The sequence below is a fragment of the Anabas testudineus genome, chromosome 1 (genome assembly GCF_900324465.2).
Source record: "Anabas testudineus chromosome 1, fAnaTes1.2, whole genome shotgun sequence".
Classification (NCBI taxonomy): Eukaryota; Metazoa; Chordata; class Actinopteri; order Anabantiformes; family Anabantidae; genus Anabas; species Anabas testudineus.
In genome coordinates this window covers 25,971,221-26,039,512 of record NC_046610.1, presented here as the reverse complement: position 1 = coordinate 26,039,512, position 68,292 = coordinate 25,971,221, and the positions used below count along the sequence as shown (strand labels likewise).

General features: G+C 41.3%; 7 protein-coding genes and 1 non-coding gene across 8 annotated transcripts; 4 read left to right on the top strand and 4 right to left on the bottom strand.

Moving 5' to 3' along the window:
- Positions 1-893: 893 nt before the first annotated feature.
- Positions 894-3,548, bottom strand: LOC117152912 (zinc finger protein 2 homolog). Its single transcript, XM_033326152.1, has one exon. The coding sequence runs from the start codon at positions 3,463-3,465 to the stop codon at positions 2,842-2,844; it is 624 nt and encodes a 207-aa protein (XP_033182043.1). The 5' UTR covers positions 3,466-3,548; the 3' UTR covers positions 894-2,841.
- Positions 3,549-11,258: 7,710 nt separating this feature from the next.
- LOC113162307 lies at positions 11,259-28,306 on the bottom strand. The gene is made up of 8 exons (XM_033326004.1): positions 27,754-28,306; positions 24,612-24,688; positions 23,837-23,951; positions 21,553-22,576; positions 17,477-17,868; positions 14,895-14,983; positions 12,808-12,925; positions 11,259-12,163 (listed from the first exon to the last, which is right to left on the bottom strand). Exons 1-8 carry the CDS (start codon positions 28,031-28,033, stop codon positions 11,388-11,390), a joined length of 2,871 nt encoding a protein of 956 aa, XP_033181895.1. The 5' UTR covers positions 28,034-28,306; the 3' UTR covers positions 11,259-11,387.
- A 2,486-nt stretch (positions 28,307-30,792) lies between these two features.
- LOC117152859 (zinc finger and SCAN domain-containing protein 22-like) lies at positions 30,793-39,248 on the bottom strand. The gene is made up of 5 exons (XM_033326003.1): positions 38,768-39,248; positions 38,364-38,494; positions 36,130-36,306; positions 33,073-33,139; positions 30,793-32,707 (listed from the first exon to the last, which is right to left on the bottom strand). Exons 1-5 carry the CDS (start codon positions 39,057-39,059, stop codon positions 31,773-31,775), a joined length of 1,602 nt encoding a protein of 533 aa, XP_033181894.1. The 5' UTR covers positions 39,060-39,248; the 3' UTR covers positions 30,793-31,772.
- Positions 39,249-42,365: 3,117 nt separating this feature from the next.
- Positions 42,366-44,561, top strand: chchd10 (coiled-coil-helix-coiled-coil-helix domain containing 10). The gene is made up of 4 exons (XM_026360063.2): positions 42,366-42,585; positions 43,723-43,948; positions 44,046-44,187; positions 44,362-44,561. Exons 1-4 carry the CDS (start codon positions 42,527-42,529, stop codon positions 44,379-44,381), a joined length of 447 nt encoding a protein of 148 aa, XP_026215848.1. The 5' UTR covers positions 42,366-42,526; the 3' UTR covers positions 44,382-44,561.
- Positions 44,562-44,866: 305 nt separating this feature from the next.
- On the top strand, positions 44,867-47,188 carry ddt (D-dopachrome tautomerase). The gene is made up of 3 exons (XM_026360064.1): positions 44,867-45,260; positions 46,162-46,337; positions 46,803-47,188. The coding sequence occupies exons 1-3, from the start codon at positions 45,153-45,155 to the stop codon at positions 46,873-46,875; spliced, it is 357 nt and encodes a 118-aa protein (XP_026215849.1). The 5' UTR covers positions 44,867-45,152; the 3' UTR covers positions 46,876-47,188.
- A 675-nt stretch (positions 47,189-47,863) lies between these two features.
- On the bottom strand, positions 47,864-47,950 carry trnay-gua. Its single transcript is given in 2 exon segments — positions 47,864-47,899; positions 47,914-47,950. It is a non-coding gene; the product is annotated as a tRNA-Tyr (tRNA).
- Positions 47,951-49,409: 1,459 nt separating this feature from the next.
- Positions 49,410-52,649, top strand: gstt1b (glutathione S-transferase theta 1b). Its single transcript, XM_026360061.1, has 5 exons — positions 49,410-49,615; positions 49,820-49,907; positions 49,995-50,145; positions 51,013-51,189; positions 51,865-52,649. Exons 1-5 carry the CDS (start codon positions 49,504-49,506, stop codon positions 52,060-52,062), a joined length of 726 nt encoding a protein of 241 aa, XP_026215846.1. The 5' UTR covers positions 49,410-49,503; the 3' UTR covers positions 52,063-52,649.
- A 2,941-nt stretch (positions 52,650-55,590) lies between these two features.
- On the top strand, positions 55,591-57,251 carry LOC113162306 (rheacalcin-1-like). The gene is made up of 6 exons (XM_026360371.1): positions 55,591-55,654; positions 56,154-56,186; positions 56,334-56,425; positions 56,529-56,654; positions 56,874-56,973; positions 57,107-57,251. The coding sequence occupies exons 1-6, from the start codon at positions 55,591-55,593 to the stop codon at positions 57,178-57,180; spliced, it is 489 nt and encodes a 162-aa protein (XP_026216156.1). The 3' UTR covers positions 57,181-57,251.
- Positions 57,252-68,292: the final 11,041 nt, after the last annotated feature.

Here is a 68,292-nt window from a genome sequence, read left to right as displayed (position 1 = left end):
ACTAATTAACATGTTAACATTTGCAAATCAAATTTCAATTGCACTTAATGTGTACATTTCATTTGAACAAACTTCATGTTACTCGAAAACAATTCGAGCTTCTTAATAGTAATAGTAAATAGTAAAGAAATATTAATTTCAGTGCGTCTCCATTGTTTGTCTCTGTTTTTTTTTTTTTTTTTTTTTTTTTCCTACAACCATTTGGGGTGGCTGTGGCTCAATAGGTAGAGCAGTTGTCTGCCAATCACAGGATTGGTGGTTCAATTCCCAGCTGCCATATCACATACCATGTCCTTGGGCAAGATACTGAACCCAAGTTGCCCCAAGTGAGTCAGATCAGCTGCATAGCAGCTCTGCCATTGGTGCATGAGTGAGATGCAGTGTCAAGCGCTTTGAGTACCAGTTAGGTAGAGAAGTACAGACCACTTAGCTCTTTGATGTGACCCTATTTATGAAGAGAATGTGTACTTTAGATACTATACTCTTTTTTAAATATACTTTATTCTTACATAGAATAATTGTAACGTTAAGGCTGTGTAACTACATACCTGAGCTAAACTTAGCTGGATTCAAGACTGCATTTATTTTTGTTGAGTGTATGATTGTTGACCAGCAGGAGCAAGTTAGTGCAAAGACTTGTGGGGTCAAACCCACCAATGTGCCCACAGAAAGGGTACAACAGCAGAGGCAGGTGTAGATGCCTGCTTAGGGAATTGGTCTTGGTCAAACAGACAGCGGAGCACAGGTATGTGGCGGTATGTCAGCTTCCTCTTCCCTACTTCCTTCTGATGGAGGCTGGGCTGTGCTGGTGCAGCAGTCGACCTCATGCAGCAGAAACAACCAGCTGCAGAAAGACCTCCTCAACACCGTAAACTAAAAGAACACTTTCAAAGACAAGGGCACTCTGTCCTTATGCCTCTTCACATGTTTATTGTTCACAGTGTGTTCACAGTACAAAATCATTTCTGCCCAAACCTGGGGGCCAACAAAGGCTCACTGTGAGACTGGACGTTTTATTACAGGAAAACATAAGCACCTTTAAAACATAAGCACGTGAAAGTGAAATTCACGTGTGTTGTGGAGCTACTGTTAAAACACCTACAGAATTAAGACCGCAGTCCCCTTAATCACTAATGAATTCCACTGAAGCGGCGTGTCAAACGATGGCAGCTAGACTGGGCTCATTTGGTTACAGTTATTTTAAATCTCTCACTTTTTATTCAATCCCACGTGTGGGACAGTGGTGAAGTGGTTAGCACTGGGACCCTCACAGCATGAAGGAACTGGCTTCAGATCCCTTATGTGTATAGTTTTCACATTCTCTACACGGGTTATATCTGGGTACATGCAGTCAGGGTTAGGGGTTAGAGGTTAACTGATGACTCTACATTGCTATGTACGATAGTTATTAATATTTGTCTTTATTCTATGTCAGCCCTGTGATAGACTCCTGATCTGTCCAGGGTGTTTACCTGCCATCACCCAACCAAAGCTGGGATAGACTCCAGCACCCTGTGACCCTTAAGGGGAAAGCGGTTAGGTTAGGTTAGGTTAGGATAAAGGATGGATGGATAAATCCCACTAACAGCTGGATCAGATCACAGTAAACCCTTTAGCTTATGACAGTTACAACTCATTTTCTGCTCTTAAATGAGTAATGACTTTATGTTTATGTTTTGTCACCATCTGCTGGTTATAAAAATTAAATTGGTATTTTATAACCACCAGATGGTGACAAACCATAAACTGTCCCAGCTTTTATTTTGAAAGCATTTCTCATTCTTCCATGTTGTTTAAACCACAGCGTCACTAGTTTGATTTCCAGTTCCCCCTGCCCTCCTGTCCAAGTGTACTTGACGCCAGTGCGATTTTAGCAGCTTGTCCACAACAGTTTCCATACATGGACATTTGATTTACAGCAGACACGTGTTACACAGTTACAGTTTATCACCTGTGTTAGTAGAAATGTGCAACAGGATTATGTTTTATTATTCTCATTTCTAGTTCGTTTCCACTGTAGAGGTTCAATTGTGTAGTTGTGTGGAGATACAATTATTGATGTCCTGCAGTGTTTCAGTACAGATCAGAGTAAGACCAGTTAACATTTTAGTCTTTTAAGCCTTTTAAGTTAACCGTTCCCCACAGCATATTAGAGTCTGCATGGATTTTAATGTGCTCCCACTAACAGTCAGGAAGTTTTGTGTGTTGGCTTATTTCAGCTAAGCAGGAAAATCAGCTTAGAGAAACCTGAGTAAAGAAAATAATGTGATGTTTTTGTTTTGGTTTGTGTTTACTCGGGTTGATAGGTCAGCTTACTGATGCATTGTACTGCAGGGCTGACCTTCAGCAGTGGGTTCCCTGAACAACACCTTTACACTCTGCAACAACATTGTTTAGTAAATATGTGAATTACACATGTTTTGTAGCTGATGAGCTTTATGTAGGTGTGGGAAACGTTGGTTAGTTAATTTAACAAAAAAATAATAAACCATGTTTCATTATATAGCAAAGACATGATGGAAGTCGAGCGGAATCTGGTTGCAGACAAACATGACAGACTACTGCAGACTACTCCTGTAGGAATCAGCAGATTATTAAGCCAAAGGATTAGTGAGTTACTATAACGCGTCAATAAGACCCCCGTATCTTCCTAAAACACTAACTTCTGGAAACAGTTGACAGCTTCTGAGTGAGGTTAAAAGTCGACTATCTGGTAAACACTCTCTGATCTTTGTCAGCAGCCAGGTGCCACTCAGACATATTTAGTTAACAATCTCTGTGTGTGTCAATCAAATACTTCTACCATTAGCAGTCCCGTCCACCACAGTCGACTGTGTGTGATCAGGCCAGTCCTAACCCTCCCCTGCCCTGTGTTCCACAGCCTGTGGCAGACTGCTGATGCGTCCTCAAGTTACAGATCCAGGCAAACCTCTTCCCACACTGGTCACAGCTGAAGGGCTTCTCCCCAGTGTGAACTCTCTGGTGCTTCTTCAGGTTCCCGGCCTCAGAGAAGTGTTTCCCGCAAGTGTCACAGCGGAAAGGTTTCTCCCCCGTGTGGACTCTCTCATGCGCCTCCAGGTTGGACAGGCCAGAGAAAGCCTTGCCACAGGATTGACATACATAGCTCTTCCTGCGGCGCTCGCTGGCCATGACGCTAACAGTGTGGTTTTTATTGTGTCCAGTAAAAAGTGTGGCTTGATGCTGTCCGTTCATGGCCACCTCGATGCTGGCCAAGGCAGCACTGGATCCCCTGACAGGTAAGGCTGACTGTGAAGCCACACTAGAACTTATTGTCCTACTGGTTGAGCTGATACCAGATGCACCTGTTTTATCCCCACTGTTGGAGTTAGTCACAGCAGCTGTGCTGTAGGGCAGTGTGCTCTGTGCAGAGAGAATGCCCTGCTGCTGCTCAGAGATCCTACTGATACTCCGATGCTGCCGCAGCAGCTGAGACTGTGAACTCATCGTGGCTGGTATTCGACTCCATGGAGGGCTGGGAAGATGGAGCCTGCATCCTCAGAGGTTTGGACACACACGCCTCTGCTGACAGAGCTGAGAGCAAAGAACACAATCAGTGTACCAGGCTGTTAAATCTTTCTGTGTACATTCTCACACACAAAGAAAGATGATGTCTTACCTTTGGCTGTGGAGCGGCCGGCTGCAGACACTGAAGGTTCACTCTCGACAACAATAACGTCATCTTTGTTGCACTCTGCTGAGTCAGCAGTGGTAAATGAACATGAAGGCCCACCAGGGGCTGATGCAGAGTCATTATCGGGGGCCCAGCGGGTGAAGAAGGTCTCCAGTTCAAAGAGGGAGTATTCAGATGAAAGGGGGTTGTTGTCACTGGATCTCTGCGGTTGCTGTGTTTGAGGAGTGGTTGGTAAGTTGGTGTCTGGTACCCTCAGCCGGACTGCCACTACATTGCTGCAGGATCTTGATGTCACAGGGGTCGACTGGAAAGGAGGAAATTTTAGAGCAGATTATTACCACTCTTATACATTAAGACCTTTTGTTAAAGCTTCTACCGGATGTGTGCAGAAAACTGTGGTGTTTGTCTGTAGTCTGGGGGGGAGGTAAGGAGGACCAAGACCGCAGACAAACATCAGTTTTGTTTTGTGTGCACACATTAGACAGGATGTAACTTCAAATATCAACAATGTTTGGACTATACCTTTACTTACAGACCGCAGAGTAATGAAACTTGATGAGGTCAAGAAAGCTTCACTATTCCATACATTCAGACAGAGTTAGGGATAAACAGAGTCCGACACATGAAAACTAGAGGAACTAGAGATGTAAAGGAGCTCCAGCAACAGGGTAGTCCATTCACTGTTAATGCACATGTTACATTACGCTCATTAAGCTGTTTACTTTGAAAGAACAGACACACAGGGTTGCTGAACTGCAGTAGTCCAATATTTGGATGTTAAAGCTGGAGTTACAAGATCAATAACTTAGCTTTTCATTAGGACTGCATGGTGGGGGGACTTAAATGCACTTTCTAACAAATGCAGATTTTACTTTAAACATTACAAGTTGTGGTTTTATAGGAAGTTACATGCCAATGATATTTTTGGTGGATACAGTACCTACAGAACACTGATTTCTTCCTGCTCCGTCAAGTGCTCATGCTAAGCTAAGATAACCAACCACATTGGTACTGAACCCCCACACATCACTTCAAAATGCTGAACTATTCCTTCAGTGTGTTCTAATGACCCTAACTGAGTGTTTCTCAGGGACATGGGCTCAAATTTAAAAAGAGACAGCAACCGTTATAGTGCTAGTGGAAATATAATGAACTTTGTTGCATAGATTACTTACCAACACAATGCTGTGTAAAAATGCTGCTAATGCTAACACGATTAGCAAGAATGCATATGGCATCAGCCTGTCTGTCATGATGATCATGCATTACACATCCAGTTAAATATGTTTTTATTCTATTTGGTGTTTGAGTTCATTTAGTAACACTGACAAAGTCACATCCCTCCCAATATGAATAGTGGAATGCGGCCAGCAAAAATATTGGTTTCCATACATACATGATATAAAACTATGTGTAGAGCCCACTAGTATTTAGTGCATCTCCACCCACTGATGTGAATCTCTGGCTATTGGAGATGGTGGACAACGGATTTTCCTCCTTATTTTATTTGTATAGGGCCTGGGGAAAACATACCATTTGCACGTTTGTTGTAAAAACACTCTTCTAATTGAACATACATAGTTTATGCATGATTTAGTTTTGTTTTTCACCTGAGGCATTGGGCATTTCCATATAATCTAGTTTTTCGATGTGGTGAACTGATACAACGTTTGTCTCTTTATTGTCTCGTTACTTTTTAGAACACAATACAGTCACTGATGTGCTGAGAAAACTGATATGAATTATGTTCTTGTAACTTAGAGTACTGAAGTCAGCCAGAGATTTAAAGCTTAGGAATAAAAATGATCTTAACTGGGGTAATTACTGCTAAGAGGGCCAACCGTCTCATTATGAATGAAGAATAATTTACTGTATGAGTTACAAATCTAATGAGAATATTGTGTCACAATTTTGGAAGGTATGGTTTAGAATAAAAACACAAATCCACATCCATGTTTTTATAAAGTTTAATGATTGACACTGCAAGTGTGGACAGGCAGAATATCACAAAATTGTGACACAATAGAAGGAAACTAGAGTTACACTTACATTATATTTATGCTACAATAGCTGGTATTTTACAAAACAGTCAAAATTTCAAATTACACATGAAGTATCACTGTAGATAAAACAAAAGTTATGTGTTGTTAAGAGAAAACTGAATCCATGTCTACTGGAAGAACATTATTAAATACATTTTATAATGACAGTGTTTAAACTCACTATTCAGTCCTACACTGTCTGAAAGGTTATTAACTCACTGACTACATGTTTTTGTTGTTTGCAGTCTTTTGTATTCATGACAACCCACATGTAATGTAGTTCAAATACAGACAGAAGTTACTGTTGCAGTATTATATAGAATAGAGTATAAGTCATAAATGACTGCTTCTGCAGCACTGATTTACACTAAAATGTCATTTTGTGGGCAGGCACTCAACTGCAACTCTTCGTTTAAACAGGCTCAAATCAGAAGATCTCCATTTTTATAGGTGCACATGATCACTACAGCAGTTATGTTATGTTCACCACTCCACTGCTCTCATTTTATTTTTAAAATGCACACTTTTCTCGATTCTGCTTTATGTTTTGTCCAGTGTTAAGTAACTGTCAATAAACCCCAAGTTTCACATTAAAGCCTTGAACCATCTCAAACCGGCCCCTATTTCTGGTAGATGTTCAGTTGAAATACAGAAGTCGTTTTTACTGACAGCAGCTTAACAGTGCTCAAAGACGGTGTGGTAGTAGAAACCAGAGTCAGCTATGTGATAAGAGTCTTATGTTCTCAGCAAAGTGGTGAGTATAGCATAGCTGTTAATAACTAATAATTCAGTTTTGTGGAAATGGATATTATACTCTCTAATATTTATCAATGACTGACACTTACTTTTTTTATATAAATAGTTTAGAACACCTGATGTCAGGCTGTGTTATCAAAGAGAAAAACACACCCTTTCATTTATTTAAATAGTGGAATGCATTGTGAAACTGTGTAGCATATTTTGGCTACAGGACTGTGAGCTATGTTGGTTCATTATCTTACTGTCATTGGATTTTGAAATGTAAGGCTTGCTTGCTGTCCCTGACTGCTTGCCTACAGCTGTGGGTGGTGTCTCTTCTGGTGTTTTTTCAGGTTGCTGGGGTCAGAAAATCTCTCGGGGCAGAGCAAGCACTTGTATGGTCTTTCTCCTGTATGCGTGTTCCTGTGGATCTTCAGGTTCCAGAACTGGGAGAATTTTTTGCCACATATGTTGCAGCCGTACGGCCTCTCTCCAGTGTGAGTCCTCAGGTGGGATTCTAAATTCGCTGGTGAGGTAAAACCTTTCCCACAGAACCTGCACAAGCAAACCCTCTTCTTGGGGATTTTCTGCTGCATATCAGTGCTGTTATAACTGACCTGATTCTGACTTGGACCTGGGTCCACGAAGGGTCTCGGCACCTGAACAGACAGCAGCCCCCCCTGCATCTGACCTGAAAACTGTATCTGACCTATCTGTGCAGAGGTGGACTCCTCTGACAGATCAATAACAGCAGGCTGCTGCTCAAAGGACACAGAGGTGTGCAAGCCTCTCGAGTTTTCAACGGTCAATCCACTTCCTGCTGAATTCTTAACAGCCAATCCCCTCCCAGAGCTGCTATGCTCTGCTCCAGTGCGTGTGCCAGGCAGGTATGAGAGGGGGTTGCTGTGTGAGGATGGGCCCAGGAGGTTGTCATTATGAAAATAACTACCGCGCCTATTAGTCCAAAGCGAAGAATGGCCATAGCTGACCTCTGAGAAGCCCCGGCCAGACTCCTGTAGATCAGACAGCTGATTGGTGGAAGACTGTGGGGTTTCATCGAATGGCAGCACCCCTCTGTAGTCGTCAGTGCTTGACTCCACCAACCCTGGACAAAAAGAAAAAGATACATTCGCAGGTGTTACATTAAAAGGGTGTGTGCAGATTTCAAGCACAGGTATTAGAGTCTATGAAGGACTCTGTTTTAGCTACTGCACAGGATTAAATGTAGCTTGTGTTTACATTAATAGCTCACATACACTCATGGTGTCTTGTGGCTTTTGTTTTGTTGCAATTAAATGTAAGAGTTGGTTGGTGCATTTTCTAGTCCATTGGTGTCCTAAGACTTTTCACAGTCTACCCGCTGTCTTCTTACTGGTACCACGAGCATGTTGCAGTTCCAGTAGGTTTTCTGATGTTTAATATGTGTGCAACAAAATCATAGTAGATCTTTACCACTCACCCTCCTGGATGCTAAGGCCCGTCTGGTTCTGTGTTGCTGTCACTGACTCCACCTCCTCTACCTTCACCAACACCACATCTGGCTCCTCCTCGTTCTGCAAACACAATACAGAGAGAAAATGTGTCATGTTACTGCACCACGGGCACACGACATGACAACACAGTCTGACGTTTGTAAGTGACACGCATCTGGCTCTAAAAATCATATTAATTTTGATCTGACCTTCTGACAGCATCTGCACTGTCAGAGCTAAAACAGGTCTAGGACAATGTATGAAGGGGGCCCAGATATGTTCGTTTTAGATCTGAGCCACTTCACCTGTGATGGGAACATACCCAATATAAGACCTTTGGGTCACATATGATCACATTTGATCTATTGTTTATGTAAAAGTAACATTAACTAGTTCAGATTTAATAACTAATGTAATGTTTATTTAAGATAGACGACTATAAAATAAGGCATGTACTGAAAGCACAAGGAGGCTGTCTGACAGGTTTACTTGCTCTATGAGACTACACTGTGTTATGATTTGCAGCCACAGACAGACCACCCAACCTGAGAGTGTTTCATGCTACTGCCCCTAGAGCCAGGGTCATGTTGAGTTCAGTGCTCTGCCCTCCCGAGTGACTAGTTAATATTCCCCAAGTTTAGATTTAGCTGAGATATCAATTAATTTACTTACGTTACTGAGGGAGAAAGAAGGATATATACGAAATAAAACATTTTCATTGGTAGAGTATATTTTATTCCATTAATGAAACACTGCATAAAATATTCAACTATAAAACACATAGAATGTATTTAGGTTCCAAACATTTACATAGAGTACACAGATACATTTAGAGACCCAGTGACTGGACACTGACCAAAAATAAAAGTACTTCTGGTTTATACCAGCAATGTAATTTGCTGAATGGCCTGTCTGACACATTTTGAGCCCAAACTTGCATCACTAGTGTTTTGACTGAGTATGCACAGAGACACAATAGCTTTATTTAAGGTATGTGCCTACAGTCACACAATACTAGAATTTACTAGTCAAATGAACACACCGCAATGTTGGCAGGAGTAAGAAGAGCTGACTGATTAATCTCTAATGAAAGTTTTATGACATTTGATAATTAATACTACATAATAAAAGCAAGTGTGGGTGATGGTTGTCATGTAGGCATCATATTAAGTTTGACGTGGTGCCTTTCAGAATCAACTCCTGCAGCAATCCAGTGGTTAAGATCATCTTAACATAGTTTAAGCTGCTCATTGTTTATGCCAATACTGACAATGATGAAGTAAGGGTTAGGGTTTGATGTGATGTCTGAATAGTGCAGGTCTGTAGCTACAGTTTGGTCTGTCATGTACAAATTACAATCAGGTAACAGAAATAACCTGCCAATTACCCCGTTTAAAAAAAATCTGGTTTGACAACAATCAGCAGAATAGGAAAAACCTTTTCAGAATCATCCTCTCATCGTCCAGACAAATAAATAACCGATCATCTGGATAAAAAAATGTTTTCTGTAGTACAACTAATGAACTTCTCTCTCTCTCCTTTACAGAAATCATCAGCATCAAGCACCAGCTGTTACTGTGTGAGGCGCTGGTTGGTCACAAGTTAAATTAAGCTTTAGCATCGTTTTGAAGAAAAAAATTCTATGATGACATATGCCACTGACAAAACATGTTTTTGCCCCCTTGTTCACTTCGTTGTAACATTGTACTGTGTAAATAATTCCATGATGCGGTCAAATGAGCTGCCATTTGCTCATTTGACCGCATCATAGAATTATTTACACAGTACAATGTTACATCGAAGTGAACAAGGGGCTGTTTTAATACTTCTGAAAAGGACTTTGGGCATTGGAAGGATCAGAAATGTTTGTCAAGTTTTCCAACATAGTGTTTGGTGTATTTGGAATTAAAGAGTGCATCCAATTGTGGGGGCTTGAAATCCAAAATGTACTCATGCTGTTCCTGCCAACATGGTGGACTAAACAGTCAATATAAACAACTATTCAGTTTTTAAAAATCTGTCTATAAAGCCAGTGGGTCCACAGCCCTTGAATATGTTGTCATTACATAAATGGACTGCAAAGTCTTTATACATAGAGTCAAGCAGAACTTAACTGTACAACATTTACAAGTACAAACTGTAAAGCTTGTGCACAGAATTGTAATGTTTCTGCGTTCTTCTTCAGGAGCCTCCTGAGGGCCACTGTACACTGTTCCCAGCTGATTGCCCATCATTTGAGAATAACAATGCAGATAAGGGCAGCAGTCATGCCAGTGTGAACACCTCGATTAACGCGGACTGCATGTGGTACTCCACCCGTAATTAACTGGGCAAACCCTGTGCATGGTAGCAACACTACAAAAACTGCAGCCAACAAGAACAAGTAAACAGATGGATAGTAAAAGGTGCTTCGAAATTTTAGCACCAGGGAGATGTGGAGAAAAGTGAGGGGAGAAATTACTTTTAATGTACCCCAAAACCAAACATCACGGTATATGGACCGTGATGTTTGGCTGCTGCAGTGTTCCAGCCCCCTCCATCACGTGGAGTTATTAATGCATTATTAATTTCAGGACAAATTCTGTGTTAGCAACTATGTCAGAGGGCTGTCTCCACCTCATCACACAGCATCAGAAGTTGGGCTGAGATAAAGTCACCTGATCCGTCACTGGCCTGCACTTGCTGATTATTGATTGATTCACTTTTCCGACAAAATTAATTTGAACTGAAATATTTTATACTTTTACAATATATAGTTATTTTTCTCTTTATTAAATTAAAGTGATACTGCCTCATTCCAAGATACGCCAAGACTGGTCTTTATGTCTATATAAAGACCAGAAGACCATAAAAGTAAGAATTGTCACATGTAGCTTCATCTGGCTTCTTTTACAGCAGCCCTAAGTCTTGCTGTAGACTGGACCGAGAATGTGGCTGGTAATGCACTGATTCAGACACAGTAATGATTTGGTGATAAGTAAAAGTAAATTTGCAATGTGTTGAGAGACAGACTCAACACATTTTTGGTTCAGTTTTGTATGGGGCATCTGTTGATAATATAAACTTTTTCTTTGATGTTTTCACAACCCAAAACTGTGAACCTTCCTTTGTGTAGACCAAACAGGTAAAACAACACATTTCAGGCCTATGCTAGTATCAACCTAGAACTGTCTCTTTACACCGTGCAGAGGGGCATTTTTATAACACTAAAGACACTATAGTAAATTTAAAACTGTCTTTCCAAAAGCTACTTCCTCCCCAGATTAAGCTGAAAGACCTTCAACAAAAATACTACAATTTTATTTTAGCATGTTCTTATTTCTCTAAAAACAGTCCTATTTTTTAAAGTATCTCTTGTTAGCCGCCAAACATTCATAAATAGTGCACAAATTATGTTGACTGGAAAGACTTCTCCTGCCAACAATCAGTCTTTGCTGGGGCTAGGCTGTGACATCCTGCAGCAGATTCAGGGTACAAGATAGTTTAGGTCTGTTCCCAGTTCTTTCCTTCAGTCTGAATTTCAGGGTGGCTCTTTTGCTGGTGTGTTTTCAGGTTTCTTATCCATGCAAATCCTTTGCCACACATCCCACAGCTGTATGGTTTCTCTCCGGTGTGGACTCTCTGGTGTTTCCTCAGGTTTCCGGCCTCTGAGAACATCTTTCCACATGTGGAGCAGCTGAACGGTTTCTCCCCTGTGTGAACACGTTGGTGGATCTCCACCTTCTTGGGGCGGTTAAAAGCTTTGCCACAGTAGCTGCAGACAAACAGTCTTTCCTTGGTGCAGGTTTGATGGTGCACTTTGCTGCTGTCGCTGAATGGCTGTGACAACGTGGGGAACCCGGGCCTATAACAAGTCCAGCCATTAACACTGGAAGAGGCTGATGGAATTTCAGCTGATGCCATGGAGTATGAAAAAGACAGCCTCCTTCCTTCAGCTTCAACCCCAGACTGCTCATCAAAAAACTCTTCAACCAACGAGTTAGTGCTTTTATCATTGTCGCACAACAAGTCAAACTGCGAGTCACTGCTGCCGTCATCGATATACTGGTGTGAATTTATTGTTTCCTGCAATGAGTCTTTGCCCTCAACAGAAGCAGTGAGTTCACACCTAAGGAGGGGAGAGGAGTCACTGACCTCCACTCCTCTGCTGCTGGGACGCCTCGTCCTGCCAATCTGGATCTGGCTCTGGGACTGGGACTCCTGTTGTTCATTGCTGGGTCTCTGCCCTACAACTCCACGCGGGACACACTCCAGCACTCCTTTAGAGAGATGACAAAAGACAAAGAATTTAGGCAAACAAATCCAACAACAATACTTGATACAGATTTCTATTCTTACACATTAAATATTCAGGCTTCATTCTTCCTGGATTAATTCATTAATCCTGATCATCAGTGGGTAAACCTATTTGCACAGCAACAAGTGTGGGATTGGGATAATTATGATTAGGAAATTCTTAAGCATTATATTTAAGTGGTTGCTGTGAACTAAATTGACATTGTGGTGGCTGTGGCTCAATAGGTAGAGCAGCAATCATAGGATTGGTGGTTCGATTCCCGGCTGCCATGTCACATGCCAAAGTGTCATTGGGCAAGATACTGAACCCTAAGTTGCCCCCGGTAAGTCAGCTCAGCTGCATAGCAGCTCTGCCGTCGGTGTGTGAGTGTGTGTGCTTGTGTGTGCGTATGGGTGAATGAGACGCAGTGTAAAGCGCTTTTGAGTACCAGTTAGGTAGAAAAGTGCTATATAAGTGCAGACCATTTACCATTTACACCCAAGAGAAAGTTGTACGTTTCATTTCCTGTCAAAGCGTATGACAATACTATTTGAGCAAGATGATGAGAAGATGAGATGTTACAGACTAGAAAATTATTAAAGAAGGCACAGCTTTTTATTTACTCACCATCATCTCCTATAAGGGGCACATCGTCCTCAGTTTCTTCAACCTGTGACATGTTTGCCTCCACCTTCTCCTCCTTCACTAGTACTGGCTCTGGCTCCACCAGCTCCACATCTGGAGACTACAGAACAAGGCAAGTGTGTCACACAGTCAGCAAGATATATGAACAATATTTTATATACACTCCTATTTTTCATGTGATCAAAATTATTGGAACATCTGACTGACAGGTGTGTTTTGCTGCCCATGTGTGTCCTATTACATTGATTATTCAAACAATAAATAGCACTAAATGTCTACTCTCAGTTTCAGATTTGGATTTTGCCTGTTTAGACTGCATTTCTAGTTAAGATGTCTAACCAACAAGAAAACTAGAGAGCTGTGTATGAGTTAAAAAGAAGCAATTGTGAATCTGAGAGAAGATGAAAAATCAATCAGAACCACTGTAAACACATTAGCCAGTACAAATGGCATGTCCTGAAGAAGGAAAAAACTACTGAGGTACTAAGTAACAGACGTCAAATGGACTAAAAAAGACAGCAGCAGTTAAGAACAGAAACATTGTGAGAGCTGTGAAGAAAGACCCTTAAATAATATAAACTAATAAAAGGCAGGAAGAAAGGTTTTACAATCTACTGTTTACAGAAGACACTACCAAAAAAATAAAACTTAAACTGGCCAAATCAGTCTCCAGACGCAAACCTTATAAAGAATGCATTTTACCTACTTAATAAGAGACTAAAGGGAGTAACCACCTAAAACAAACAACTGAAAGAGGCTGCAGCAAAAGCCCGGAAAAGCATCACACAAAAAGAATGCAAATGTTTGGTGTACTTACTGCTAGCGAAGAATTTACAAATAAATACATTGCTCAAAATCTTTATTCATTACATATTGGAATGTGTTGAGAACAAAATAGCATAAGAATGATCAATAGAGAGTATAATCATTATCCCTTGGAGGTCGGGGTTCGGAATCATACTCAAAATAAAGGTGGAAAAGTCAGATCACAGGCTCATTCAACTTCTGTGGAAATTCCTCAAGACCATTCAAAATGAGGCTCAGTAGTGTGTGTGGCCTCCAAGTGCCTGTATGCACTCCTTACAACATCTGGGCATGCTCCTAATGAGATGACGGATGTTCTCCCGAGATATCTCCTCCCGGAACTGGATAAGGGCATCAGTCAACTCCTGGACAGTCTGTGTTGTGATGTGGTGTCAGTGGATGGAACAAAACTTGATGTCCCAGAAGTGGTTAATTTGATTCAGGTCTGGGGAATGGGCAGGCCTGTCCATAGCATCAATGCCTTCATCATGCAGTAACTGTTGACACACTCTAGCTACAAAAAGCCTAGCAATGTCATGCATCAGAAGGAACACAGGGCCCACTCCTCCAGCATATGGTCTTACAATGTGTCTTAGGATCGCATCCTGGTACCTGATGACAGTCAGGGCACCTCTGGCTAACACACAGAGGTCTGTGCGGCCCTCAAGATCCCCAGACCCACCGCCAAACCGGCAATGGTTAAGGATGTTGCAGGCAGCAGAACATTCTCCACAGCGTCTCCAGACTCTGTCACGTCTGTCACATGTGCTTAGTGTGAATCTGCTCTCATCCATGAAGAGCACAGGGCACCAGTGGCGAATCTGCCAATCCTAGTGTTCAGTAGCAAATGCTAATCAGCCTGCACAGTGTTGGGTTGTAAGCACAGCCCAGTCTGTTGTCTGTTCCATTTGCACAACAGCAGGTGAAATTGATTCACAGCCAGTGTTGCTTCCTACCTGGACAGGTTAATATCCCAGTAGTGTGATGGACTTGGACTTATGTGTTCCCTTTATCTTTTCTTTATATTTCAAGTCTACATTTTCCAATACTTTTGCTCACAAGAAAAATTGGTGAATTCAAACAAAAAGTTCTATCTTGGTTTTTGTGTATCGGATCCAGGTGTAAACACCTGGAAATTCACCTTTGATGTCTACAGCTAAAATAAAGGAACTGTTCTGACTTTTCCAATACCTTATCAAGTTCCACTTAAAGCATCATGTCCCTAACCTTCCGCAGTCACCTCGACTCTACTGCAGTGTGCTTACCTTACTCTGGATGTTGTCAGAATGGAGTGGCTGGCTAGTAGCTCTGCCGGACCATAGGGCCACATCAATCTGTCTCTCAAACACACCACCTACACAAAAACAAGAAATGCTGTTAAAAACAGAGTGGACATGGTCAATGTTGACAGTGCAAGCAAATTAGAAAAAATACAGATGTGTAACCACTATAAAGTAGGATTTACCTATTTATCCAAATAGACCAAACATATTGTTGCTAAGGGAAGTTAATAATTTACATTCATAATTAATCAAATTCGTTGTGCTTCCTTGCTTTTCATTGGGTTGTTTATTCAAATTTGACATGTGTTTTAACAGTCTGTATTTATGTACTTATTAATGTTAAGAGAAACTCAAGCAACAGCTTTACGAAGAAGAAATCCCAAAAGACAGTACAAGGTTTAAAAGACGAAGAGAAACAGAGTGGCTGGCACTTCCATTTGTAATTAAAGCATGTTCCCACAAAGAGACATATTACAATCATTTGGTATTTGGACTCAGCCAGAGCAGACTATTTCTGCTGAGGAGACTGGGGTCTTTAGGAGCGCAGGGAGCACTATTAAAGACCTTCTGTGGTGGCCTCAGTCACCCTTTAAGGAAGACAGGAAGAGACTGGACAAGCAGATCAGGAAGGTCAGCTCAGTCCTGGGGATGCCCTTGGACACAGTGTAGGAGGTGGAAGAAAAGAGGATAGGTAGCTAAGCTACCATCCTTGCTGGGAGAACAATGTCACCCCATCAACGACACAGTCCCAGACCAATGCAAGTGCTGATAGTCCTCCTAGGGTCTCAACATACAACTACACAGCATGCTTAATAGTTTTCCTTTTGGGATTAATAAAGTATCTTCCTCTATCTAAAACAACCAGAGTGACACACTCTGCAGTAGCACACTGTACTTTCTCCAGCACAATGCTTTACAGCAAAATCTCATCCCAGATTTAGACCAGGGCATTATTGAGCTCCCGAACAATCTGAGATGCAACCTGGTGGCATTGGATGGACCAAAGCCTAATGTCCCAGAAGTGTTCTATTGGATTTAGGTCAGGCAAGTAGTATCAATTCTTTCATCCTCCAGGATCTGCCTGCATATTCTTGCCACATGAGGCTGGGCATTGTCTTGCACCAGGAGGAACCCAGGCTATCTTTGACCCACCACCATACCGGTCATGCTGAACCATGTTACACCAGCGTAACATTCTCCATGGCTTCTCCAGAACCTTTCACATGTGTCACATGTGTTCAGGGTGAACTTGCTCTCATCTTTGAAAGCACAGGGTGCAAGTGGAGGATCTGCCAACTCTGATGGTCTATGGCGAAGGCCAATTGAGCTTCACAATGCTAGGCAGTGGACACAGGGCCAACTAGAGAACATTAGACCCTCGGGCAACCCTCATGAAATCTGTTTCTGATTGTTTGGTTAGAGACAGGCTGGGCCGTGAAATGATAACGATATATATTGCAAAATAAATTTTTCTCAATAGACCTTTTAGACAAATTGGTTCAAGCCGCAGGAATCAATCCTGTGGCTGGAAAAGTTACAGCAAAATTAGGTTAGATTGACAAGCATGGCATTGACCGTATCTGGTAACAGAGCATTTGTTGCTGGTCACAGTATCACCTGTTACCAGCAACAAATGCTAATGTTTTATACTAATGCAGCCAGGCACAGCAGTAGGCCAGAAACAGGAATGAAAGAAAAAGTTAACAGAATGTGGAGCAACAGCATTGTCAACCAAAACATCTCAAATGACACAGCCCCCTGCTCAAAAGATGAAAATAATGGTGAGAAGAGTCCGGAAAAGAGTCCGTAGTGTGGAGATATTCTGACCGAGAAGTGGCGTGCACTGCAAACTGTGTCAAAGGCATGTTCCCACAGACAGGTAATACAACTAATGTTGTTTACCACCTGTAGCAGTAACGTCCTCTAGAGCTCGCACAATGCCAGACTTTACAGCTCCAGACCCAACCAAGTGCTGGTGGTTCCCCTAAAACAACCAGTGTGACACCACCACCACCACCACCACAACCACAACCACAACCACAACAACAGACCTGTTTTTAAAATATGGGATTTTTCTTTTAAGCCATTTCAATAATTTATTCTGTTCTTACAATAACATTTCTTAGTTTAAACACTTTATTTCATGACATCACAGAACCTGCTTACAATGTAAGTTAACCTGTTACAACAAGAAACTTCGCTGGTGTTTGAACGAATCAAAGGTCCTTCATACACTGTCTACCTAACAGACAGACAGATAGATAGATAGATAGATAGATAGATAGATAGATAGATAGATAGATAGATAGATAGATAGATAGACACACACACGACGTGAACCCTAATCCACTAATAACACACACCTAAGTGATCAGTCATGTGTCCAAATATGCCACGATATCGTAATGAATATGTCGTTTCTGGTGTAAAACATAAAACTGACAACATTTAGTTGTGTGGCAGCAGTGTCACATTCAACACATTATGTTGGAAACTTCCCCTAAAGCGTTTTAAAAAAAGGAAACTGCTTAAACGGTGTGTCGGTGTGCAGTCGGCTCTCCTACCAGTGGACGGTGACTCCCGGAGCCTGTCGTCCGTGTTTATCTGCACCCTCGGTCGGCTGCTGTTCATGGCGCTCTCCCGGAGCCTCCTCTCTGCGTTTCCCCGGGCCATCTTCAGCTCCAGCAGATGCAGCTTCCTCTTCAGGGCTTTGTTCTCTCTCTGGCACTGGGACATCTGTAAACGAACCACGGCATAGTCGTCGTCCACCAGCTTACAAATCTCCGCCACTGCAGCGTTAGCCAGGACCTCCATGATGGAGGCCAGCTGGGTCTGGAAGGCAAGGCGGTTGGACATTGTTCCTACAGTCAGTGGCTCGACGGCAACCCCGTCGGAGTAAATACAATTTAACTCCTGTGACCGAGTTAGAAAATGTTGGAGATTTTGGTCAAACCATTACGACAACAGTAAAAAATCAACGTGTTTGAACCTTGAGCATGAAGAGAAGGCTAAGCTAATGTAGTTAGCTTCTTCTCCATCGCTAAGCTCCGCTTGCAAACACATGTCGTCATATCCGGATACAGAGAGACGTAAGACGAACGGTTTGACGGCGAATTAGTGCTGGAAGTAACAAATAAAACATTATTTCATTATGACTCAAATAGAAATATTATATTTCTATGATTTTTAAATTTTCCATTTTATTTTAATGACTTTACAGTCATGTAAGCTGCAGGTCACAATCTACTGTAAATACATAGCTACATATGTCCTGCAGAGGGCACAGTCCTTTCAGTGCGTCTTGACTTTTGGATCATGCTGATACAATTTATACATGTACAGTATCTATTTACTATGTGTCATATGGTAAATACATCTTATAGCAAAGCTCTACATTTTGCACTTTAGTTTGTGGTCACTTCTCCTCGAATGGCTGCTCACTGGGCTGTCGCTGGGCTCAGGGTCTAGGTTAAAAACACAAGTCATACAACACCAGGCCAGCAATGATGCCAAACCCATTGGTACCTGTGCACCTTGATAGTGCACAGATAATGTCATTTTTTTCATTTTTCATTTAAATAGCTGAAAACAAAACAGAGAAGGCTGGTTTATAAAGGAGTTTATATGTATGAGATCACAGCACAGCCAAATTCACTGCAAACCTTTTACATGTTTAATGATACTCATACACTTTTTAACACAGGGACATGAAAGAATAATAAAAAGGCAAAATATCTGTTATACTGTAGCCATAGAACATACAGCTACTGTCAATGACATCCAAACAGCAACACATACAAACACAACTCTCTGGTATATATATGTTTTTACTTTACATTTATTTTACAGTCCTTTCATATTTCCTTGAGAACAAAGAAGGACTGATATAAAAAAGATGGTTACATTATCAACCTGGAAACAGTTGAGCTCCATCTGACAACTCACACACAGTACACATCACAACCTGCCCTCTACTCCTCTATTCTGCAGAAAAAGGGAGGCATACACACGGTCTACTGTTCAGTTAGTGTGACACGCAATCATGAACACAAACATACGTGAAAAGGTGCATTCATCATTCGACAGCAGACTGTTCACTTGTGATACTGTAGCACTATGGACAACAGAGTGGACAACTGTATATGAATAACTAACATTGTGAAAAACAGTGCATCAGCTCTGTCTCCAGAAGAGCTGATGCACGGTAGAAATATTTAAAGTGCTTTAAAGGAAGTGTCTGACATTTTGGAGAACATACTTCATAGTTCATCATTTCTGAGCGTACAGTACAGAGACAGATCCAGGACCTGATTGGCCTAGCCTAGCACAAACACCAGAGGCAGGCAGAAGCTATTAGTTTGTCAGCTACCATAGCTCCATCAAATGTATGTTGTTTGTTATAGTGTTTTTCTTATTAGTACTAATACAGCAAATGAGGCTAGGGCTCATTGACAGCAAGGTCGTGCTTGGTTGAACTGAAACATCGGCTCAAATCCAGGCCTCCTCAAAGGTGAGGATTTGGTACATCATTGGATACAGATAATCAGGATGTGGAAACTCTCTAAAGTTTGTCACTAAAGCAAAACGTGAATGTCATATCTTTATCTATTACCGTCTCCTAGTTACTGATGCACTATCCAGCAACATGCAGGAGACATTTCACCTTCCATCCTTCTGGACAGAAGTTGTCACTGAAAAGCAATTTTGGGATAACCATGACATGGTTGAAGAGAATCTATACAGATCTTTAACTAAGATCAGTGTAGCTAAGTTTTTACCAACTTATTTCAGTCTACATTTTGGTCTTGCTCGGCAGTCATTAAATATCCAAATAAGCCTTAAAAAGCAGCTAACAGTTATTCTCATGATCATTTGTTATGATAATGATTAAATATTATGATATATTTTAGTTGGATGATCATTGTTTGATAATGATTTATAAATTGCTTTATATAAAAAATCCCATTAAAACTTGAAAGAAGCAAAGACGACGTTATTAAATGTCTTGTTCTGTCTGACCAAATGTCAAAAACTCATAGTGCCCATATTATGCCCCTTTTTGGGCTTAAAAATAGGTCCTTGAAGTCCCCAAAATGTGCCTGTATATATATATATGTCATATTGAAGAAATATGTGGAATATATTAAGCAACAAGTATGAAAATGAATCAGCCCATCTTTGAGCTATAGTCCTGAAATTAATCAAGCATCCACGCACACACACACACACGCGCGCACACAAACGCGCGCGCACACACACACACACACACACTGCTTGGCTCGCCCGTGGGAGAACCGCTTCGGCATAAACAAATCCAGAATTTGTTCTGATCCTGAGGGGATGAAGTAAAAAGAGAGTTTTCTAAGTTTGTCCATAAATCCAAACAATTGAGCAGTGTGTGTGTTCTGCCTCTGCTTTGCCAGGAAAACCACTGCCGGGCTGCAAGTGTTCCTAGAAATGTGACCATACACTGTAAATGACCAAAACTGTGCATAATATGGGCTCTTTAAAGTCATCTTTGACAACATGTCACATTTATGCATGAAAAGCATCATCTGAATAGCTGCTAATCATTTTACTGTGCTTGGTTTAATGAACATGACTTCAGCTCTTGCTCGGTCCCTGTACCGTGCGTCACTGTGTGTCACCGTGTGTCACGTGTTGTGTTTGTTTAGTGCTGTCCTGTCACTGTGCGTGTGCAGATAAAAAGTCACTTACTATTAATTAAGCTTACTCTGTTACAATCTGTCAAATTGGATCATTTATTATTTCCGAATGAGATTAAAGTTTTGAACTAAAGAGTTCACTTAAATCTAATTGTGGTGTGAGTACACAGAGCAGCAGAGCTTCAAGCTAAGTGCTACAGTAAGCTTCAAGCTAAAAGCAGAGTTAGCTTAAAGCTAATCAAACAAAATAAACAAACCTGAAGCGTAGAAAACCGTAATACAACAGACTTTGGAGTTGCTGGAATGTGTAGTTGTTTCACATTTAACTGAGCTAAGCTAACTGAGCTAACAGTTTCACCCTGCTTCCAGTCAAAAGACAAATAGTTCAATCAGGTCTCCACTGAACACATGGACACGTCAGTGGAGCCAGCGGTCCCGAAACAACAACAGCTGGAAGTGTCTGGACATCACAGTAGGAGAAGGCTAGAACAGATTCTCAATAATAACAGACACTTAACATCTGATGAATTTCAGATGAAAGTCCATTTAATCAGAATGTGGTTGTGTTTATCCTGTTTGACCAGATGCTCAGTGGAGCCTACACAGTGCTGCCATCATCATCCAACTTGATCCAACAGAAACGATGCATCTCTGTTCCAGGATCAGCCCATGTGAGTCGATTTCATGAAAAATAGATGAAGTATCAACGCTGTCTGAGGCACTCTTTTACACCTTTCACCTTTGATCCTCTCAGTCCAAAACAGGGAATTCCACCGTAAACAGAATACACATATTACTGCTATGATCTAGGACAAATATCAAGAGCACATGTCATGATGTCACAGGCCTTCTCTTGTTTATTCGTGCTTACATAAGATGCATAAATTCTCACGTAAAAGAGATTTCAGTCTTTCACCCTTGACAATCTGCAGTAGGGATCAGTTCAGCATTCAATCCATCTGCTGCAGGTCTACAGCCCACACTGGGACTGCTGCCGGTGTCTGCGAACACTGCACATCTGGCTAAAGGACTGTCCGCAGCGTGAACAGCTGTAGGGCTTCTCCTGTGTGTGGACTGTGCGGTGCCTCTTCAGGTGGCTGGATGAGATGAAACTCTTCCCACATAGCGTGCATCGGTAACGCCTCTCCCCGGTGTGGATGAGAAGGTGAACCCGCAGGTTGTTGGGCTGGGCGAAGCCCTTCCCACAGTGGGGGCAGGTGTAGGGTCTCTCACCTGTGTGCACCCGTTGGTGCAGCTCTAGGGCAGCTGTGCTGGGGAAAACACGCCCGCACACGGCACACACAACAGGGTCTTTAGCAGCAGCAGCACTCCTATAAGGCCGCCTCTGGCTGGTTGTGATGGCAGAAGGAGCTGTGGCGGGAGGGGGCGGAGGTGGGGGTGGGGGTGCAGCTACTACAGCAGCAGCTGCAGCTGCAGCAGCCATGTCAAAGGAGGCGGCAAATGCAGCCATTTCATGAGCTCCACCTGTGAAAAGCATGGTTGGAGGGCCATCTAAACTGTCTCCTCCTCCCTGTGAGGGGAAGGAGGCAGAGGGGTGTCCAGGTTCTGTGTTCCCCAAACCCAACTGTGCTACTGCATATGCTGCACCAAGATGGCTGACTCTTTCCTGCATCCAGGCCAGGTCTAGGCCCAGGCTGTTGAGGCGATCAGGACTAGGCTCATCCGATGCTACAGGGGCTGACAGCTGAGAAGGATGAAGTTCTTCTTCTATGGTATCACCTGACTGGATCTCTGGCTTCAGACCATCATCTGTTAGGCTTGCTCCAAGATCCCTGCGAGCAGTATCGGGGGCCATAACCGCACCACTTGTGATTGTCAAGCTGTTGCCCAGGAGCTTGGTGGATTTACGCTTTGCTCGAGGTCTGCAGGTTAGATCCATTGTGCTCTCAGTCGGGGAGGAAGAGGGCTGGGTAGAAGAGGTGATGACTGGGTCAAGAACAGTATCACTGGATGGGGCCTCTTCGCTGGGCTCTAGGGCTGAGGAGGGACAGACAGGCACAGGGAAACGGGAAGTGGGGTTAAAAAAAAAAAAAAAGAGGAGATTTTAAGGATCAAGGTCCACTAAGTGTCTGTAAACGTAATTGGGTTCACTCAGTATAGGTAGGAGCCACCAGGCAGGTGGTAGATGTTGCTACACACTAGAAACTCACTAACTCCAGGTCTATTTTGGGTAATTATAATAAGGTTTAATTTATGGAAAGTATATAGAATTTTGTTTTGGATTCTTGACATCAAAGACTGGAAACTTTGCATGTGATGAGCAATAAATATCTTGCCTGAAGCGGAAGAGCAACATTTGGATTATTTCAAGAGTCAATTACATAATGCCTGTCTAGCAGGCCCTTTAAGTTTAGGTCTAGCTGCTACACACGATTTAATTGATCAACACACACAAAAACACTGTGTTACAAATGATTTCATTTTATTACACTTTTTAAACATTTGGATATGAGAATAGTATTTGCTGCAGTTTTGTGTAATATTGGAACATATCCACAAATGTGCAAGTCCCTCAAGCTGCTGACTATTCCACTTTATTTGATAGCATCTATCATCTGAAAGTTCTGTTCGGTTTTTTCATCTTTGGCATGGTGAATCTAATATCCACCCCCCCAAAAAAACAAAAACAAACAAACAAACAAAAAAAACCAAGATAAAACATGGACACATTCCCACATTTTTTTAATCAATCTGACATGAGCTGTTTCTGCACAGTACATGTGGCAGTTAATCATACCGTGCTGCCTGAGGGCTCAAAGGTCACTCACACTCAACAGTGGTTTTCACTGCTGACTTTTGCACTCTGAAATTTCCCCCAAAGTCCCTGAATCTTTTCCTAATATTATGACTGTAGATGGTGAATTACCTAAATTTCTTGCAATCTAGCTTTGATAAATATTTTTTTAACCTTTTAAACTAAATTTGCAAACCCCCTTTGTTTGCAAAGCCTGAGCCTTTAGTGGATGCTCCTTTTATACCCAATTATGATCCTCTCACCTGTCACCATTTCTTCTGCTCATTGTGGAATCATTTAATCAGACACAGTAAATGTCTGCTCATTACAGTCTTTCTTATGTGTAATAACCTATTCTGTCCCAACTTTTTGAGTTTGCTTCAGGCATCAAACTCTATTTGAATTTGCTTCTATTACTGATATAACCTTATAATTAGAATTGTTTGAAAACATATGACCAGAAACTCAAACACTGGTTTAATCATGTACTGAACTGCACTCACCAGTAGACAGGCCACACTCTGCCCTGATGTTCACCTCCACCTTGAGGTCCAGGTTGCAGTCATCTCTCTCCACTTTCTCCTGCTTCACCAGAGGCAATACCTTGGAATCCTCCTGCTGGGATCCAGTTAAAAACAGAGGAAGCATTTGGATAACGTCATTGTGCTACTTTTAGTATTTTATGTTTTATGCACTTGAGACAAAACATTCAAAATCCTGGGATTTGGCTGGTTTCACCACATGTGACACATTGAGGAGAGATTTAATTAAATAGACAATATACCCACACATTTTTAATTCCAGATTAATTTGCCAAATCCTAATATCATAACAAGCATGGGAATTCAATGATCTCAGATACAGAGTGAGAATATTGAACCGGTGGCATATTATCTAGCCCTGAGATGCTGATGATACCTAACATGAACATTTACCACAAACTGACTATAAATACAGGTGCTTACTTCTATTAGTGGTTTTACAAACTTTTAAGCAGCAACCTTCCTGTAATGATGTATGTATCAATCATGTGGTTTCTCTTCCCTTCCACTGCCGGTCCAAAAAAAGCCACACACTGTAATATTTCATTGGACCACCTTTAGCTTTGATTACAGCACGCCTTCGCTGTGGTACCTTTTTGATAAGCTTCGGCAATGTCACAGCATTTAGTTACATTAAGATTTTGCCAAATTTGCTTTACATACAAAAAAATCTAAAGTAGGTGTGAGGTGCTCACAAGAGTCATATGTGAAAAAAATTCTGCTGATTAATCATTACCTTCGAAATTTGATGACAAGCTTTGCCTTCAGAGGTGGCCGGGGGAGGCAGGACCAGAGGCTGATCATTGTCAGGTTCTGAAAAATAACACGAAACACTAAGCAGATTTTGTCCATAGTTGTTAAGTAGTCTGCACTAATGCAGTACTTACCTTACCTCTACCTTATTTGTACTCAAGCATACACAGATGGGGTTCAATATCTTGCACAAGTATATAATAATAATAATAATAATAATAATAATAATAATAATAATAATAATAATAATAATGGAACAAATATACACTGCTCAAAAATGAAGGGAGCAATGAATCATCACATTATCACATCAAGTTTGTCTTTTTCCCTCCAGTTACTCCAAATTGGCACATCCCTGGAATGGAGAACATACCAGGAGATACCAGGAGACTTGGACAGAGCCAGAAATGTAGCAGAACTGTGAGAGCCGTACAAAATGACCTCCAGTAAGCTACAACCCAAGTGTCACAGACTTCCTGAAAGGGGCCTGAGAACCCAATGTCGTCTAGCACAACCTGTGCTCAGAGCCCAGCAATGTGCAGCTTTACTGGCATTTGCCACAGAACAAGAGAATGTTCAGGTCCACCTCTGGCTCCCAGTACTCTTCACAGAAGGGAGCAAGTTCACACTGAGCACATGTGACAGGTGTTAGAGAGTCTGGAGACAGCATGATAATTGTTATGCTGCCTGTAACAACATCTAGCATGACTGGTTTGGAGGTAGGTCAGTGATGGTCTGGGGAGGCATATGCATAGAGGGCCACCTCCCTGTCATAGCCAGTCTGGTACTCAATGGTCCTGTGAGGTACCAGGATGAAAATGTGCGATATTAAGACCTAACACTAATGCAAATTGGCCTTTGTGGCTCCTGGAGCACAACAGCCTCTCCTCTATCCATTTAAAGGCTACCATTGCATGTCATGGGGTCTTCTCTCTTGTAGTTGTGCTTCCTCCACTTGGTCTCCCTCTACCTTTCTGCAGGTATACTCTGCCTTGGAGCTGTATATGTCCAGAGTCCAGTTACTGACCCTATTCACTTGCCCAATGTTTTTGCTGCTTGTTTTTGCCTCTTTCCACTCACCTCAACCGGTCGAGGCAGATGGCCACCCACCCTGAGCTTGGTTCTGCGGGAGATCTTCTTCTAAAAGGAGTTTTTCCTCTCCACTGTTGCCTAATCATTGGGATTTTTGGGTTTTCAATATAACTCTATACAATTATACTCTGTAAGGTCTTAAACCTTATACTGTAAAGTGCATTGAGGTGACTGCTGTTGTGATTTGGCGCAACACAAATAAAATTCAATTGAATTGACAGTGCATGGCCTCATGTATCCAAAGTGTGTAAACAGTTCCTGTGCAGGAACTCACTAATGCCCAATCCAGCTCTAGGAGGAGATGCCCCAGGACATGATCCACTGGCTTATCAGAGCATGTCTAGATGTTGTCAGGAGTACAAACAGTCACATAGGGGCCATAGAAACTTCTGAGTCACATTATCAGTTGCAATGATGAAATACACACACACACACACACACACACACACACACACAGACACACACACACGCACACTCAACTTGGATGAGCCTGTGATTTTAATTTAGACTTAGATTTTCACTGTGATTCTGAGTACAGTCCTACATGGGTTGATACTAGTTTCCACTGATGTTTCATTCAGTTCAGAACAAATTATACAGTGTAAATTAGTTCAGATTTGAAACATGAATGATTCATTCCTGCAGATCCTATGTGCAAGTATTCCCTCCGTTTTTGAGCAGTGCATCTATACTTCTAATATATATAAAACATTGGATTGCCATCCTTATGAAGACCAGACCAGACATTTTTTTGTACATTCTTCAGCACATTCAGTTTATTAATATGGAACAAAGTAAAATATAGCCAGATTACCATTTAATGTATCCATCTATTATTTGATTTTAAATTGAATGTATAAACAACCTGCAGAACAACAAAAAAAAAAAAAAAAAAAAAAAACACAGGAAAATACACTCTGCGGTTCCACTACAAAATCAAAAGAGTTGCATGAATCTGAACCATTAAAAAATCAAGGGGGCATCTACAGATGACTCACATGGACCCATTAAGAACACACAAACCACACAGAGACAAACACCACCAGCACCCCTTGTTACTGTGAGCAACACTAAACCAGCTGAGCGCCGTTTTTTGTTGGAATCTTTCAGCATTTCTGTCTCTTTTAAACAAATACAGTTTGTCTGTATTTACCAGCTGCCCTCTAACTGTAAGCAAAGACACACTTTCCTCTAAAAATGACTACTGCTGGAAACAAGGTAGATGAGAATAACCCAACAATAAATGTTCCTTGTATTTCCAGCACAGTCTCTGAAGACATTTGGCCACTTGATACGGCTAACTCAGACTGTTGGATCATTAGATGTGCTTCAGATAAACATTTAAATATGCTGTACACAGGATCTACTATGGACTTCAACACTAGACTTTTTTGCAGTAAAGAAGAACTGGACAGGAGTGATTACAGTGAACACTAACTCCTGCACATGTAGTAAGGGCACATGACGGCTGTATTATTATAAAATGTATCCTGTAAGCTTCACTAGCTGATTTTGAGGCGCTGTCTTAAAAGGTGTCCCCCTGTCAAACCCAGCTGTACACATTTATTTCAGTTATTTGCTCAGGATAGGATCTGTCACAGTTAGACTATTTGATTTGATCAGAGTGTAATAGGAGCACAGAAGCCTCCTAGGACATAGAAAAGATGCATTCATATGTGAGGTCCACATAAGTGCATGAAGGTGGTGTGTGTGTGTGTGTGTGTGTGTGTGTGTGTGTGTGTGTGTGTGTGTGTGTGTGTGTGCAGCATGGGAACACACTACAAGCTCCTGTGTCATCTGATATTGAATCTATCAGCTCTCTGATAGGGTGCCAAGCTCCATTGATGGTTAGTTAATACATCGTTTTCTGTTTTTTATTATTATCCATCAACAGGGAGACCCCTTCTCTCTGGGAAAGCGGACATCAAGAGTGGTCCATTAACTGACAGTGTGCAGGAGGACGTGTCGTCTATCAACTTTCTGCCTCCTGATCAGTGTCAGCAGGCCTCCTGACACCACCTGCATCTCTTTACCTTCGGGTGGCCTGAACTGAACGGCAGTGATCTCCTCCCGCTGACTCCGTCTCCTCATCTTCCTCTCGTAGCTCCTAATCTTCACGTCCATGTCTCGGAGCCTCTGCCGCAGAACATCGTTCTCCTTCTCGTTCTTCTCCCGCTCCTGCTCCATCTGCGAGCGCAGCGCCGCGTAGCCATCGTCCACCAGCTTGCAGATCTCCGCCACTGCAGAATTGGCCAGAATCTCTATGATCGAGGCGATCTGCGCTTGGAAGCCGACACAGTCCGCCATCATCATCTTGGTCTGTCAGGCACGGACAGATGTGCGCGGCTGCTGCGGCTGCTGCTGGGGCGTCAACAGATGCACACAGTGATGTGTGACTGAAGACATGCAACACGCACAGAGTCTGATCCCCTCTGTCTGTCTGTCTGTCTGTCTCTGACTGTGCTGCTCAACAATGTTGTGGCTCTACGAGGTGCGAGAGTCGCCTCCTGATGACGTCAGTTTGTTGTTCGGCATCGCATAACAGTCAGCTGAGCCAAAAGCGGTGATTCTGTCTTTGACAGTTGAATTATTTATCCAACAGGTTTCCAACTAGGAATCAGGAATGTGATCACAGGAATAATAACCATAGTCTTAATCAGTGAAATACGTATTTATTCAGATGAGCAGTTGTTAAAGTTATCTGTGATTCAGAGAATTTCACTTCAGTTAAGCTACATGTCATTTAATACAGTCTATGAAGACTCTACACTCTTCACTGTGGCTCATTTATTATTGAAGTATTATACTATTATCGTTGTTACCTTTCTGATTGTCTCAAAGTTTGAACTGTTCTGGTCTATAAACCATGATCTATAGACTGTCAGGTTCGTAAATATTGGAACAGTGATACTTTTATTAGCATTTGTTCTCTGCACATTGAATTTACTGAATTTGAACTGAAACAAAAAATATGTGAGTGAAGTCGAGACTTGTAGCTTTAAGTCATGGGGTTTGACAAAAGTGCCTTAGGCTATTTTATTATTTGTTCTTTCTTTTCTTTCATTTTTTTGGCTAAATGTCTAATAAAAAGTATATATTCTGTTACCTTTTCTATTATAGTGATTAAAATGAGACAATGATACTATTAATGTATTCAGTATTCAGTGTTTTATGTTTTCAGTCGCACAACATTCATCTAAAGACAGATTTTCCATGTTATATTCTAACCATATATAAATGATAAAGACTCAGGTAAAATAATTCTGACAGACATTCTAAGAAGCCATCCTGTCTTCAGTCCCTACTAGATGCTCTGGTGACTGACAGGTTTCTCAATACAGAGAAGCTCTTTCCACACTCGGTGCAGCTGTAGGGTCTCTCTCTGATGTGGCCTGGTGCCCGCTGAGGCTGCACTGCTGGGAGAGCCTCTAGAGTTAGTGGTAATGTAGGATGTTCAGTAAAGAAAAAGAAGAGGATGACAGGGACTGTGTCTGTCTGTGAAGTATCTATGAGAAGCTGTCAGAGGCCAAGCTGCCTCCAGAGACGAGAGCAGCTGGTGTCCAGCTCTCCCCCATCGCACTCTGTGTGGTGACTGTTAGTCTGCTGTTACCCACACACTTGTGTCCTTAAAGCTTCACACCAGGATGCTTCAGTCTCCATTTGGACAGGTGTTCTTGTGGCCTCTCCCCTCCAGTCTGCTGCAGCCCCACAGAAACCATTCACTCCAGTGTTTTCTCTAGTGTTAGAAACTCTTGGTCCTGGCTCTGCTCTGTAGGATCACAGTACTGATCTAGAGTACTGGCCTCCCCTGGCCCCTCTCCATCTCTCTGCTGCTGAGCTAAATGAAAAGTCCAACTTTGTTCAAACTCACCTGTAACAATGACTAAGGGGATATCTGCTTTAACAGCCAGAGGGCGCTCATTCTCACTTTTGTCTCTTCCTACTAGTTTGTCACTCTTTGGAATATCTTTGTGTCTTAGTTGATGTTAAGCCAGTCTTCTGCATTTTATGTAGACGTTTTGTGTCTCTGTATTTGTGAGTGACTCATTTTAGGTCCCCACCACTCCCAATCAATAACTGGGCAGTTAGCGTCATTTCCTCTGACAGTGGGAGAAAGAATGAATTTAAGGTCAGTTAGAGACTAATCAGAAATGTATTTGTGAGCATGTCAGCAGGATAAAAGTGCCACAGTATATGCTGTCGCTGTGCTGATGTGAACACTTAAGTACACCGGTAGTTTTTCATATTTTCTGAATTCAAACTTGGTAAGTGCAAGAAGACTCATGTAAGTGTCTCACGTCTTTTTATTGAGCCAGAATAATAGTGAATCCAAAGACGAAACAGTGTAACATGGGTGGATGCTGTAATAAAATTGTTTTGTGGATTTTATCCACATCATTATCAATACTGATCTCTCCATCACCACTGCTACTGATAGCTGTCTGTATTATTTCTTAATTTTGTGGGAAGTGCACCCTCAACTCAATGTGTCCATTATCTGGTATTATAAAACTTACAATGTGAATGTGGCTTCCTTTTAACTGTTCAATGGGAATGTGAGCAGATATTTATCTAGTGTGAGATCCACAGATGACTAGCTGCCTACCTTACACACTGTTGCTACATAATAATAATTGATAGTTTATTAACCCCCTATTCTTATGGGTAGGCAGCTGCATTTTAGGTTTGGGGTTCAGTGTCTTGTCCAGGGACACTTCGACATTTGACCAGGAATTGGGAGGTGACTGGGAATGGGACCACCTACCCTGGGGTTCATAGATGACTGCCTTACCAACTGAGCCATGGTCACCCTTGCAGGAAAAAAGGTGAATGGCTTTAAATAGGTGATTAAATATATGTGCACATGTAGTTTTGCTGTTTCAAAACAACACCTTAATATGTAGAAAAGCCTTGAAATATACTGGCAGCCTGCTAGACCCACCAAGCCAAAACCATCACAGTCCAACACATCTTCTAATAGAGACATGTGAAACTTTGATAGCAGATATAAAAATATAACGTTAGTGGAGAAATAAAATTCAGGTGAATTGGGATTTGACATGTGCAAATGGGGCAAACGTTCTAGTGTCAGACTTACATGCACCAAGGTCAGGGTGGATTATGAGACAAAAGTTATTAGACACAGCGCCCTTTGTGTTTTCCAGAGCCTCCAATCTTCCAGAAGAGTCAGACTATGTCTACATTAGGCCAGATGCCAACATGAGGCATAAACATCTTCCAAGGACTGATGACTGAGCGAGCCACAAAAAACAAGCAAAAAAGACACGATATACCATTTCTGGTTCCGTATTGGGCAACATTTATAGCACACAGAAGAGAACATATTAAATGTCTTTATCCATCCGGAAGAAGATGTCCAAATAAAGAGTGAAATGCAGAGCTACTGCCACCACCTGTTTGGGTTTCTACTAGAGCTCAATGTGCCGTGTACACACTACAACTATAAGAGAAATTTGCTATTTCAGTCTGGATGTACAGCCAAAACAGAGAGAAAGGGGTTACAGATTTAACTGGCTGAATGTAATCACTGTCAAATGTGACCTGACACTTTCCAAGCTCCACAGTGCTCACCTCCAGAAAGCCTCTCGCCTATCTGGGAAAGCATTTGGCTGCCAGGGACCAAAGACCCTTGAAATCTCAGACCCCTGAAAAACCTCAGGCCCCACATCTTAAGTGGTCCATTTCTCACAGCTTCAGAAAGCCTCAAACTGTCATGCTGTAAAATATAAAAGTTAAGTCCTTAGGCCTTTCTAAGACCCCTGCTTTTGTGACGCGATGAGGCACTGACCATGCTGACCTGGTCCTCAATGAGACTGAATAAAAGGACCATAGCTGCTGCACAACGCGTAGAGCTCAGGAGAGGCACAAAACACAGCCATCAACATGATCACACAGCTGAATCAACATCTGGGTAATTCTTTTGTTGTCCTGGATGTGTCCTATTGCAAGGTGTTCATTTTACATTACCCTCTGGTACATAAGAGGGTGCTGGTGGGGGTCATTAATCCCACTGGTCCCTGCGTAACCTCTTCTACCTGGTGGCATGTAGAGCCTGGTGCCTGATCAGGTTGCTGAGGAAGGAGAAATTCTTGCCACACTTTGAGCAATGGAACCTCTTCTCTCCGGTGTGAACGCTCTGATGGACCTTCAGGTTGGTTGAGGTGGAGAACTGCTTTCCGCAGTGGGGGCAGGGGAACGGCCTCTCCCCTGTGTGGACCATCTGGTGGCGCTTGAGGCTGCAGAACTGGCCAAAGCTCTTCCCGCATTGGGTGCACTGGTACGGCTTCTCCCCAGTGTGGATGCGCTCATGGATGCGTAGCTGACACTGGTGGGCGTAGCGGCGTGAACAAAAGGTGCAGGCGTAAGGAAGACAGATCTGCTGCTGCTGCTGAGGCTGTACTGATTCCGAGTCCTGCTTCTGACTGCTGGAAGCTGGGTAAAGTTGGTTCTGATTAGAAAAGTGGGCACTTTCCATCTGTCCAACTCCAGACCACGAATGCTGGTTTTGCTGGTGTTGGGGGCCTACTGTTCCCATGGCAATAGGGGGATTGTGAAAGGTAGAGCTGTGATTACTTTCAAACATCACTTCACTTGGGGGCTCATTCATCTGAATGCACAGCAGCGGCTGATACTGAGACCTCGCCACTTTATCAGCCTCATTTCCTCCACCCTGTCCAGAGGGCAGCACAGCCCCACAGTTGTTCTCGGGGACACGGGGCCCTGAGCAGATCACAATGACATCATGTGTAGTCGCAGGGCCCGTCTGGTCCTTGTCACACTGAGGCATTCTGGGAGCAGGGCACAAACCTGAGGCGGGATTTGTCCGTGTTTGGCTGAAAGAAGAAGTTCCTGCAACACTTTCTGCTGCATATGTGGAACAAGATGGCCGCCCAGTATCTTCAGTGACACTGTTCTCCTGCCAGTCCAGGAACGTTTGGGAGGGACTCTGTTCCCCTGGTGTGTCACCTGGTGGGTCCACAGCAAAGGAGCACAATTAGAAAAAATATTTTATATGACAGTTCCAAATGTAATGAAAAATACAGGAAAAAGATCAAATTTATTTGTTTTGGAATATTACTGCAATTTAAATGATTTGTTGTGAGACCACCAGCAGCAGAGAAGGAGCTTCTCTATGAATTAACTGAAAGTCTGGTGGGATGTTGTTGTCAGTTGGAAACCTGAGAAATGTCACTGACACTGACAGACCTGAATAAGGTTGTTTTGGGAGTGGTTAGACAGGTACATATACCTTTTTCACCTCACTCTTTAAACCAAGATCATGGAAGAATTTTCTTGCAGGAGCACGATGTGATTGGAGAAAAGATTGATACCTTGCACTTTATCCATCTTTTCCTCATGGCTTTGAGGGCTGCATGTGTTTTTCAGAGGTCCCTGAGCCTGGAAAGAAAAGGGAGCAGCTTAGCTGACACAGAAAACCCATGTGCCTCTGACATACATAGTTATGACTTCAGACATGAGTGGATGTGTTATTCTGTTCATTTCGACTGCATTCCATGCTGCTTCCACTCTGTCACCAGCAAATCATGCATGTAATAAAACTATACAATCAGACAAGAAAGAGAAAATATGATTTATTATTTCACTGTATGCACTCAAATATAAATTTCTGATACATTTCCTTCTCTTCTTTGGAGGGCTCAAAGCTCTGATTAAAGGAATTTAAACGGTTAAACATGCCGTTATATTTAGAGTAGTAGTATACAGTATCACTGCTGTGGTCATACGTGTTTCTTGAGCTACAGAGACAGAAGAACTCTCATTACAAAATTAAATAAGTGATCATATAAAAACTAGAAAAGTCTCTGAAAAACAAGACAAACTCTAAACTGATATTCTCAGGACACTGAAACACTTACATATAAATATACAAACCTGCTGCTGCTGTAACAATCAATCATCTGAATACACTGTACACCAGAAACATTTGAGTTTCAGATCAAAACATGAATGAGACAAACATTCAGCTTTCATTTCCTGGTATTCACATCTGGATATATTATTAAATAACATAAAGAAGAACATCTTTAGTACCAGATCACCCAACGTTTACGTGAGCCAAATCACTGGTATAAATTGTTGCCAGGCACACCACTGGTTTCTTTCTTTTTTCAAGACTTTCCTAATTGTTTTATTGGTTATAACCAATATTTATGCAGTGGCTCCATGAATTTCTCGTTGTCCATGGCCTGCCTTTCCCCAGACAACTCTGGTTTTTATTTATCCTTTTGAACAACATTTCACAGCTAAAACCTAAGGATAAAAGCAAGTGTAGTCATTCAGCGTGACTTATTATTTGAATCATGCAAGAAATATGTCAGCCACCTGTCTCACTTGGATGTAAAAATCTGATATATTGGTATGCTCTAATAGCAGGAGATAAAGTTTTTAAATTTTGAACGTTTGTCTCAAGTTCATTTTTCATCATCAACCTAAATGTGGGCTTGTTGTTTTAGTACTGTTGTTTAAAACACACATTTAACGCCACTAAGAAAGGAAGTAAAACCAAAGCCAGTTCTCCTAATGCATTTTCTCATCAGTTGCATGGTCTATGATATTCTACAAGACTAGTCCAAGTAGTCAACAGTGCCCAAGCACAGATGCTGGGACTCCTGTTTAAATTCTCCTAATTAATATGGTTTCTGCAAATTAGTAGTTTCTTTAGTTAGTTTTTCTTCCACCACTGGGAAAAATAACATTTTACGAAGCTGACATGACAAAACATGCTAAGTCACAGTGTTCTAGAGTCTGGTTTTATTTTGTCCACAGAGTTACTAACTTCAAATTGTGGACAACATGAGGTAAAACAGCCAGAGCACGTAGCAAGGAGCTTTGTGTTTGTGTGGAAGAACGTGACACAGTGTTTTTAAGGAAAAGTGATGCTGTGAGCTGCTCAGGGCCAAAGCTGTGTGACAGAAAATAGGTGAAGTTTCTGTGGGATCCATCTAAGATGTCCATATATGTGACTACACAGCAGAGCTGCTGTCATCAACTGATTTTGCTGGACATTGTGATTACGTAACAGCTTTTGGTTTATATTTATATTTAGTCATTTGGCAAACGTTTTTATCCAAAGCAACTTACAAGTGAGGTACAAGGTACAAGGCAAAGGCAGGGTAAGCATAAGGAGGTCTCGCCTAAGGACCCCTACTGGAGGTAGGCCACAGCACAGAGGGCATCAATCTTACCACTACACTATCACTGTGACCCTAGTTCACTGTCATTATTTAATTTTTACTACTATTCAAATGAAACAGCATGTTTCAATGATAAAACAACACCTGAAACTTTCTTTTAGTGTGCTAAAAAAAAAAACAACTGAATTGAACTGAATGTTGTCTTTCTACTATTTGTAATCAAATATGGGTTTTAAATTATGTGCAAATCATGACATTCTGTTATTATTTACATTAAACTTTTTTTGGAAGCAGCTCTGTAAAAATATAAAAAATACTTTGTAAATAATAGTAAGAGAAAAAACTGAGTCCTCTTCATGGAAACTTTGGTACAGTATTGTCATGGGGGAAGTGTGGTTTTGGTGCTCAGTGCTGGATCTTCTGGTGCCTTTTGAGATTGCTGGGGTGGGAGAAGCGTCGGTTGCAGACAGAGCAGCTGAAGGGTCTCTCCCCGGTGTGAACGTTGCGGTGGATGTCCAGCTGGCTCTGGCAGACAAAGCTCTTGCTGCACAGCGGACATGTGTAGGGCTTCTCCCTGGTGTGCCGGGCCATGTGCTTCTGCAGGTCAGACTCCAGGAAGAAGCGCTTGGTGCAACTGGTGCAGCCGTATGGACGCTCCATGGTGACAGCGTGGTAAAAAGATTGGTGGAAGCTGCTGGAGAAGCGCTTGTGTTGGCTGGTTGGGGCCACAGGGCAGTTCAGAGGCAGGCTGGGCAGAGAATCACTGGAAGAGTTGATGCTGGAAGTATGTGCACCACCTGATGGTCCTGGAGGGTCGTCACGAGGCGCCCTCTGCACTGACCTGTGTCCTGCCGATTGCAACCCAGTAGACTCAGTAGACTGAATCATTGGTAATGGAGTTTGTATGTCTCTCTCTCTCCCTCTGCCTGCTTCTCTGTTTGTCTGGTCTACATGTGACCACTCACAGTCCTCTCCCTCTTTGTCTGATGTCCCTCCTCCATCAATGACTATCACCTCTGACGAGGCGTCTAACACTGCCTCATCATATTTCCCACCATCTGTTACATCAGCAAAGGAAGCAGGCATGGCATCTCTGAGTGCCGTCACATTGGCGACTGAGTTCAGAGGGGGACCCTCCTCTGCTCTGACATCACTTCCTGTCACACGGGAACTGAGGCTGTCAGTTTCAGCTGTCCTGCTGACAACAAAGGTGACGACGTCAGATCCACTGACCTCCGTTTCGCTGCGGTGTCTAGCGCTGACGTCCTTCAAGGCGATGTGGACTGACGTGTCAGTGTTGGCATCTCCTCCAGTGCTGATGGTGGTGTCCTTGTGGTTGGTGGCAGCCGTCTCCATCGCTTCCTCCACCTTGACGATCAGCAGCTCCCCCTCCTCTTCTGGCTCTGCTGACTAAGAGGACAAACTAATTTAAAATGACTACAAATACTGCAAGTATAATAACACTGATAGTTAGGTACTAGTGATATTAGCCATTTTTAATACAAAAAACAAAAAAAACAAAACAATATTCAGCATTCTTTAGATAATTTCCTGGAAATGTTCCTCACTCCACACTCCTCCAGGATGGTACATTAATACGTACCACTGACAGAAGGCTTACTGTGTCTCCCAGCACAGACAAGATTCCTAGAGACAGGCAGTTGCTCTGCTGGACAGGGCTGTAGAATATCCTTAATGCTTAAACAACAACTAAACCGCTCCTTTGTGCAAGGAGGAACAATCAGAGCCCTACAAAATGACTCTAGCAGGCCACTGGTTGGTAATGTCTCTAACCAAACGATCAGAAACAGACTTCATGAGGGTGGCCTGAGGGTCAGACATATTCTTGTGGGCCCTGTGTTTACTGCCCGGGCACCGTAGAGCTCAATTGGCATTTGTGATAGTAGCAGACTTGGCAGGTCTGCCACTGGGCCCCTGTGCTTTTCACAGATGAGAGCAGGTTCACCCCGAACACATGTGATAGACATGAATGGTCTGGAGAAGCTGTGGAGAATGTTATGCTGCCTGTTACATCGTTTACCATGATCAGTTTAGTGGTGGGTCAGTAATGGTCTGGGGAGGCATATCAATGAAGGGATGCAGAGACCTCTACAGGCTAGACAACAGCACCCCGACTGTCATTAGGTATCGAGATGAACAATCCTTGTTCTAATGGATTTAGGTCAGGCAAGCATATGGGTCAGGAGCAACCCTGGACCAACTGCACCAGTGTAGGGCCTGACTGTGGGTCCTGGGTGGTTGCCCCTGGTGACAACAATGCTCTGCCTCATGTGGTGAGAGTATTCTACAGGATGAAGAAATTAATGCCATTGATAATTTTAATTACCATCAAACGATGTGGCAGCCTTTTTCCTAACACATCACCCAGTCAGTATAAATATCCAGCATTATTTCTATATTTCCCATTGAAATCTAATGAGTTTTCAAAGTGTTCCTTTATTTCTTGAGCAGTGTAATTACTCTCAAAGGGCCGGTTGTAACCGTAATATTACCATATAACCGTATGCAGTGCTGGTCCATTAATAAAGGTAAACTAAGAAATTGCCTAGAGTGGCAGCAGCAGCAAAATGTGAAATGTGAAATCCTCATACCTGAGGATGGACCACCAAGTATTTTTTTGTCAACTGCACAGAGCACAGAGCAGCTTATATATATATATATATATATATACACACACATTGTATACGCATGTATGTATACATGTATGTATGTATGTATGTATGTATGTGTGTATGTACGTATGTACGTACGTATGTATGTATGTATGTATGTATATATATATATATATACACACACACATATATATATATATATATATATATATATATACATTTGTTCATTTAATCGCTGTCAGTCTTGTCAACTCACTTAGAAAAGCGGAAAGTAAAGTCAGAATAACTGAAAGCAGCACTGTGAGCCCGGTCTTCACCTGTCGTCAACCTACAGGTGTGTAGAAGAAGAATCTGCATTACATCTGCTCTGGACTGTGAATTTATTTCAGTATAAGCCCGGCAGATGACCAGCTGATGTCTATTGTCTATTGCATTCTATTCTCGTTTCTCAGTGTCATAACATTTTCTCTAACAGTCGTCTACTGTTCTGGGACAACACATCCTGTGAACATGTCACAACAACTATGGAGAGGTGATAAAGGGAGATAATCCCGGGTTATACAGTTAAGTAAAAGTAAAAAGGACCAGCATTTGGACGACTGTATTTTAGCTGAAACTAATTCTTCAGAATCAGCTCAGAACATCTCGGACTGTAACCCACATTTAGTCTGCATGTCTCTCCATCTCTGTCCAGACACAGGATGTCCCCATCCTACATGTAACTGACTTCACTGATGGTGTATTAAAAAACTCTCCTTTAGATTTTGGGATTGCGCACACACAGGAACTACAGGAAGATGGTTTTCTTCAGTTAGTATACTGTGGAGCATCTACCTCCGTTTTGGTGGTGGTCACGACCTCCTGATCAGGATCCTGGTCCAGGTTGATGGGCTGGCTCTTCTGGACAGACTGTCTAAGCCCTGGATCTCGGTTCAGAAACCTGGTCCTTCCCTGCAGAGAGGGGCCTGGTGGAACATTAAAATCATCGTCATTTCTACAGCTGAACACAATAAAGTCTGTCAGCACAGTGTTTCAAACAACACAACTCCCCAAACTAGAACCATGAGACGCCAGCTGATGTGCGGCTGGTCCGGGTTAAAGTGAGGCAGAAAACCTAACACTGACACAGCACTGTCTGACTGTGGTGTGAGGTGAAACAAGGGTTAAAACACACTGCTGAGCTCGCCAGGTTTCTGGATGGAGGTTATAACTTTAGAGGAGTGGGGAGTTTTACTTACCGGCCAGTGAGTCATTGTTCTGCCGGTTAAAGAGACGGACCCCGGGGAAACGGCTGCCCAGGGAGCCCTCCGCTCCCCTCACTCTCTCCGCTCGGTACCGTGCGATCTGCAGCTCCAGCAGTTTGATTTTCCTCCGCAGGAACTCGTTCTCCTTCTGGCTTCGAGACATTTCCAGATGAACCACCGCGTATCCGTCGTCCACGACTTTACAAATCTCAGCGACGGCCGCGTTAGCGAGCACCTCCATGATGGAGGCGATCTGAGAGTGGAAGTCCATGGCAGCCGCCGACATGGTCACAGTGAGCGCTAAACACTCGACCTTTGGGAGGCAAGAACCGAGTTTCACTTCTGAAGACGACGCTGGCTACAAGAAACACGATCCAGTGCTATCTGAACGCCATCATTAGTTGGCTCTGCCGTTCAGAAATATTAATAAGTTAAACAACCAGCCGATGGAGGCTTTGTTGATGTGATAACTTCTTCTTCGTTTGAACAGTGAGCAGCACCCGGACGGAACTCTGTCGCCCCCAGGTGTCGGCTTTGAAACACACCTGTAGGTTGAGGACAGGTGAAGACCTATCCGACCTCTAAAGACTGCAGGGCTCACAGTGCTGCTTTCAGTTATTCTGACTTTACTTTCCGCTTTTCTAAGTTAGTTGACAAGACTAACTGCGACTTAAGTAGCAAAGATTAAATGAACAAATGTAATGCGTTTATTTCTACCTTACATCTACATGTAACAAGTCCACATGTACCATTTCATCTTTCAGCTGGTTCAGCTTGATGTATTTTAATAGTCTGGATTAACATACCGTGTCTCAGTTCTTCAATGAACTCAGTTTTTCAGTCTTTTTGGGAGAGCTTCACATGATCCCTTTTCAATGTTGGTTAATGACCTCTACCCTTGCTGCTTGATGTGGCTTTAGCAGAGCATCCCTCAAGGAAATGATGGTAATAGAGAACCATTCACAGAAGTGATCTTATCTCTTTTATAGCCTGTCTTAACACCATCCTCATATATGATCTGTCCTAAAAACCTCACATATTTCTGAAGTAAAACTTTTCAGGTGAGAGTTTGACGTTGTTGGTTGCTCAAATAACTGATTTATTATATGTACCATCCCTCCTTGAGACATGGTTTAATCCATGACTCAAAATTGCAGCATAATGAAAAAGATTTTGGGGTGGGATGGTTTGTTTTGTGATCACATATAGATGAGAAAGAATAAGGAGGTGTTTTGTTAAACAATGAAGATTTTTTTAAATAAAATATATACATGTACACGTTTGATTCATTGTCATTTATTCTTACCATCAGTGACATTCTCTTTGTACTTTGTTAACGGCTTTGTATTAAAACGTTTCACACAGCATCAGCACAATGTACCACTGAATTAAATTTCTTGGTTTGGAAAGTTCCTTTTTATAATACAAACCTACCCACCGCCCTGTATGCCTCGGGATCTGGATAGTGAGTGACATACGTTATATTTTTCTCCGAGCTGAAATGATGAGGGACGCTTGCGGGAGTTGCTGCCAATCGCCTCGGTAAAAAGCATAGAGAACCTACATAATGCTGTTGTACATCTTTATCAGTCAGACAAAGAATGTTTGAACCCTGGGTGATCAGATCTATGCACATCAGCCAGTGGATTTCCAACCTGTGCTCTGAGGCCTGTAAATCTGTGCTGTGGGGTTCTAACAGATGGGCCAGGTTGATAGAGAAGCACATCTGATGACTTTTTCCTTTAAAGTGCGTATTATTGAAAGAGTGGTACAAAAAGAAACGGGTTTCCCGGGTTTCTAACTATTTGCATGACCAATTCTACATTCTTATCCGACAGTAATTCTAAATCAGACTATCCCAATTTATCTAAAAGCTCCGTACCTCTGCACTATGGGTGGGGATGTAGGCCTACTCCAAAGGCACTGTTCATTTGATCTAATGGACACAAACCATATCTCAGCATCTCTCCCCGTTCTATCTCTGCAGCTACATTCCTGTGCAGTTGTGTATGAGGGTCGGTTTGACCGTCTAAGAACTCACCACTATTTAAGTCATCATTCAGTGGATCAATAGTGTTTAATAAATGAACGTTTATTAATTCTTCAGGATTTAGTTGGTTATTTAATTGCTCAATAACATTCACAATATGCTCTGGTATTTCAAACATGTCCGAGGTTTAGTCACACATCAAGTAATATGACGGTTTTTCAAATTGAAACTCAAATGCAACAATATTGAACTATATCAAAAACAGTATTTTAAAAGTAGGAGACACAGACTAACACGATGCTCGTAAAAAGAAGCATTTACCCTAACTGACTAAATATATCAATCAATATCACTGGTTAAATTAACAAAGCGCTGGGACATCTCAATATACGGTCCAGTAGTCTCTAGTCTTTCTGTATTTTAATAAGACTTTTAAGCCTTAATAAGCCTTAAACAGTCCTTAAGCTTTAAGGAGACTTCTGCTTCAAGTAGATCTTTGTTGCGCACGTTTCCCCAGTCACGATCCGCATTTTCAGCTGAAGCCTCTTAAAGTACAATAGAATGAAAATTAAAACACTGTTTGTTAACCCCCCCCCCACCAGGTTTTGTGACTCACATGAGATGACAACTGGAAAAGTTATTTGAGACTGTTCCAAAAAGTCAAAAGGTTCCAAACCGAATCATCACCTATTACAAAAAGCAAAAATAAAAATACATATTTTTTCTCTCTTTTGGTTTAATTCTTTTATGTTATATTGTTTTAATCTTCTCAGCAGTTAGGAAAGCTTTGCAAAGTTTAATTGTGCTATATTAATATATATCCTGCTCTGTCTGTGTTATTGCAGGGGATACATTTACACATCCAGAGGGGGTGTTCTGGGTTGTGTCAGGATGGGTCATTTTTGGGGTAGGTACTCCCACTATTTCAACAAGTAAAAAGTAACTGTGTGCCGCTCACAGCTGAGCCAGCAGAAAGTCCAATCCTTCTGATGCTTCCATCTCCTTACAGATGACATTTCTGAAAAATGATCACTCTTCAAAAGTTATGGTTGGCTCCATATTGATGTTGAATGTGTCACGAAAGACTTTGACCTCATCTTATAGTCATACATTTCATCTCATTGCACATTTTGTTAATGTTAATCCTTTTTTTACTCTTACATTTGTTTTTTCTAATGAATCTGCTTAAACAACAAGTAATGCAGGTAAATGACTAGTGAGGTTCCTGGGCTATCCAAGTGATAACAATTAAACTGAAGAAGTGAGTAGTAGAAGTGGTACCCCTTTTATTCTTTATTGTTTCTAAATAAATTTTAATGTGTGACTCTTTAAATAGTTTGAATGTTTTTACTGTTTTTATGTCTTTTTGATCACAGTATCTAAGGCTGTTTGTTTACACTGTAGACTTTTGATTTGCCTTCTGTTTTATGATTTTATAACTACGTGGAATTAAATTGGAGTTTTCAAGTCATGTACAGCATGTCCCTCCTCTCCAGCAGGTGGCGCTGTGCCCACCGCTGCAGCGCTTCACTCCCAGCACAGGCAGAGATCCAGCCTCCAGCCGTGGGAATGCAGTGGGATAATCTCGCGATATCTGTGTACATGCGCGTATATACATAACAAGGGTGAGCGCCGCACAAGGTCACTACATGTGCGTCCTGCGACGTTCAGCCGCCGGTGACTCGGGTACAGCAGCGTGAGGACGCTGAGCTCTGCAGTTCTTCAGCCCGGTGTGTTCATAAAGTTAGTGCGTGGTGTCAGACATGGCCAGAGGAAGCCGCAGCCGCTCATCAGCTCCAGCTCCGGCTCCAGCTCCGGTCAGGTAAGGACCGTACGTTCAGCTCCAGCCGCTCCGGGCGCAGCCTGCGCTGCTGGAGCTTCCCGGTGTCAGGTGTCAGAGTCCGGCTAAAGACAAACCATCAGTGCCCGCACTTAAATCAGTTTGCCTGTAAAGATAGTGCTGTGGACAAATGTTCATACACATCAAAGATTAAACAAGTGACGGGGGCTGTTAGTTAAAAACTAACTACCACGTAGTTTGTAAGTCAGCAGAGGGTGACACGTTTGACCAGGAGGACAACAAATGCTTTTCACAGGCTACGTTTCTGAAAAAACAAACAAACCCCATATTTAACTTAACATACTTTGACTTTGTTTTTGCATCTCATCGTCTTTGGTTCAGTCATTGGTTTTACGTGAACCTCCATCCAGCAGACTCCGTGTTGCGTCATCATTCACTATGAGGCCATGTGAGGTCCAGACTGAAGTCAGGTTCTTGGCAAGGTCACTCGGAAAAGGTTTTGTAATAATCTCCCTGGGCTTCAGAAATAACACACTGCAGCTAAATGATTGGAAGTGTCAGATTTGTGGAGGTGTGAGGTCCCTTCCTATCTATTCTCTCCTCCATCATCCATACAGCTGGTGATCCACTTTGACAGAGGATTGTTTAATGAATGAATGTATCAATCATCAGATTCCAGCATCACCTGTTTGATGTTTCTCCAGTGTCTACATTTGATATTTATTAGGACTTCTGATACTATAAACTACAGGAGGGATTTTACTGCAGTCATGGTTCTTAGTCTGAACAGTGAGCAGGCGTTTACTCTGGAAATGAGGCTTAAAGGTCCTGAAAACCATAATGTTGCAATATGTTGAAAAAAAAAGCAGCTGATCGTCTAGTAATGTGCCACATTACTAAAAGTACCACCACATAGTAGTACAAGTATAGTACCACAGTGTGGGAACGTTGTGGTACTGAAGCCATGCATTCACAGTGTTGCTTAAGTAAACATATAAAAGGCACTGGCTCAAAATAGACGTGAAAAAAAAGTACTTTTTATGCAGTGTGGCATGACTTAAATGACATAATATTCTATTAAGTCACTTGTGAATATTAATTTTGCTGTGAACTGACTTTACAGTGTGAAAAAATTGACTTTTATTATTCTGTTTCTAGTCCAGCTCCATCCCATGCTCCACCCCCTGCTCATCCACCTCCTGCCTCATTGGCCCCAGCTCCGGCTCAGTCCCAGGGACCTGGCCTCATGGCCCAGATGGCCACAACGGCTGCAGGGGTGGCAGTAGGTTCAGCTGTGGGTCACGTAGTTGGTAGCGCCCTGACAGGAGCGTTTAGTGGCAGCAGCAGCAACAGTAGTCCAGAGCCAGCCAAGCCTGCGTACCAGGTAAGAGGTGGATCTGCTGCTGTTAGTATGTGAAATAGATATGGTTTTTTAAATAAGCATTTTTTTTTTATCATTTTTTTTATTGATAACACTCCAGGAGCCCCCCAGGCCTGCTCCAGCCCAGCCAAGCCCCTGTCACTTTGAGGTCAGACAGTTCCTGGACTGTGCCACCAACCAGACCGACCTGAGTTTATGTGAAGGCTTCAATGAGGCGCTCAAACAGTGCAAGTTCTCCCACGGTGAGTATGTGGCCAAAGATTGACTGCTTTAGTCTCAGAAAGAGCTAGGATCAGGTTCTGTTATATTTCACCTGTAGCTGATAACACGAGTGTGTCCGCGTCTAAATGTAGGAGTCACATATTACATTTATTTATTATTTATTACATTGACATGTATTTATCATTTTTCTGTAGGTTTGTCATCCTTGGTATGAAGAAGGATGGATGTCAACTCTCACGATGGGTTGCTTTGAGTAACATACATGTTGTACACACCACATCATCTGAACGCTGGTCCTCAGTCAGTGTGGGCCCTGTTTGTTATGTTGATAACGACTGAAATGTTTTGGTAATGTATAGTAATTAATCTTTAATAAATTATCTACTCAAACATCTGTCAGTGGGTGTTGTCTTTATTTTTGTTATGTCAGGTTCTAACCACAAACTTTCCTCCTTCCTTAAAATATGAATTAAAGTTGTTTTTACATGTGGTGCATTTGTTTATGTATTGTAAAAGTACAAAACTGACGTACTTGTACTTTACTTGAGTATTCTTGTTATGCCGTTTTCTACCTCTGGTCCTTTCGAAATCTTGGTCCTGATATTTGATCATTAGTTCTTGGAATGAGATGATTTACAACAATCCTCCGGCCTCAGGGGGGCAGTAGTGAGGTCACCACTAAAGAAGACGCCGCGGTCCACTACGACAGATGGACGACTGTGAAATTTATGCTTTATTCGAAGTGACTGCAAAACAGATATTTACTTATACTGGAAAAGACAGACAGTAGCACTGATAATCAGACGGTTAGTTTTATTATTGAGCCGCTGGTTAATCCACCACCAACGTACGCACAAACGCACCACACGTATTTTGGAGTCGTCAACCGGAAGAGGTCGTTTACGTAAATGTGACGTCGCTGGAGTTTTGACCTCGTCTTCGTCCAGAGTTGGGATCAGAGTCCAGAGCAGACACTGTCAACAAGATGCCTTTCATCGAGCTACAGACGAACCTGCCGAGCAGTTCCTTCTCCGAGGACTTTGTGAAGAGGCTGTGCTCCAGCACCGCGGCTGCTCTGGGAAAACCAGAGGAAGTGAGTGAGCTGTCCCCTCAGTGTTCACATGTGGATCTGAGACTGTCACAAGAAGTGGTAGAATTAAGAATGAAGCTAAATCACAGTAACAGTTAACAGTAGGAAGAGTAGCTTTTCAAAACCTTTTTCCATTAGAATGAATAAAACTGACAGTTACACTTACAGCACATCTACTGATGGCTTAAGACAACTAATACCAACTATCTAATTAATAATACACTTTAGAACTACAAACACATGCTCAAGTTGCATACTTGAGCATGTGTTTGTAGTTCTGCAGTTGTGTTATGGTCACGTGGAAAGTGGGTTAGACTTGGAAAGCCTGTTCACTGCACCCAGGATGACCGAGTTCCTGTAGAGACCAGAGGGAGTCTGGCCCGTTTATGAGATCATGTCTGTTGCAGGATAGGCAAGGAGCCCGAGTGGAGGCTGGGTGGAGCAACAGAAAGAGACAGCTCGGACCCCAGAGCCGAGCGAGCTGTAGGTGAGGGTGCATGTAGCTGCTGAAAAGCTCAGTGAGGCTCAGCATCTGCATCAGCTCTATCAGAATCTTCTACCAGTCAACTACTAACCACTGGAGTGCAGGAGACATCTCATGCTTGCTCAGCCGCATTCACACCCAGAGACATCACCACATGCTTGCTTCTGCCCCCCGGTGATGCTCGGCCAGGTGCTATCTTCACCTCGTGCTTTTTTCATGGGGTGTTTTTTGAACACAAAGGAATGAAATTAGATTCAGTTCAGGTGATTGATTTGATGGAAAATGTGTCAGTGTCCAGGTACTGGAGTTAAATCTTTATAGTGTAACTTTTTATTACACAGGTTTTCTCTGAATATTTCTGCCCCTCACCATGTCAGTTTCTCTAACCTCTCTGATGTAGCCATTGTTGTTGTCTTTCAGAGGATGAATGTAGTAGTGAAGCCCGGGTTGCCCATGATGATAGCAGGCTCCTGCTCTCCATGTGTGATGCTGTCGGTGTCTGCTATCGGCGTGACCGACACTGCTGACAAAAACAAGGAGCACAGTGCCAAGATCTTCGAGTTTCTGACCAAAGAACTCAGTCTGACTGAAGACAGGTGAGTTCCACCTGCATACATCCTGTACCATCAGCTTGTAACAATATAAAGACTTTCTGGAGGCCTTCTCTTCGTTGAAACATTTTCCTGTAACCACCCTCAATTGTGATCTCGCACAAAGTCAGCGGATTTCTTTTGTTTCTTTGTTTTGTTTCTTTGGGAGCCATACATGTCCACACCATAACACCATAACACCACTTCCACCACGCTTCACAGATGAGGTGGTAGCTTCAGATTATGAGTAGTTCCCTCTCTTCTCCAAACAATTTAGTTCCTATTTTTCTCTTGCAAGCTGGACTTGGTCTCATCTATCCATAGATGTTGTTGCAGAACTCTACAGGCTTTTTAAACTATACCTTTCATCTGCTTACTTAAATACAGTTATAAGTAGTTAAATTACCTTAAAAAAACATAACCTAACTTGGAATTGAATTGTGTAATTGACAGTTTGTTCTCAATTGACAGGATTGTTATTGTGTTCTACGCGCTGGAGCCTCACCAAGTTGGGAAGAAGGGAACAGTCATGAGCTTCTTGTGAAGGATGATGTTTCTGAACGACGCAGACAGTTTAGATCGGTGATAAACATGCACCAATAGTAAAGATCACGTAACTGTATTTCCCTGACTCTGTACTGTACAGAAGAGTGAAGCTGGATGTGTTTTCACTGAAGACATTGAAGAGCTGGTCTGGACTCTGTGTCTCTCCAGACATGTATTAAATTGCTGTGGGTGATTTTGAATATTCACAACAATCCACATTTTAGATTGCCATTCTAGCTTTTCTGGATGAAATAAAAACACATGTAAGTGCATCAATAATATTAAATCTAAGTACTTAACATTCCACCATAGGTTGGCTTTCATCTTTTTGTGTCATTATGTATATTCTGTTATGACAGTAGTACAGGTCATTTACTCAAGTAAAAGTGGTAATGCCACAATATAGAAATACTCCACTGAAAATGAAAGTCCTGCATTCAAAAGTGAAAAGACAAAAGTATTAGCTTAATACTAGTATGAAAAGTCACGTTTACAGGTATATACAGAATGTCTAATTTCACATGAATGAATATGATATTACATGATATTATTATTGCTGGTGCATCAGTGCGTTCTTCAGTGTAACTCTGCAGCTGGTAACTATAGAGATATCTTCTGATTTTACTGTATTTTGTATCAGTTCTGGGATTCTGAAAAGTAAACAGTATAAGTATTAAGTATAGTAATCAAAGAAATGTAGTTAAGTTAAAGTACAATATAGCCTCTATAATACCTTACACTATGCAAATATACTTACTTTCCACCGCTGTGTTTTTGCAAATGTGAAACTTTAGATTTTTCAAAACAAAAAAGGTTTAATGTGTGATGAAAAGCACGAGCCCAGCACCATGGTGAAACAGATCACTGATATTTACAGTTAATTCAGTTCAATCATTCTGAATCTGCTGAAGGTTACACTGTCCACTCAACCTCGTCTCTGCAAACAAGAAACTAAAACAACGAGAGACCTCAGAGTTAAAAGGAGCTCCTTCGAGCCGGATTCGAACCAGCGACCTAAGGATTCCAGCGTCACGTCCTACAGTCCTCCGCTCTACCAACTGAGCTATCGAAGGGCTGCGGTCAGAGTCCTCAGATACGAGTATAATACAGGACACAGACTGCAGGGGTCGCTCTGTGCGACTACACGTTGGGAAATGTTCATTTTCTGTCTTGGTTTTCCTAAATCGACTGTTTTCTTTGTTTGGATATACAGACAAACCCGGGCTGTATTTCAGTTCTGTTCAGCTTCAGTCGATATTACTTGATTACACCTAGTAATAATAGTACAATTGACTAATATTTAGTTTAGGTTTGAAAGACGACATTTTCCCTGATGTGTACTGAAGCCACACAGAGATCTGTGGGTGTATGACTTCCAGCCAACTGGTTCAACGTGCACTGCAGGACCCATCAGAGAGCACACACATGGGTCGAGAGGATTCACCGCCTCACACCGGGTTTAGTGAAACTCAGTGACTAACAGCAGGGACATCATTTGGTGCCCCTGATGTGTCTGAAGTTGGTATTATTTTGTATTAATACTTCACTATTACTTTAGTATTTCTAATTGAACTTTATTAATAAGCAATAGCAATAGTGACTTTACATGCACATTGATGTCCTGTTTGAACCATAGGATACAACATATCTGGATTTTTCATGTCTCTGTATGATTTTAACATTGTTCAAATGTGTCTTTCTTGTCTTTATCTTGTCTGTGCAGCACACTTAATAACACAATATACATTTGAATTCGATTTATTTCTTAATTATACTGCTTCACACACAACTGCCTGGATTTTCAGATCTGTGACTTCAGCACATCACCCTAGTTTCAGGGAAACCTCATTATTTATAAATAATAATAATAATAATAATTAGACACTCATTTTTGCTAAAACTTCCTGGCCACGTGGCTCAGTTGAGTTTGAGATAGTTTACCTTTGACCTACTTTTTGTCAGGACGAAATTCAGGAATGACAGAATCTTCAAAAACAGATTTCAGAAAGTAAGGCTAGTCTCACAGCTGGTTCAGCAACAGGCTGGAATGAAGTCAAATGCAAATAAATAAGTAGATAAAAGTATCAATTTAAATATATTACAAAATATACATTCATATGTAGTTATTTCAGCATTTATTCATTTATGGAATTGTCTCTTCATATATGAATTGGTGTATTTTTTATAAATATATTTGCTGTATTCTTATAAACTTATGTGTGCACAGAGTAATTTGTTAATTATTTCAACTATTAATATATCTATTTATGTATTTAATCAGATATTTCATTCTCACGTGTGAATGTAAATGTATAAGATGTAGAAATACATTAACGTCATTGACTTTTATATCTGATTATGAATTTTAGTGTGTTATTTACAAAGGAATCTAGATTATTGACTAATCCAGTCAGTTGTCGTTCGACAGGAGGAGGTAACCAGTTCCCAGGGCCTCCGCTTGGTGGCGCCCTGTATGACCGCCTACAAACGAGCCTGTGTCTGTTCGCGGAGTGGGAAGAATGTGAGCCATCTTAGTTAAATAAAGGATCTTTGGTGGCCGAGGTCGCAGCAGCTCCAAAAAGCAGCAGAGTCCAAAGGAGAGTGTCAGTGACCGAGAGAAGCAGACATGGCCTTAGAGCTGTACCTGGACCTGTACTCTCAGCCCTGCCGCTCCGTTTATCTGTTCGCCAAGAAGAACAACATCGCCTTTGATTTCAAGAAGATCACTCTGTTTGACGGTGAGTTTGCGTTCACACCCACACCAAGGAAAACTCTTTCGCAATCACTAGCAGCCCAGCCTTTGGCTAAACACAAGCTGTCTTCTAGTTAAGTCAACTACTGTGAACAACTAGGTTTGAAGCATTAAATGCTTGACTGTTAGTGCTTTTAAATGCTTTTCCTTTAACCAAGAAGCTGATTGCAGCTGTGTGTGTTGCTTCCAGCTGAGCAGTATGGAGAGGAGTTTGGGAAGATCAGCATGTTAAGAAAGGTCCCTGCTCTGCGCGATGGAGACTTCTGCCTGGCTGAGAGGTGATAACTGAAGCATCCGTCAGGGAGGTGACCTGGAGAAAAGTGTGTGGTCTGTCTAGCAGTCATTTCTTCTGTTTGCCTCTGCAGTGTTGCCATCCTGCTGTATCTGGCAGAGAAGTTCCAGACTCCAGACTTTTGGTACCCTGCTGACCTCCAGCAGCGCGCACGGGTCAACGAGTATCTGTCGTGGCAGCACAGTGCCATCCGTCCGCATGGATCCAAGGTGTTCTGGCTCCGGGTATGTTCACTCTGCTGCTGTTCTTCTTTCCCCATCAGCTGGAAGGCAAACATCACGCCAGTGCAGAGGGAGGTTTCCTGCTCTGCTGGGGTGTGCAGTTGAATGTGTCTAGGCCTGTTTTCACTTCTCTGCCACTAATCCCATATAGTGAGAACGATAACCCACTACAGGAAGCACAGTTGTATCCTGTTTCAGTTTCTCCAGTCAGTGTTGCATTAGCTGTGATTATGTCTGTAAACATCCTGAAAGTAAAGGGCAGAGATGATTATCCCAGTCTTTACTGTAATGTTTTGGACTTGGCTTTGACTCTTTCAGCAGTTGGAGGCTGTGAAAACTGGATACGAGTTGTTTTAATGATCTAAACCCACCTGTGTGTCTGTTATTTTGAATCAGGATCAGGACCCCTCAGATCATGTCATGTTGTGATCACTGACTTACAGTCATGTTTGCAGGAGAACTTCAATAAACATTCTCTCACCCAAAATGAGGACCTAAAGTCTGCACTGTCCCTGAATGCCTCCTTGCAGTTCCGTATTCCATAACCGCAACAAAAGGCCGTGAACATTTGTGTTGCAGCTCCAGAACTTTTAACACCTCTAGCTTTTAGCAACACTACAAATGCTTACAAGTATTAGGGACTGACTAAAATATACTATTTTAAAATATACATTATTTGTTACTGACTTACTCTACACAGTCAAACAATCTTTTTTCAGCGTGGAAATAAGTAGAGAGAGAAACAAAGAGAGCGAGGGGAGGTAAAATGAGCTTTGTATGAAGAACAAGGCCACTAACAGAATTGAATTGGGTGCTGTTTCATGTGCACTTCCCCAGATTCATATCATGATCTTTGTGTTTGTACTGCAGCTGATGATTCCCAAGGCTCTGGGCATGGACGTGCCACAGGAAAAGATGGATGCAGCCTTAGATGATCTGAATGGCTCCCTGAAACTCATTGAAGAAAAGTTCATCCAGGACAAGGCCTTCATTGCAGGAGATCACATCTCACTGGCTGACCTGGTTGCCATTGTCGAGATCATGCAGGTGAGCACAGAGGTCAAACTATATCTATGAAGCCTTCTTCAATGAAGCCAGCTGTTGCAGTGTGTGCAGAATGAGGCCTGACCTGTCAGCAATAGGTGCAAAAGCCAATGCTTGCAAGGATATAGGGGTTTCATCAGTACCCATACTATAGGTGACCTCTTTTTCTGTTAAGTTCTCATCAATGCAGAGGTGTAAATTTGGATTTTGGAGACACCAACTGTCTTAAGTTACAATGGTTTACTCCCAAGTCTATGTAGCTACAGCATATTCATCATGATCTCTGATGCTGTCCGAGGGCTTATATATCTTGCACAATGTGCACAAATGTGCACAAATTCTGCAAGATTCATGTACTCTGTAGGCGTCAAGTCAAATTATGCTATATATAGTACATAGAGTTCAGTATATATCAGAATGTGACATTTGGACTGCCCAGTGTGAGGAACTAACGCTCAGACGTTGTTAACAGAAGTCAGTATATAGAACATTCAGCTTGCAGCTTCCTGTTTTTAGCCTGCACTGCCTCTGTTTCCAGTTCAAGTTAGAAATAAAGATTGATATGCAGTACATCTAAATCACAGAAACCATTGATGAGAAATAATAAAGAACAGTAGTCAGAAGAGCTGGTTCATTCTAAATGACCTGTCCTTATCTTTTCCCCCGTCCCACTGACAGCCTGTGGGTGCCGGGCTGGATGTGTTTGAGGGGAGACCTAAGCTAAGTGCGTGGCGGGACAGAGTCCAAGCTGCCATTGGGAAGGAACTCTTTGACGACGCCCACCAGACCATCTTGCAAGCCCAGGACAGAGTGATGCTAATGGAGGATAGCAAGTTGCAAATGTTCAAACCCAAGATTGTCAAGCTGTTCATGTAAAGAGAACACCAATTCTGTCCAAACTAGCTTGATAAAGTTTTAGAAAAACTTTACTAGGCTAGTCTGAGGGCTACATCCTCCAATGTACCAATTTCAATGTTTACTTCTTAATACTTCTTCTTCTTTCTCGAAATAAAAGGGTTACAACTGGGTACTTTAGTGAAATAAAAAAATTATACCTGTAAGTTACTAGTACTTCATTCAGCTATACTGTACATACATGTAGGTACCAGTAGAAGGCAGTTAGGATATCATTTGTACCTGAATAATACAGGCTGTATTTAACATCATATGTCTTTCCTGTCACTCAAATGCCAAATATTACACAACAATGAATTTCAGGTATGAAGACTTCGCACAGTAAAAGCACTTAAATTTTTTTCCATCGGTATGACAGAATGTGATGTGCAGGACTGGGGCACGGAGGCCAACTTATGTAACACAGAGGAATGTGTAATGTGAGATAATGGTTCCCCTGTGTCCACAAACAGTCATCAGTCCATTTCCGAAACATCTCATGCTGTAAAACAGCTGTGCTTTATGTGATGACACTCTAAGATTTAATAAAAATCCCTGTTTGTCTCTTTGTTGACTGTGTGTTTCACTTATTGGGTCATGTGGATAGTGTTTCACACTGTTATTTTAAAAAGGGTTTGGTATCTGCTGGCAGCTTGAGTGAAGTTCAGACAGAAGCAGTATTTTGCATTTGTTGTCAGCTATAAACACTGGTCATCTACTACTGGAGGCAAACTTCTAAACTGCTTTATTTTGTTGTGTAGTGGTGGAGCGTAACTAAATAACTAGACTTTAAAATTCTATTTTAAGTTCTTCATGAGGAAGTATTTGATTAAGACCAACCTCAGCACCCCGTGGTTTCATGGTGGTTTGCAAATGGCAAAAATGGTGCAATGCTGCCAACAAGTGGGTCAAGGAGCTTCATTTACAAAGCAAACAAAAGAAAAAAATTGGGCTGGGATGAGTCAGGCTTAATCTTTTCCTTGTTTCCTTTTCATTTGTCCTTCCTATTTTCTCACTGGAGACTTGTTCCTGTTAATCACCTTACAGCCATTGTTCAGCTGCTATACTGTTATGAGTGTGGCTGTGCCTCAGGTTTCCAGCTGCACATTGCTGAATAATCAGAAACGTGACAGTGGGAAACATGCTATCAGACATAAATGAAAGTGTCATTCACAGAGGGACCTTCTCCGACTCAAATCTTGGTTGGTCAGGTGGTTTCTAAAAGGGCAGTGCATGGCTCTAACAGGCTTTGTAGAAACCGGAGGAGAAGTGGGCACACAATCAGAAGATCAATAGGCTATCCTTTGATCATCAAGAGATAGAAAAGAAGAATTTGCTAAATTGAAAACACAACACTTAAATCAGCAGAAGAACTTGCAAAGGAATGCTCTGTAGTAGTGGTCTCGGGTGGTACTTGGAGTTGGTTAAACAAATATTCAGTTTGTTTCATTAGTTGAAGGCCGTTTTTATTTAAATGTTGACAAATTTAAGTAGTGTTAAATTAAGTTCTCTCGTCTGCACTTTCACTTTGTTTATGATGAGAACTTCCTAAAGATTGTACAGTAAACAATAAATGTGTCTTAGTTCCCAGAAAGACTGGCTGACGTTTATCTCTAACTGTTTCCTTGAACCGGTGAGCCTAATTACACCCATCTGAGTTTTTTGTCTTATCACATTTGTTGTAATCATCTGTGATACTATGAAACTGAGTATTGCAGTTGCTTCAGTAGGTGAAGAGAAATGTTGGATCTCAGACTTGAAAGAACTCATATTATCCCCCTTTGGGGCTTAAAAAACTGAAGACCCCAGAATGTGCCTATATATTATAATGCAGAAAATTATAATATAATAAAAAAACTATTTTGAGGTTCCACCCCCTCTTTGCAGATGCATATGTGATGTTTGTGAACAAAGTTTGAAATAAAAGCAGATGCGCTATGTTTCACACACTCTAGCACATCCTAACTGTCCCACTGTGTGATTAGCCCGAACACTTCTCCTGCTACTGAAGCTAATGTTAGCCACACTAGCTGCCCGTGCAGCTAATGTGGTGAATACGTTGTTGATCAGTTGTGGGTCAGCTATCAGTGGGTTAGTGTTATGGTTAGTGATAACTTTTGTTTAATTGAAGATTTTATCTGTCTTCACTGCATGTTTTTTTTTCTTATGAAGGCAAACATCTTATTTACAAAACCAACTTCTGTGTTTTCAGTGTCCTTGCTCCTCAAAATTGAATAAGAGGCTTTGGAACATCCTTCAAGATGGAGGATCAGATCAACTTCTAGTGCAAGAATAAAAGAACAATCAATTAAGGGAATTAGGATGTACCCAATGTTGAACATTTTACTAACAGGCTATGTACCACAGGCTTTTAAGGTTGCTGTAGTCAAACCTCTACTCAAAAATCCTACTCCGGACTCAGGAGTTTTAGTAAATTATAGACCAATATCCAATCTGCCCTTTCTCTCTAAATTTCTTAAAAAAGGTAGTTTTTAAGCAATTATGCGACCACCTGTGCAGAAATAACTTGTATGAAGATTTCCAGTCAGGATTTAGAGTACATCATAGTACAGAAACTTTTCACTATATGGCCCTCCTGTTTGTATGTAGAACAATCCCATTAGAGTTGAGGTTTCCTTATTGCGGTTTAGTCAGCTAACACAGATTAGTCATAGTAGTGGGAAGTGTTGAGAAAACTGTGTTTTCCCGTAACACAACACGCAGAAGACAAAGTCCATAGATTTTATGGTTGAGTCTGTGTATATATTAAGCATAGAGCATCACTCACATAACTGATACCTGAACATCTCTTCACACTGACCTGACTGCTGTTACTCTTGGTAAGTCTGACTTGTATTCCTGTAGTTTGCTGGATGTTTAGTGTTTAGCAACTCTAATTCTGACCAGTCTTTTGTTATCACTACAATATTCATAAAAAACTAAGTGGAAGAAAATATAGCATGGAATAAGTAAAGTAAGTATGAAAGCGGCTGGTTAATGTAGTGGCGTACCTCCCTATGTTTACGCTGGCTACCCTTATAAGTCCCTTTGGATAAAAGCGTCTGCCAAATGACTAAATGTAAATGTAAGAAATGACTCCCATCATGTCAGTATACAGTAGATGCATCTTTGCCTGTGGTTGCAGCATTAAGCCTGCATGGTCTCAACCATCTTTTTACATGTGGGCTCTGATATTCTTCTCAGTTCTTCTTTGTAATATTGCTCAAGCTCTTTCAGGTTTCATAGTGATTATGAGTGAACAATTCTTAAGTCTAGATTTAAGTCTGGCCTCTAGCGCCAGACCTGAAACAAGTCTGATGGAAAGCTCTAGTTCACTCTCATCAGACCATAGAAACAAATTGCAGTTGACTTGCCTCCTTTCAAACTATAGCTAGGAGTTAAAAGTTGTTAAAGACACAGTGTGTGGGTCTATATTCAAGTTAACACTGTTTATCAAACACAAGTTACTCTAAAAATGTTCCTCCCTCCAGACATTCATCACTTTCCATAATGAAGACTCTACTGATCTTCTCTGTAGTCCTCTGTGTTGCTCTGTCCATCAGGGCTGCAACAGGTCAGACAGAATGATCTCACATTGAGAAACTTGCACCATTTCATATCTACAGCATATCACGGTATATAAAACTGAATAAACATGGATGGCCTGTTGGTTTCTTTCCTTCAGTTTCACTAGCTGAGGCTGTTGCTGTGCAACAGGAAGATAAACCTGCAGCAAATTCAGGTCATTGCCACTTTTTCTGTTTGTTTCACTTTAAAGTTAGTTTCTTCCAAAATGTTCTCATAATCTGTGTTATTAGTATTATTTCTGCAACATAAAGCACCACCTGTCATTACAGTGGGTTTCTTTGTGTTTGTTAATAACTGCTAAAATGTGGATACAGTACAGAAGACATTATTGCTATATACTGAAGGTCCTTATCACCTGACTCACAGGACAATCAAATAATGCTCCCTAATCATTCAAATGATTTGTGTCTTTTAAGAAGGTTTATTCTGACAAATGAATTAGCTCTAAAGCAGCTCATCTTACCTCACTGACTTTATGTTCACAGATTTGGTTGCTGTTCCTGCTTATCTCCCTCAAGGTAAGAAAAGCACTCAAAATTTCATAATATGGAGGGGTGCTGATAGACAGCTACTGACCTGATGACTAAAACCCCTTAAAATCTTCTTTCATGTGTAAGACATCTATTTTGATAGACTATGCATTTCAATATTTCTTACTGGTCTAGCTCGTGTTCAGTTCTGCCTTGATGGTTGGCTTGGTTTCCGTGGAAACTGCTACTTATTAGTCAACCACCCTGATACCTGGAGAAATGCTGAGGTAAAATCACCATAAAGAAAGAAACGTTTTACATTAATTGATTGTACAATGCGACTATTTTGAAATTTAAGAAAAGTCCAACCCTCCTTCTCTTGTGCCGCAGAGCTACTGTGCTGACTTCGATGCTAATCTGGCCTCAGTCCACAACATCTGGGAGTATAATTTCCTTCAGCGTACAGTAAACACCGGTGGTCACACTTTTGCCTGGATTGGAGGTTACTACTTCCAGGTTTGTTCAACCATTGCAAAAACATTAAAAGTCATGATCAATTCATCCTTCCATAGTTCAGGAGGTAAAGTGGATTTCCAGTTTCCTAAAATCAATCAGGTTGCTGCAACACTTCCAACCACACAAAAACAGTTTGAAATTAAATTATAAATGCACAGCAAGACACTGAACAGAGCTGTGAACTGAACTATTAAAGACTGTAACGGTGGTTTCCTCTAGGGTAACTGGAGATGGGAAGATGGCTCAATGGTCAACTACAATAAATGGGGATCAATGACCTCCCCTGACATTTGCCAGTGCATGCAGCTCAACTCTCAAGGTGAGAAAAGAAGACACACATGCAGTCAGTTGCTGATCCTATTGACGGAACATCAAGCTCATTTCTATTGCTAATGCTTATTGATGACATTTTGTTCTGAATATTGATAACGATTTTGTTGATGTTTTTACAGATTCCAAAGGCTGGTCCAATCAAGCATGCAATGTGCGCCTGCCATTCGTGTGTCAGACAAATCCTAATTGCTAGTTACTACAGTTCTTCAGATACCGAAGCTGCTCTTTGTTTTTCAGACAATCCATCTCATTGTAATATTTTATCAAAAGCCATGCAGACACACTTGCCAAGGTTGTGAGTAGTGTCTTTTATAATTCATGTATCTAAATGTGCTAGCCTTTATAAACTCTCATAAGATAATATGTATTATAATATTTCTTGCTGTTATGCTTCATTTTGGGAAATTACAGTCTTTAGACAGCAGGTAATATTCATAGGCCAATTATAGTCATGTTGTATTGTTATTACTGTTATTAGTTAGTTATTACTAGTAGTGTAGTAGTAGCCTCAGCAATAGTAGCCATAGAGTCAATAAGTAAGTGTATGGTCAGTGTGTGGACCATTCTGATTGCAGGACTTTTACTTCTAACTCATACTTCTTACTTCTATTGGTACACTGTGTTATTGCTGCTTATATTTAAGTAAATTATTTGATTACGTCTTCCACCACTGCCTGTCTTTTTGCCTTGATCCTTAGTACTGGTGACCCTTAGGGATTTGTGTATTTTATACAAAAAAATTCTCAGAGCACAGCAAACAATCAGCTGAGATTAAAATAAAATGTCTCAGGGTAAAGGTAATAAACTTTGTTGCCTTTGTATATACTGGAACAATGCTTCTTTGATTTATTTGTATTGTGTTACAACTATTTTTGACTCTGGGTGGTGGTTAGAGAAAAAATACTTGTTCTCACTGCTGAGCTAAGAGCATATGGAGGTATACTTGCACATTCAGGTGAGGTCATAGTACCAGCTGCATTGATTTTAATTCTGTAAAGTCCCATATAGGTTAACACAGTTTAGATTTTAGAGAAATTTAGAAAACTAAAAAAACACTTGTTGCAGTTAGAAGATCAAGCACAAGAAGGACACAGTACAACAAATGTTATTTATGTATTAATTTATTACATAAAGTTGAATTTAAAATCCAATTTTTAAACAAAGTTAAAAATTAAATCATCAGCACAGAAGTTTTATCATCTCTAGAAGAAGCATTTTCTTAAAAGCTGAGGCACACATCACTAATACCACTGTGACAGGACAGTCCCTTTGTTCCAAAGATCTGTGTGCTCACATTTGTAACTATAAACTGTCAAATAACACTAAACATACAATTTACATTGCACATATGTTTCATCAGAATCAAAGTACAATGACTGAGATGAGTACACATGTGTGTCCTAGTTTTAGCAGGTGTCAGTTCTCTTCATGCAGATGGATGGCCATGCATTATTGCAGTTATTGTTGGACCAGCCTCCTGCAAAATAAAGTTTATTCATTCATTATTGTGCTTACATACACAGAGGTGCTATTATCTATTATCTGATCTTTTAAAACCTAATATCCATCAATATTAGTAAAGGGGTTTAGTCAGCAAAAAAAAAACATTGTGTCTCACCCCTGGCATTAAGGTGGATGCATGGGTAGCTGGAGGCACTGTTCTGTGAGCTCCAGTAGGTGTAGCTGAAGGATCTCTGGTCCAACCATCTCCAACCCTGGACAAGACATGGGAACTTTAGTAAACCACTGACTTACATTGGGTATTTCTATTCAGCAGCCAATGGTGAATCAAATGTTAGTTAGTTTAGAATGTATTCATTAATTCCAGTATTCCTAACAACCTGGAAGTAGAATCCTCCCATCCAGCTGACGGAGCCTCCTGAGCTTCTGGTGAGATCCTGCAGGAAACTGTAATCAAACACATCTTGGACAGAAGCTAAAGTGGCTCCCAGACTGGTGCAGTAGGCCTGAAGAAAGTGCACACAAACACACACACATGCAAACGTCATGTAATCATTCAGGGATGACCATCAGCAAGTCAAAATATCCAAGGTACAGTCTGACTCTTCAAGTAAAGAACTTCAATTACCACAGCACTGCTCCAGGATCTGCCAGAGCTCACATACTGATAGCACCCGTTCTTGTATCTGACCCAACCAGAAGGACACGTGAAGAAACGAGCTAGAGAGGCGACAGAGGTCACAAAAGACATTTGATTCATTGGACCGAATAGTGAAATGAAAAAAAAGTTTCAAATGAAGACAAACCTCCAGCTGATGCTGCCATCTCTTCAAAAGCCAACATATCAGGTTCTTCCCCTTAATAGAAAATATCAATAAATATTCAGAATGTTGCTAATGCTAATATGAGCCACAATATAACAAATTATCAGAATGTTTTTACCTTCAGCAACAAGTGGTACAAGATGATCTTCAACCACTGTGAACAAACCAGAAAACACGAGTTCAGTTACAGTCTGCTGCGACACCGTCTGTTCAGACAGTGAATGTTTTGTTGCCAGTCAACAAGCTGTGGAGTCGATGGTTGAGTAACTGGCAGCAACTTACGCTGGTTGTTCTCCTGCAGCTCTTGCGGTGCAGCTTCAACAGTTCCAACTGAGAGGAGAACAAACATTCTACTTAATCTGAATTACAATGAAACACAGCTTTGCACTGCTCAACAAGTTTTGTCATGTGACAAGAAGAAGTTTAGGACGCTGTGTAAAATGAATGTAAAACCAGAACGCAATGATTTGCAGGTGTAAATTTAGAAAAACCTCATCTGACCTGCTGCTGGAGTGACAGCCAGAACACTACTGAGCAAAACAGCAGAGATGAGCATGAGAGCCTTCATGATGAAGATATGGAGGAGGAGGACGATGAAGTCAATTAACGTCTGGTGGTAGTTAGAGATGGTGAAAACCGTTCAATAGAGCTGAAAGTCCAGTTCACTGTGATGAGACGAGAGAGCAGGAGTCTCACCTGTCAGGTAGATGTGAGGTGATGATGAGAAAACACCTCTGCTCTTTATATGCACACACAGTTGAACCGCAGCACGTGAATGAACATTGATCTAAACGTGTGTTTATGTTGGTGTGTTATCTCTTGAAGAAATCCTCCACACCAGGCCAATAAGGAAATACCTCTCTAAATAATCCAGATATGATAATAGTGTATGATACAGCAGTGACATCAATGGTGTTTCAAATTACACTGCTCTAAAAGATGAAAGGAACTCTTTGAAAACACATTAGAGTTTAATGGGGGGAAAAATCCTGCTGGATATTTAGACTGATATGGTCTGGGTGATGTGTGGAATGAAAAGATGCCCCATCGTTTGAAGGAAGTTGAAATTATCAACACACAGAGGGCTGAATTTATAGACCTATGTTTTGAAATTCCGCTCATGTGGATGTTATATTCCCTGTCAATTAAGTCAATTATCCTAAAAACAAATGCAGACTGCTGTGAAAATCCAGGCTCTGCAGTTCTGGTTACAGTGCCCTGATTAACCAAAGTATTACATACCAGAACCTGATCAACCTGGTAGCTGTAATAAATAAACTTAACTAACCTCAGCTGAGGCTCTTTGGTCCTTTTAGAGTCTGAGACTAATCTACATGTTTTTGTGGGAGGAAATCTGAGCACCAGGAGAAAACCCACACAGAAACCTGGAGTTTGGACCTCCACCTGTGTGGTTGGAAGCGTTTCAATGAGTCTCAGTGCTGTCCTGCTGCTCCATTTCTGTCTTCACCTTTTCCAGGTTTTTTTTTCCTCCACCTCCTTCTTCTGTCTCAGAATACATTGAATCCATTCAGTTTAAAGGCTTAATTGATTGATTAAACTTGTATTGATTGGTCAATACATATTGTCCAGCCAATTTATGGGTTGCAAACCTAACATTAAGAGATATACACTGTCAATCCCCCCAAAAAAGTCACTTAAAGTGTAGCTTTGAGGGACATTCGTTTCTTCTATTTTATGTATAGTTTTCTTTTATTTAGTTGTTATTTGATTTTGTTTGGGCTTTTATTACTTATTGTTTTAAAGTCTTTGTAAAGGTTTTTCTTTGTCTGTGTAAAGCACTGTTTGAAGTGTTCTTGCCTAAAACACGTAAACATGAATGCTGGCTTGTTGAAAGTTGTAAATGTGTATGGAAGGAGATAATAAATGTTAAATGTTATAACAGTAATAAGAAAATTCCTGCAAATGTTATCAGACGTTAACAACGTGAGCGAAAACAGCAAACCGAAATCAAAAAAGCCATTACTGTAAAGCTATCGATGTGTTAACTGATCCTACACATTTTGTTTTTGTTGTCTTTAGGTCTTTTGTAAGAAACTTTCTTCGTGTCCTTGAAAGTCTTAATGTACATGAACAATGATGAATCTGTTGATACAATGTTAAAGTACCAAGCTGTATCTCCCAGAGTGCTGATGGACTGTGTTGCTCTATTATGTCAGCCTCTCCAGAGGATCTTAAACCTCAGTCTAAAATTGGGGAGGATCACAGCTCTGTGGAAAACCTCATGTATTCTTCCAGTTCCTAACTAAAGTGTCCAGCTGAACTGAATGACTATAGTCTCTCACATCCCACATTATCCTGGACAGGATGATTCTGCGCCTATAAGGGACCCCTCTTAAAGTACCACACTGAGTGGAATGGACAGGAAGGGAAGAACAGAGGACTGATAAAATCCTTCAGTGACTGGAGTCACAAAAACTGCCTCCCACTGACCACCTCAAAAACCAAGGAGGTGGTAGTGAATTTCCAAAGGTCTAAACCTCCTCTTCATCCAGTCAGCATTTGTGGTGCAGACAAGGAAGTGGTGCCAGCCTACAAACATCTAGGTGTGCACTTGGATAATAAGTTGGGCTGGTCACTTCTCACAGGACCAATAAAAATGGTAAATGGTAAATGGTCTGCACTTATATAGTGCTTTTCTACCTAGCTGGTACTCAAAGCGCTTTACACTGCATCTCATTCACCCATTCACACAAACACACACACTGATGGCAGAGCTGCTATGCAGCTGACCTGACTCACTGGGGGCACCTTAGGGTTCAGTATCATGCCCAAGGACACTTTGGCATGTGACATGGCAGCCCGGAATCGAATCACCAATCCTGTGATTGGCAGACAACTGCTCTACCTATTAAAAGTGGGAGTATTTTTAAAAATGTCATCAAACTGATTGGTGTCTGTACAACAGATTGTCCAAATAACATGAGATTTTTAATCAGAACTACCTACCTGACTTGTTCAATGAACTAATAGATCATAATCAATCAAAACAAAAACATTTGATGCTTCACCAATATCTTCGAGCTGTAACAGTGTATTTGGTCCATACAAGTACTCTACTTCTTCTTGACAAAATTAGAGTTTATGTTTATGCGAGCCACAGCCATCTCCCTTATCTGTATCGTTAAAAGATACAGATCTTCTGTATCTTTAAAAGATACAGATCTTTATCTGTATCTTAAAAGATACAGATAAATCTGTATCTTTAAAAGATACAGATAAATCTGTATCTTTAAAAGATACAGATAAGGGAGATTCTTCATCGTCAAGGCCATCAGGCTCTTCAACACCTGAGCCAACAGCAGATAATTACTAACTACTTTTATTATCCTAATCTACAAGACCACCTAAATTTTCCTTCAGGATTTATACTGTTTAGCTTATCCTATATGAAACGCATTTAGGTGTAGGGATCCTTTACAAATGCAAACATAGAAGAATGTGTTGTCTTGTCCTGGAATTATGACATATACGCTTAAATACAACACAGTTACGACTGAAGACTGCTTTAAATTTGTTTATGGACATGGTTGAACTGATCAAATGCATGCCAAACTTGACTGGAGGGGCGAATAAATAGATCACAACTTTATGGGAAAGCACCAGAGGAATTCAGCTGGCCTTGGATGACAAAACCTTATTGATGCATCAGATGGGAAAACACACAACTACAGAAATAGGGTCAGTGTTGGTTATGTGGACAGGAAGGACATATTGGAAAGAAATCTCCTACTGGGCTACAATATGCCTCAGCAGAATGGGCACCACTATGGACTGGTAAAATGTCTAGGCAGGGCCAGATAAGCCAGAAGGGGGATTGATGGTGCCCCTACTATGAACACAACTACAAGAGCAACCAACCACTGAAGTCATCATGAACCATCAGTAAATTATATTTATGATAGATACTGGAGCTGCATTCTGCAGATCTCCAATGCCTCAATAAAACAATTGGCTTCTCTGGAAACACTCAAGTAGTAATAACAAACCATTGCTCCTCTTCTAAATTCTGCAAATATGCTTGATCATTTATAGTAAAGAGACATTTTGTGTTCACTCAAAGCTAGCATTATATGCACATAGGATGACCTGTAGGTGGACAACATTGTATATAGCTGAGGGACATGAATATTATGAACTCTAAACTTTGGTGCACAAGACACTTCAGATAACTGAGTGGACTCCAACTGACAATATGTTTATCAATGTTTCTCCTGATAAACAGTTCATTAGAATATCCAATAGAGTGCCAACTCAAATGCCGCTAACCACACTCCAAGAAAATGAAAAAACATTTTACCCGATCATCTGTGCTCAAAACACAAAACATAAAAAAAAGATGTGGCATTTACAAAATCAGCACAGACAATCCAAACTAAATTAAGGCCAGGAGTGACCTTACTCTACCTAAACAAATCTCCTTTAAAACAACAGGCAAAAGACAGTATCCAGCCCACAACACAAGAGCTTCTAGAAGTAGGAGGTATTGGTATCTGGAAGAGTCATGGCAACTGGACTTCCTTTAGTTAGTTGAAACGTTTCGCTACTCATCCAAGTAGCTTCTCCAGTCTGAAGATAGTTGGTTAGAGACCACAAATTTATGCTCCAGGACTGGTTTCACTCCACCCCTAAACCCCTAAATAAAGGATGTAATTGTCACACCTCTGCCCACCCCCTCTAGACACCCAACTAAAGGAAGTCCAGTTGCCATGACTCAACTTCCAGAAAACTCCACCTGGACGACTGAGAATCTTCACCAAGGTATTGGTAGAGACTACCAGTCCCTGTAACACTCCAATTTTCCCAATCAAAAAAAAAAAAAAAAATAAATAAAAAAAAAATAAAACAACTAATTCTGTAAATGAATACCGCTTGGTACATGATTCAAGAGCAATCACTTCCACTCTAGAAACTGAAACACCTAGTTCCTGATCCCCACACACTACTCTTATACATACATACATACCTCCAGATTAAAAATGGTAAACTGTGATAGACTTATGCTCAGCATTCTTTAATGTACCACTACATCCAAGAATCAGTATCTCTTTGCATTTGCCTATCAAGGTCACCAATGAAAATATACTAGAGGGGCCCAAGGGTTTAGTCTCAGTCATTTAATAAAAAATATTTGTTTGCTAGATTTAGCACAAGGTTTGCACAATTTAGACATACCAATCACCCTGATTCCGTATGTAGATGACCTCCTGATACGTAGCCGTATTAAAAAGCAGTGTAAAGTTGACTCCATAACAGTGGTGACTGGTAAATGGAGGGCGTAAAAATTATTAAGCATAAACTCTAATTCTATGAAGAAAAAGTAGAGCACTTAGTAGAGTATTTAAGGGGGAAATAAAACACATTTTTGTTTTGACTGATTTAGATCTATTAATTAACTGAACAAGTTACTGTAGGTAGTTCTGGTTAAAAATCTCATGTTATTTGGACAATCTGTTGTACAGACACCAATCAGTTTGATCTAATTTTTAAAATACTCCCAGTTTTGTTAACTTGCACAACACCTATAATTTTGTCAGTTACTATGAAGTAACTTTTCAAATTGAGTAGAGCAACTACGGTACTGCATCAATAATGAATACTAACAATCATGTTAAGTTACACCGAGTGCTTTTAAAAATGACAAGTTAAAATTACAAGTGTACTAAGGTAAGGACTGAATTCAACACCCACCTCTATCATGGTTCTTATAGTTTATACTGGTAAGAAAGTACACAACTGTGATCTAATATATATGTGTATTAAAGACACATAGTGAGTTCTACCATGGCTACTTTATTTAAATATCAAAGAAGAACAGTATTGTAAGAACATTAACTCAACCAATGCATGCTGTGAAGTTTATTATTTCATAATATTAAATTCATAGTTGAGTAAACTCTAAGATATTCAGATATTTTGTCTGGTTATTGACTGATTTATAATGCCAATAAAAGGATAAAACATCCAAAGGGGGTAAACCATAACATTTAAATTTACTCATTTAGCAGACGCCTTCATACAAAGCGACTTACAAGTGAGGAACAAGGCAAACAAACGAGAAGGAGGAGAAAAAACATCTAAGCAAAGTGCTATAGAAACAGTGTTTCTGTTTCATAAGATGAAACAGAGTTTAGCTTCACAACATGTGTGAAACTAAATTAATGTGTGAATCATAATGTTCAGATCACATGTTATGAACAATTTATAGTAAACCCCACAAAACTGAAAGTACACTTCATCACAGCACTAGGTTAACAAGGTATAGATTTGATTAACTATAAATGAAAAATGTGTAAATATACCCTGACAGATGCTAGAACACTGGCTAATGCTGCTGTTAGAAGATGAAGTACAATAACAACACAGTACATAAAATGTTGTTTACTGACTGATTTATTACATGAATTAAATTAAAGAAGCTTTTTTTCCATAAAGAAGTAAAAATCAAGTAGAAAATCACTAATATGTCACTATTTCAAAAAGCATTTTGTTCTACATGAACAAAAACACACAGCACTGATACCAAAGATTCCTGTGACAGGACAGACACATACAACTTACATTATTTCACATATAATTTCACATGTATTTCATCTGAATCACAGAATAATGACTGAGATTAATACACACGTGTGTCCTAGTTTTAGCAGGTGTCAGTTCTTTTCATGCAGATGGATGGCCATGCATTATTGCAGTTATTGTTGGACCAGCCTCCTGCAAAATAAAGTTCATTCATTCATTATTGTGCTTACATACACAGAGGTGCTATTATCTATTATCTGATCTTTTAAAACCTAATATCCATCAATATTAGTAAAGGGGTTCAGTCAGCAAAAAAAAAAACGTTGTGTCTCACCCCTGGCATTAAGGTGGATGCATGGGTAACTGGAGGCACTGTTCTGTGAGCTCCAGTAGGTGTAGCTGAAGGATCTCTGGTCCAACCATCTCCAACCCTGGACAAGACATGGGAACTTTAGTAAACCACTGACTTACATTGGGTATTTCTATTCAGCAGCCAATGGTGAATCAAATGTTAGTTAGTTTAGAATGTATTCATTAATTCCAGTATTCCTAACAACCTGGAAGTAGAATCCTCCCATCCAGCTGACGGAGCCTCCTGAGCTTCCGGTGAGATCCTGTAGGAAACTGTAATCAAACACATCTTGGACAGAAGCTAAAGTGGCTCCCAGACTGGTGCAGTAGGCCTGAAGAAAGTGCACACAAACACACACACATGCAAACGTCATGTAATCATTCAGGGATGACCATCAGCAAGTCAAAATATCCAAGGTACAGTCTGACTCTTCAAGTAAAGAACTTCGATTACCACAGCACTGCTCCAGGATCTGCCAGAGCTCACATACTGATAGCACCCGTTCTTGTATCTGACCCAACCAGAAGGACACGTGAAGAAACGAGCTAGAGAGGCGGCAGAGGTCACAAAAGACATTTGATTCATTGGACCGAATAGTGAAATGAAAAAAAAGTTTCAAATGAAGACAAACCTCCAGCTGATGCTGCCATCTCTTCTACAGCCAACATATCAGGTTCTTCCCCTTAATAGAAAATATCAATAAATATTCAGAATGTTGCTAATGCTAATATGAGCCACAATATAACAAATTATCAGAATGTTTTTACATTCAGCAACAAGTGGTACAAGATGATCTTCAACCACTGTGAACAAACCAGAAAACACGAGTTCAGTTACAGTCTGCTGCGACACCGTCTGTTCAGACAGTGAATGTTTTGTTGCCAGTCAACAAGCTGTGGAGTCGATGGTTGAGTAACTGGCAGCAACTTACGCTGGTTGTTCTCCTGCAGCTCTTGCGGTGCAGCTTCAACAGTTCCAACTGAGAGGAGAACAAACATTCTACTTAATCTGAATTACAATGAAACACAGCTTTGCACTGCTCAACAAGTTTTGTCATGTGACAAGAAGAAGTTTAGGACGCTGTGTAAAATGAATATAAAACCAGAACGCAATGATTTGCAGGTGTAAATTTAGAAAAACCTCATCTGACCTGCTGCTGGAGTGACAGCCAGAACACTGCTGAGCAAAACAGCAGAGATGAGCATGAGAGCCTTCATGATGAAGATATGGAGGAGGACGACGATGAAGTCAATTAACGTCTGGTGGTAGTTAGAGATGGTGAAAACCGTTCAATAGAGCTGAAAGTCCAGTTCACTGTGATGAGAGGAGAGAGCAGGAGTCTCACCTGTCAGGTAGATGTGAGATGATGATTAGAAAACATCTCTGCTCTTTATATACACACAGTTGAACCGCATCATGTGAATGAACATTGATCTAAGCGTGTGTTTATGTTGGTGTGTTATCTCTTGAAGAAATCCTCCACACCAGGCCAATAAGGAAATACCTCTCTAAATAATCCAGATATGATAATAGTGTATGATACAGCAGTGATATCAGTGGTGTTTCAAATTACACTGCTCTAAAAGATGAAAGGAACTCTTTGAAAACACATTAGAGTTCAATGGGGGGAAAAATCCTGCTGGATATTTAGACTGATATGGTCTGGGTGATGTGTGGAATGAAAAGATGCCCCATCGTTTGAAGGAAGTTGAAATTATCAACACACAGAGGACTGAATTTATAGACACTATAATTTCTCCATCAGTGTGGAGAAATGACGCAGAGGGTTCATCCATTTTACTGAAATGTCATTCCAGCAACCCCAAATGTTTCTTGCTAGTTTGGTTGGCCCATGTTCCTATTGAGACGACGAATGATGCCCAGGGGTTTCTTCTCCCAGATTTGGTCCAAGGCATCACTGAGCTGGCAGGATAGTCTGAGGTGCAACCTGGCAACACTGGATGGACAAAAACATAATTTCCCAGAGGTGTTCCATTGGATTTAGGTCAGGCGAGTGTAGAGGTCAGTCAATAATTTCAATTTCTTTATTCTCCAGGACCTGCCTGCATAAACTCATCACATGAGGCCGGGCATTGTTGTCACCAGGAGGAACCCAGGACCCACTGCA

Bases quoted from the DNA above. Each gene is read 5' to 3' on its own strand.
- ddt (XM_026360064.1), top strand. From the start codon at position 45,153: ATGCCTTTCATCGAGCTACAGACGAACCTGCCGAGCAGTTCCTTCTCC. The intron at 45,261-46,161 runs GTGAGTGAGCTG...GTTGTCTTTCAG, and splicing joins CTCTGGGAAAACCAGAGGAA to AGGATGAATGTAGTAGTGAA. The intron at 46,338-46,802 runs GTGAGTTCCACC...CTCAATTGACAG, and splicing joins CTCAGTCTGACTGAAGACAG to GATTGTTATTGTGTTCTACG.
- LOC113162307 (XM_033326004.1), bottom strand. From the start codon at position 28,033: ATGATGATGGCGGACTGTGTCGGCTTCCAAGCGCAGATCGCCTCGATC. The intron at 24,689-27,753 runs GTAAAGAGATGC...GTTATTTTTCAG, and splicing joins TCAGTTCAGGCCACCCGAAG to AACCTGACAATGATCAGCCT. The intron at 17,869-21,552 runs GTAGACCTGCAG...ACTGTTGTCGTA, and splicing joins CAGCAGTCCCAGTGTGGGCT to ATGGTTTGACCAAAATCTCC.
- LOC117152912 (XM_033326152.1), bottom strand. From the start codon at position 3,465: ATGAGTTCACAGTCTCAGCTGCTGCGGCAGCATCGGAGTATCAGTAGG.
- LOC113162306 (XM_026360371.1), top strand. From the start codon at position 55,591: ATGAAGACTCTACTGATCTTCTCTGTAGTCCTCTGTGTTGCTCTGTCC. The intron at 56,187-56,333 runs GTAAGAAAAGCA...TTACTGGTCTAG, and splicing joins TCCTGCTTATCTCCCTCAAG to CTCGTGTTCAGTTCTGCCTT. The intron at 56,655-56,873 runs GTTTGTTCAACC...GGTTTCCTCTAG, and splicing joins TTGGAGGTTACTACTTCCAG to GGTAACTGGAGATGGGAAGA.
- chchd10 (XM_026360063.2), top strand. From the start codon at position 42,527: ATGGCCAGAGGAAGCCGCAGCCGCTCATCAGCTCCAGCTCCGGCTCCA. The intron at 42,586-43,722 runs GTAAGGACCGTA...TTCTGTTTCTAG, and splicing joins CCGGCTCCAGCTCCGGTCAG to TCCAGCTCCATCCCATGCTC. The intron at 43,949-44,045 runs GTAAGAGGTGGA...ATAACACTCCAG, and splicing joins CAGCCAAGCCTGCGTACCAG to GAGCCCCCCAGGCCTGCTCC.
- LOC117152859 (XM_033326003.1), bottom strand. From the start codon at position 39,059: ATGTCGGCGGCTGCCATGGACTTCCACTCTCAGATCGCCTCCATCATG. The intron at 36,307-38,363 runs GTAGATGCTCCA...TTGTCCTCTTAG, and splicing joins TGACCACCACCAAAACGGAG to TCAGCAGAGCCAGAAGAGGA. The intron at 32,708-33,072 runs GTATCAATCTTT...TGGACCCACCAG, and splicing joins AAAGATGGATAAAGTGCAAG to GTGACACACCAGGGGAACAG.
- gstt1b (XM_026360061.1), top strand. From the start codon at position 49,504: ATGGCCTTAGAGCTGTACCTGGACCTGTACTCTCAGCCCTGCCGCTCC. The intron at 49,616-49,819 runs GTGAGTTTGCGT...TGTTGCTTCCAG, and splicing joins GAAGATCACTCTGTTTGACG to CTGAGCAGTATGGAGAGGAG. The intron at 49,908-49,994 runs GTGATAACTGAA...TTGCCTCTGCAG, and splicing joins GACTTCTGCCTGGCTGAGAG to TGTTGCCATCCTGCTGTATC.